Below are 72,089 nucleotides of genomic sequence, written 5' to 3' on the forward strand. Positions count from 1 at the left end.
ACTCCTTCTCAAAATCACCTCCAAGCATATACCAAGGCCTCTAATATGATAAAATATTTTTTGGATGTTAGAAAAAGCATTCATGCATATCAAATATCTTAAAATACTCTATACAACTCCTAGATCATATAAATTAGACATCGAAGGGTTTAATTATACTATGATCCTTTAGGATCCAGTATCTAAAATTGAGATTTTTCATCCAAAAACCAATTTATTGAAATTAAACGTTCTATTGGATCCCACTAATCCTAATTACACTAATCCAACTTTAATTTTGTCTAATTTGTTCAATTATATCTAAATACAATTCAAATTTATCTGATTTTTAACTAATTACTCCAAAAATGAAAAAATTATCAAACGATATTTAAAATTTACAAACTTTATATCAATGGAAAGCTTGTGAAATGGGTAACAAGAATTAAGCTTTTCTTAGTTAAAAAACATCGCCAGTGGCCGAAAAACACATCGAAATATTATATTAAATTTGATGTTGATAGATCTCTCAAATCGTAAGGTAGTTTGACAAACAAAGGCCAGATTCGAGTTTAAAGGATCCAAAATAGGAAGGTAGGATGTCTAAGATGGCCTAAAATGGCCAAAAATCTTACCAACTTGTTGACGACCCAAGGCGGCGCCATTGTGGCTTCCAGGTGGCAATCTGAGCACATCGACCATCTGATTACTGTGAAATTTTACTAGTTGGTTGGTTTTGAGATGGGCAAAGTGTGTTCTAGCATGTGTGATGTTTGGGCAGTCAAAATTCAATCAATTTTGGTTAACCCGAATTTTTAAAATGTGGGTATGCAGGTCAACCAAGTATCAAGAAAGTTTGCAGCTGTTCACATAGGTTTTGGGTTTTTAGGGGCAATTCGGGTATTTCAAAATATTTGGTTCCCAAGGCACACCCTCCTAGGTATATATGAGCTCTTGGACGACTAACAAACAAAAATCTTGGACTGGTTTGGATACCTATATAATATTGATGTTTAAAAACTTCCCAGAATCATAACTTATATTTAGGTGTGCTGCTAGTATACGAACTCGTATCGATAAGCTTTAGACTATAGTATATTGGTCAAACCAAAATTCTTTACCATTCAAAAAGTAAAATTTCGAACCCATGAATTAACAGTTTAGTTGGTTAAACTTGTTCAAAATTTAAAAATTTTGGGCATTTACTGGGACAGGATGTTACATGTGCCTATCCACATACCCTTTCTTATGGAACTTTCTTTGGCAGACTCTCTTACAATAGATGAAGGTAAGTTAAAAATGGATGACATCTAGTATCTATCTACAAACAGAAACTTGGTTTATATTGTAAGTCTTGTTAGAGATATGTAAGCAATCAAGAAATGGTGTGTTGCCATAGATTGATGTGGATTCTAAGATACATGAAAAGATCAACTATTGTTGACTTGGTGTTTGAATAGAACTCACTATCTGAGATTGCCTTTGGCACGTGTAATCTGACGATCAATTTGAAAGCAAAATTGCAACATATTGTCGAGTTTTCCAGTATATAAATAGAGTATGTTGTGGCAATTGAAATGGTGAAGGAATGATTGCGGCTCAGAATCATCAAGGATGATGTTATAGGCAGAAGGGACAACAACATGGTAGAAATTTCTATGAAAAAGAACCCTAGAGATATGATAACTGAAGTATTGGGTACTTGAAAGCTCATGTTGTCTAAAAGCTTGAACAGTCTTTGTCAAACTTGAAAAAGTAGGACAGTGAGGTGGATAATCACATTTGGAGTCAAGATGGAGATTTGTGAGATATGAGTCAAAATGTGAAAATTGATTAGCCAAAAATTAGCTATCCATGAGCTAGCAATAAGTTGGCAATTTACAACTAGTACTGAGTTGGTGATATAGCTTATCTAATATTTCATTCTTATCACATCTTTTGTAACTGTAGTACAAAAGGGGGTGATAGGGACTAAAACAAAAGTGACAAAGTTAGATAGATTAGAGTTTAAAAGCCTGGTGTGTGTAGAGCACTCTGTGAGGATTTGAGACTCATTGTATTGGAGGTCTGTCTAGTAGGATAGTTATTTCTATTTATCTAAGAAATTCCTTAGTATGTAACTTGTTTTATATGGTACACTGAATTCTCCCCTCCCCGTGGACATAGATCTGGTTTTAGATCTAACCACGTAAATTTATGGTGTTTCTTATTTCTTCTACATTTATTTGTTTTCTTCATTTATGTTTAATCCAACAAATGTACTTAATCTGGTGGCTACCATGTAACACCCCGTCCCGAACCATGTCGGAAGTTTTGCACGTTGACCGAGGTGACTGTTGACTTTGACCGTTGACCAAAGGGGTCAAAAGTTGACTTTTTGACCCGGTCGGAATTCTAGGTTGACTGAGATACCGTTACAAAGTACACGTTGGCACGAGTTCGTAGACTGGTAGCACGTAAAAAACGGAGCTACGGTTTGAAAGTTATGGGCAAAATAAGTTGAGGTTCAAACTGTCCAAAAGGTGCCGGGAGTTGACTTTTTCTCGAGATGTAATTTTGGGTTGACTCTTGTATGGTTGTAAAGGACTCGTCGATACGAGTTCATAGACTAGCGGCACGCTTGAATCGGACGCTTGGTTAAAAAGTTATGGACGTTTGAAATTCGCCGGATACCGTATTATTTTAATATATCTGGCTTAAGTGCACAGTAACGCCACGTGTCAGCTTCTGATGGGTCCACGTGGCATGAACAGTGTCACACAGGGGTTTTTATTTGTTAAAACTCTCGGGGAAGAGAGAGAAAGAGAGAGAGGAGAGAGAAAGAGAGAGAGAGAGAGAGTCGCCGGCCACCAGAGATTTTCAAATTTTCCGGCCGAGTTACTGTACACGCACCGGCCAGCAAGGTTGCCCTCCCCATTTCCGAAGATCGGCGGCGAGTTTTTCCCCTCCACCGCCGGCCACCGCAAATCGACCCACTTCCGGCCACACGCGCCATACACCGTTGATCCTCTCCTCAAGTCCGGCTGACCCACCAAAAATCACGGCCATCGGACCACCGACGCGCCGGGATCGGAGCATTTTCCGGCGAGGGGCCGGAAATCTTCAAACGGTGATTTCTCCGCCGTCCGACCTCCGTTTTGCTCACCGCCGGTCCCGTTGGATTGCTCTCCTCACGATCTACAAGTCTGCAAAATTTCACGACCAACGGCCACCGCACGCGCCGCCGCCGGCGACGGTTGCCGGTGACCGCGGCGGCTCGCCGAAAAGTACTGTTCCGGCAAGTACCCAGTTTTCCGGCTGGCTCCAGTCCGCTGTGTTCGACCTCCTGAACCCGAATCCTGCATCCGTTTCCACCAATTCGCGACGGTTTGGGAGAATTGTGGAGCCAAAATCTGAAAAGCTTCCCGGCGAAATTCAAACCCCGTCGGGTACGATCCTTGGAAATTGAGACCGAATCTGTGATCAGCATCACTCGAGCTTTGATTCGGTATATAACTCGTAAATTCTAGATATCGTTTGTGTTATGACCCCCCCGGGTACCGGGTATCATTTATCCGAATAAAATATTAATTTATTTGACTGTCTGTGAATTTTGTTCTAGGAGCACCGGTGAGTCGTAGAATTGATCCCGTAGTGGATCGTGGTTTAATTGCGTGCTCCAGGTGAGTGACCCACCTTCAAATTTATTTGGGGAATTTAATTGGTGAATATATTATGTGTGATTGAAATATTTGGAAATTAATTTCTTGTGCCAAATATTTATTGGATTTATTGTGGAATTATTTATGAATTTATTGGATTTAAGAAAATGTGCATTTTACAAATTTATGCCATGTGAAATTATTTTATGGTTTTGAGGACTTTGAAATTGGTGTGGTTTTAATGGTAAATTGGGTACGATTTGATTTTCAAATATTTCAAGGAAAATATTTGGTTATGTTGGTGATTTCAATTTTTATAAAATATGCCCATGGAATATTTTGAGATTTGATTATGATATTTCAAGAAATTATTTATGCTTGGAAAAATGTGGATATTTGAATTGATGGATTTGGGAGTTGGTGGATTTGAAAATCATGGAATTTATGGTATTGATTATAAAGAAATAACGGAGAATTTCCAGGTTCAAGCGGATGGATTATGCCCGCTATGTTTATGAAAAATGTGAAATTTGTTTTATAATTTAAATTGTGGATTTTATGATTTTTAGATGCACCGTGCACGTACTGGTGTTCTGATTATGTGATATGGTATATGTGATATGGATATTGTGCACACGGATATGATTAGCGCGCAGGTGGGTGTGAGTAGCGCGCAGGTGATATTATGAGGGTGTCCTGTGGATGCCATCGGAGAGGGTGGCCACCCCCCCTTGGCCGGGACACCAGGTTAGCAGCGGCGCAGTGGGACGCCACGCGACCGTATGCCGGTTTCTTTCTATAACCTCCTGTCTGGCGGTACCTTGGGACGCTGGGTACTGTTGGCGCCACTGGTATATAGTGGGTGCATCAAATGATTTTCAGAACTGTGTTTTAAAAATAAAATGTTTTAAAACTGTATTGGAGTTAAAATTAATTATTATTGTTTGGATATTTATTTGATGTCTTGGTTTTCGGGGAATATGAATAAAGGGTTTTGTGAAAATGTTTTAAAAGGGGAACCTTTCCAACTGAGAGAATTGTAAGGGTTTTGAGAGAAATTATTATTTTCCAATTAATTATTATCTATCTACTGTATTACTGTGGTATTATATTGTATAGTAGATAGGGTCACTCACTGAGATGATTAGCATCTCACACTCTTAAATTTCGTTCCTCTAGGTACCAGGTTATCGGCTTTTATCCGGAGCGGACTTGATCTTCATCGCTGTTTTACTTCGTGAAGTACCCGTTTATTCTTTTATTGCAGTTGTACTATTTCTTTCACTCTTGTTGTATTTACTTTGCACTGGATTACTGTATTTTTATTTTGAAGTGCTGCAATTTATGGAATCAATTTGTAGTATTGTGGGAGGAATAAGGGGATGTTTATAGAAGTGTGTTTTCAGTGCAGGTAATTTGTGGTAAGTAAATCCCTTAGGGGAGGCTCTGCCGGATTTTCCGTTGGAGGGTTCGGTAGGGTTTCCCTGGGATCAGGGCTAGTCTAGGGTTCCGGGGAAGGAATTCTGGACGGGTCCTGACATACCAACTTATCATCATATGTGTTGATAGGTTGCATTTGGGCTTGGGTAACACCAAACACACTTCGGTACCTAAGAGTAATGAAACCCAGATTTTGGGTTCAAGACTTGGTGGTAAAATTTCAGCTATCCAACTTATTCAAAAAAAAAAAAGAAAACGAAAAGAAAACGAAAAGAAAAAAAGGTTTACTTTTCCGTTTAATATATAATTAAATGCCACTAAAGGCTGTATTTAATATTTTTTAAAACCTATTAGCATAAGTCTATATTTGGAGAAATTATTTCGTACACACGATGTACGATGATGTAGTACGTTAACCTATTAAAATTTGCCATGTCAAAATAATTGGTGAAATCATGTTTAGTAACTAAATCAGGCCTAATACTAAGCAAACTTCTTTTCTGTATATTTTTGCAAACAATAAAATTTATTTCCTCCTTTAAAATAAAATTCTAAACATAAAAAACTGCCTCTTAATATAGCTATTGACGTTTTTTATCATCCTAGGTTTCGACAAATCTTCTTCTTCCTCTTCTTCTTCTTCTTTTTTAAGTATATATTGCAAATCTTATCATGGTTAACCAAATGCCTAGAGCCTCTTAATGGGGAATGGTAGGAAGCTTTCCTATTGTATTCAATTTTTGGGCAATTCTATATGGAAAGGGAGGAGTAATTTCGATAGTCTTATTAACTTAAGGCACTACTCATGTCATTGTCCGCTTAAATCTTGAGAACCAAGACAAGAACATGAACTTACAAATCGGTTTGTGTACGGAGTACTAGCAGTCTTGAAATTACTTTTAGGTTGTTCTATTCTTTACTTCCTCTCTCTTCCATACCGATAAATGCTAAAACAAAAACAATCTATAGATCTGTTGGATTAATACTCTTGGAGCAAACTAATCCATGATTAGGAGCCTTGATTAATAATGAGCCGTAGAATCCCCAAACTAGCTCATTAATTGACAGAGCCTATTTAATTGATTATTAAGATACAAGAAAGAGCCCATTAATTGGGCCCAAGGTGTTATTAAACCCTAGGAGGATTAGGGTTAGCAGTCTATAAATATACTGTTTACTAGCCTCCAGTTAATAAGTTTAACGTATTATTTTCTAGATATTTAGAATCTCAGTAGAAAAAAAAACACCTTGAGAGAAAAACAGAAACTGTGAGTTTCAGAGGTTTTTTCAGATTAATCTTCTTGTTTCGTTTTGTGATCAGGTGCGTCCACACGCAGATCTGTCGCTTAGAGAATAGTTTGGAAGGTTCTACACTAAATGTTAGTAAACTTATGGATAATGACATAATTTATTGCACGCTTTATTCAATCTTGATCAGGCTTCCGCTGTGTGTATGATACTAGCAATTGGTATCAGAGCTGTGATTGAATCGGTGTGTGATAAAATGAATCCATTTTTTATTTTTCATGTATATATGATGTATATTAGATATATGGCACCTAGGATTCTATTATTCATGTTATTTATATTTTTTTTTTATTATGAATGAATGATTTGGTTTTGGCCTTAATCCATGGTAAATTTTTACTTGTATATTTTTTTTTTTGGGATGTAACAAGGAGGCTAATCATAAAATTAGGGTTGCCTCCTTGATTGATTTACTTATTTATTTTTCCTGCAATTTTATTTGAATTTTTTTTTATGTAAATTCGGATTTATTGGAAAAATATGTAAAAGTACCCAAAAAAAATTGTATACTCGTTGTTGTTCATCATTTTTTGTGTGTATTGGAGCTGCGGCTTGATAGATCAACATCGTAAGAAGTTGAAGGACACGAAGTAGGATCGGTGGGAGGAGAACAGTCGCCGGAAACACCTGCACGCACCCACACGCGCCACTCAAAGCGGCTGAGAGTGGGATTCACGCGCCTGAATTCATCAGGCGTGTGGAGGGGCGTGCATGATCGGATTTTGATGATTGTTTGTGGGTAGATTCCTTATTTGGGTATCTACCTTCCTGTAAAATTTCATGGTGATCTGAGTTTTGTGTGGTGACTGGCGGCGGTTTTGGTGATCGGGATCAATAGGGGACTTGTTAGGGTTTTGTGTTTTTTGGGCTAAAAATCTTAGAAACCAATTCTAACTTGGCCCACACCCCATTGACTTGCAAGATTTGAAGAAAAGAAGAAGTACGGGCCAGATATTAAGTTGGGTTTTTTGGGCCTATTGGGCTTGTAATTTTTCTTTTCTAGGAAACCATGGATTAGGGCCTATTAATTATTCTATGTTTATAATTGTTTAAATTATATGGATATAACATGTGATATGTGCTTAACATGTCATTTAGAATAGGTGGTGCCATATAATTGCATCATTTGATATATACATGTGCATAATAATATTTGTTTTATCTAGATAATATTATTATGGAAAACCCTAATTAATTAATGTAAAATATTGAATGGGTGAAGGTTTTAAAGAATTAATTTAATTAATTTAAAACTTGCGAGCTCCATTAAGGGTCCAATAATAAAATGGTTATGTGATACCCCAATGGATAAACATGACCAGATTTTATTGGATTGGATCTAAAATAATTTCAAAATTTTAATAAGGTTGTACGGCCCAACGTCAACAATACTTAGATATTAAAGATAATTTTGAAATTAAAATTAATGGTTATTACATTCAATTTTAATGACATTAATAATCCTCCCAACGAGACTCTGTTAGTGTTATTAAAAGCCCAAAGATTATTGAAATAATGGTTGATTTTAAAATTAATTTTTGAATGATGTGTGTTTGTGTTATCTGAGAAGGCTCTGTTTAAGGAGGTAGGTTTTTAAGGAGTCTGAGACCCACCTCACCTTTTCTAGGAGCTGACTTGGTAGGACACTATACATATCGGGTTCAAAAAGTTTTAATTTTTTAATCAATTTTGAGTGGTATATTTTGGGGTTATCTAAGAAGGCTCTGTCTAAGGAGGTAGGTTTTTAAGGAGTCTGAGACCCACCTCACCTTCCCTGAGAGCTAACTTAGTAGGACATTAAAATATACCATCTTCAAAATTTAATTTATTACAAATGTTTTACCCAACGTAAGTATTTGTAATGGAAATTAAATTATTGTTGCAATAAACATTAATAATAAGTAGTTTAAGGGATCTACATATTTGTATGTTTGTTGTGTTGATTATGTGTTAATATGTGTGCATTTTAATTTTTAGAAAATGGCATCCTTTAATCCTCTAGCTACAATTTTGAATCAAAAACCATTGGATGGAAATAACTACGACCTATGGAAAACCAATCTCTATATTGTCCTTGATTTTGAGAGAATTAAATTCATTACAACAACTCCGAAACCCTAGAAGCCCGCTGCTAATGCTTCAGAGGAAACTAAGAAGCAATTTGCAGATTGGCAACAGGCAAATATAACGACTTGCTGTTATATTCTTGCCAGCGTTGTAGAACATTTGTAGAAGCAACTTGATAGTCTGGAGTGTATGTCAGAAATGATTCAGACTCTAGATGGGATGTTTGCTAAAAGTAATAGTACTGCTAGACAATCAACTATAGGGGCATTAATGAACACTCGCATGACTGGAGGAAGTGTTCGGGACCATTGTTTAAAGATGATGGCGCACATCAGTACTGCGGAAGTGATGGGGGCTAAGCTGGAACAAGAGATGAAGAGAGACATGATCTTGGAATCTCTACCGAATAGCTTTAGTCAGTTCAAAATGAACTATAATATGAACAAACTAAAGCTTACTCCTGTTGAACTGATGCACAAGCTTGAGAGTGCTGAAAGGTCTCTCGGGAAGCAAGAAAGTGCTTATCATGCTGAAAGTTCTTCAAAGCCTAAAGGGAAGCCTAAGGGTGGAAAGAAGAATAAGAAGTAGAAGGGAACAGGTCCAGCTGTCAAACCGGCTGCAATGAAGAAGCCGAAAGGCAAGTGCTTCAAGTGCGGACAGAAAGATCACTGGAAGAAAAACTGTCCTAAATCAGGTATGGGTAGTCTAAATGTTGTTGAGGCTTGTTTAGTGGAGAATTACAATGACAAATGGATCATTTATTCAGGAGCCACTAACCATGTTTGTTACTCTTTGCAGTGGTTCAAACAAAGCAGCCCACTCAATAAAGGACAAAGAAGCTTGAAATTGTGAAACGGAGAATATGTCTCCTTAATGGCAGTAGGACTAGTGGAGTTATATTTTGATAATAAAATTTTAAATTTATTAGACTGTTTATTTGTTCCGGATTTTAAGAGGAATTTGGTTTTTGTTAGTTGTTTAGTTGAACATGGTTTAACAGTACAGTTAATTCCTCAGTTTCAATAAAGAGTAATAATACTTTTATTTGTTTTGGATTATTGATGAATGGTCTATATTTTTTAACTCCTTTGTCTTATAGTATTAATGCCATTGAAATTAATGATGATGAGCAACTTCTCTTATCTAAGAAAAGGAAGGTTTCAAATGAAATCTATCTATGGCATTTGCGATTAGGTCATATTAATTCTAGCAGGATTTATGGTTTGGTTAAAAGTGGAATTTTAAATTCCTTGATCTTTGAACCTATACCAGTATGTCAATCATGTTTAGAAGGTAAAATGACAAAGAGGCCTTTCAAGGCCAAAGAAAATCGTGCCACCATACAATTGGAATTGGTACATACTGATGTATGTGGACCAATGAGCGTTCAAGCAAGAGGCAGGTATGAGTATTTCATCACATTTACTGATGACTACTCAAGATATGGTTATGTTTACCTAATGCGCCATAAGTCTGAAGCTTTTGATAAATTTCGAGAGTATAAGGCTAAGGCAGAAAAGCAATTAGGTGTCCATATCAAACAGCTTCTGTCTGACCGAGGCGGTGAATACTTGTCTGGAGAGTTTAAGTCTTACTTGGCTAAAGAGGGGATCATTTCTCAATTATCATCTCCTGGAACTCCCCAACAAAATGAGTCTCTGAAAGGAGAAATGGAACCCTTTTAGATATGGTGAGGTCGATGCCTAGTTATTCATCATTACCTGAATCGTTTTGGGGATATGCCTTAGAAACAACTGTATACATACTAAACTTGGTTCTATCTAAATCTGTTTCAAAGACACCCACAGAATTATGGAAAGGGTGCAAGCCCAGCTTAAACCATATTCGGATTTGGGGTGCCCCAGCACATGTCTTAGCATAGAAATCTCATAAATTGGAATCTCGTACAGAAATGTGTATATTTATTGGCTATCTTAAGGGAACGAGAGGTGGAATATTTTATAATCAAAAGAAAAGAAGGTGATAGTAAGTACTAATGCCACTTTCTTAGAGGAGTATTATATGAACAATTTTAAACCTAAGAGTAAAGTAGTTCTTGAAGAGCTTGACTCAGTTCGAGATCCACCAAAAACTCCTATTTTTCCACCTCTGTTTCCTGTTGATGTTCAAAGAGGGGAAAATGTACAAAATGTACCCGAAGGTGAACAAACACAGGAAATAGCTCAGGACCAAATTCAAGAAACTCAAGAACAATGATATAATGTAGAGATTGATAATCTACTTGAACCACAAAACTTGGATCCTCCTATACATGTACAACAACTAGTGCAGCAAACTTATAGTTGGAGAATGATACGTAAACCTGCAAGGTATGCCTTTGTTAGGAGAGACTTATCAAGTCGTTTTGGATAATCCTGATGACGACTTTACCACATACAGAGAGGCATTGGAGGATGTTGATGTGCAAGAATGGAGAAAGATCATGGACCGTGAGATGGAATCTATGGATTCTAACTCAGTCTGGTCTCTTGTAGAAGCATCTAAAGGGGTAAAACCAATTGGGTGTAAGTGGATCTACAAGAGAAAGAGAGGACCAGATGGGAAGGTTGAAACCTTCAAAGCTAGATTGGTGGCAAAAGGTTACACCCATAAAGAGGGCATCGATTATGATAAAACCTTTTCGCCAGTAGCCATGCTTAAATCTGTCCGGATTCTCTTAGCTGTAGCAGTAGCTCTCGATATGAGATCTGGCAAATGGATGTCAAAACAGCTTTTCTAAATGGGAAGCTGGAAGAGGACATTTTTATGCAGAAACTGGAAGGGTTTATAATAAAAGGTCAAGAGCACATGGTTTGCAAGTTGCATAGGTCTATTTATGAACTTAAGCAAGCATCCAGATCATGGAATATCAGGTTTGATCAAGTTATCAAATTATATGGTTTTGAGAAAAGCCCTGGTGAACCATGTGTGTATAAAAAGATTCAAGGAATAGTGGTTGTTTTTCTGGTTCTTTATGTAGATGACATTCTGTTAATTGGAAACAGTGTGAAAGTGTTGTCAGACGTAAAGGGTTATCTGAAAAAGCAGTTTGATATGAAGGACTTGGGTGAAGCTAACTATATTCTAGGAATCAAACTTTTACGAAACCGAAAAACGAAGATGTTAGCTCTATCCCAAGCTTCCTACATTGATAAAATAGTGACCAGGTTTAGTATGGAAAATTTCAAAAAGGGACTTCTACCATTCAGACATGGAATTCATCTTTCTAAGGAGCAATCATCAAAACTCCTGAAGAGAAAAAACTCATGAGTAAGAAACCTTATGCTTCGGCTGTTGGTAGTCTCATGTATGCCATGCTATGTACCAGGCCAAATATCTGTCATGCGGTGGGAGTAGTAAGCCAGTACCAATCAGACCCTGGAGTAGAACACTGGACTGCCGTGAAACATATACTCAAGTATTTAAAGAGAACGAGGGATTATATGTTGGTGTATTCCAGTGGGAGTCTTGAAACCCTTGGTTATACGGACTCTGATTTTCAAGGGGATATTGATTCTAGCAAATCAACATCAGGATATGTGTTTACCCTAAATGGAGGGGTCATTTGTTGGAGGAGTGTTAAACAGACTTATGTTGCTGACTCTACAACTGAAGCTGAATATGTAGCTGCATCTGAAGCTGCAAAGGAAGCTGTATGGCTTAAGAAATTTCTTTTGGATCTCCATGTGATACCACGTACAGATTGGCCCATTACCCTTTACTGTGATAACAGTGGGGCCGTAGCATAGTTCAAAGAAACCAGGTCTCACAAAAAGCAGAAACACATATTAAGAAAGTACTACTTGATTCGTGATTTCATTGATATAGGATATACAGTGGTTACTAAGATAGTATCTGAGGAGAACCTAGCAGACGCTTTTACTAAGACTCTTCCTGAACGTGTGTTTGAAAAGCATGTAAATTGTATGGGTTTTAAGAGGATTCCAGACTTACTTTAGAGTAAGTGGGAGTTGGTTACATTTATGCTCTAGGAACAAGACTAATTGTAATTTCATTTTCTGATTTAATGTATGGATTTTCAATTCTTATGCACGTTTTATTTTACGTATAAGGTCCAGATTGATTATGTAGTATATGATCATATGGATATATCCATAGAAGACATGGTCATAGGTTCTCATAATTAATGAATTATCTCACAGTTGTTAAATAAAGTTGGGCACTTTATTTAGACTGCAATATTTTATGAAATAATCTGTCTTGGTTATTATAAAATATTGGAATGAATTATGGTCATTCTGAGAGGATCGGAAGAGATTTAATTAAGGATAAATTTCTGTGAAATGTATTAATTCTCTGGCGATATTAGATATGTTATTTTTCTTAATCCTGAGTATATTATAAATAGGTAATTAAGTGACTATGGTTATTTGAATTATCAATAGGTGAGGTCTATTTTTGAACGGCCAATATCTTGATGATTTGGGAATTATGGTCATTTGATTGCTAAGTATTTATGAAATATACAAAAAGAAATTTGTATGAAATATCCTCTTGACATGTTTCGGTACTCGGATGTTGAAAGTCACTGGACAGTGCATTGGATCCGTTAGAGAAACTGATAACTTAAGAGAATAAATAATTAATTGATTGACAGAAATTATTATCAATTAATTATTAATATTTTACAAAAGAAAAATACATTTAATATAAATATTATTAATCTTGGAGTTCACATCTGGGCTTTTAGTGGAATAGCACCAGATAAGATTACGGTCCCAGGCTTGCTCAGAACAAGTGGGAGATTGTTGGATTAATGCTCTTGGAGCAAGCTAATCCATTATTAGGAGCCTTGATTAATAATGAGCCGTAGGATCCCCAAACTAGCTTATTAATTAACAGAGCCCATTTAATTGATTATTAAGATACAAGAAGGAGCCCATTAATTGAGCCCAAGGTGTTATTAAACCCTAGGAGGATTAGGGGTAGCAGTCTATAAATATACTGTTTACTAGCCTCCAGTTAATAAGTTTAACGAGTGTTATTAAACCCTAGGAGGATTAGGGGTAGCAGTCTATAAATATACTGTTTACTAGCCTCCAGTTAATAAGTTTAACGTATTATTTTCTAGAGATTTAAAATCTCAATAGAAAAAAAAAACACCTTGAGAGAAAAACAGAAACTGTGAGTTTCAGAGATTTTTTCAGATTAATCTTCTTGTTTCTTTTGTGATCAGGTGCGCCCACACGCAGATCTGTCGCTTAGAGAATAGTTTGGAAGGTTCTACGCTAAAAGTTAGTAAACTTATGGATAATGACATAATTTATTGCACGCTTTATTCAATCACGATCAGGCTTCCGTTGTGTATATGATACTAACAAGATCAGCCTTACATTGACAGAGAAATGAAGAGGAAGTAAAAAAGGGGATAAACTGTTTTTGCATGGTATTAGAGCTGATTTAGTTACTAAAGATGATGTAGCCAAATTATTTTGACATGGCAAATTCTAAGAGGTTAATGTGCACCATGTCATTGTAAATCTTGTGTATTGAATAATTTCTCCAATATTTAATAGTTTTAAAAAACTAACCTATCAAACCGTTGGGTTAAAGTTGGCCCCACAAAAAAGGAAAAAAAAAAAAAAAAAAGGACAAAGACAACAGTTTGGCATCTAGTAACTTGTGAATAGACAGATACAGAGTGTCATATATTTTGTGGCAGGTAATATAGTTTTTTTTTGGTAAAGATTTTGTGGCAATATAGTTTATATAACGTATAGACTCACGTTATTACCAAAGAAACATATTATACATTCACGTTTGGAGAGAGAGAGAGAGAGAGAGAGAGAGAGAACTATAAAAAAAAAGTAATTAAATAAATAAACATTCACGTTTTCACATTCACCCAAAAAAAAAAAAAAAAAATTCACGTTTTCACCAGAAAAACAAAAAAACATGTACATTCACGTGTCATCTTTTAGGAGCTTACTTTCACAGCGAGTTGGCCAATTTATAAGTTTTACCTTTTTTCTCTTTTTGGTCATACTTTGTCTATTTTTGTTCCTTCCGATTGTCTTTTTCATACTTTCTTTCAAAAGTTTCAGACCTTAATTTTCACCTAATATGGATCTTCTTACCTAGATCAAACGACTTTAAAACCTCTCTCTGTATATATATAAAATGTATATGCAATATTATATGCTAGTACCAGCCCATATTACAGCCACAAAATGTACACTCGAAAGTGAATAATAATAAACCATTAACATTATTGCTACATTAATACATTCACCCTTCATCTTCTTTCTTCTTCTTCTACCCTTTTGCATTCCCCTTGAAACTACCATAATTACACCAAACCAACCTCTCAAAGATGGTGACATTCTATTGTCAACCCGAAAAATCTTCGCTCTCGGGTTTTTCAGCCCTGCCAGTTCTCACCGTCGTTACGTTGGAATTTGGTACCATCGAATTTCTGAGCAAACCGTAGTTTGGGTTGCAAACAGAGACAATCCCATCAATGATACCTCTGGAATATTAACCATTAATAGCCACGGAAGACTCATCATCTATGGCTATGAAAATCCAAACTTTCCACTTTGGTCCTCAAATTCTTCTTCTTCAAAGAACCCCATAGCAAAGCTTTTAGATGTGGGAAATCTTGTTTTGCTTGATCAGATTCAGAACAGTTCGCTTGTTTGGCAGAGCTTTGATTACCCAACCAACACTATGCTTCCGCACATGAAACTGGGTTTGAACCGGAATTCCAGTTTAGACCGGTTCCAAACGTCAACGGATGATCCAGGAACTGGGTCATCCATCACCGGATTGACCCGACTGGATATCCGCAATTGTTCTTGTACAAAGGTGGGGTTCCATGGTGGCGGGGTGGACCTTGGACCGGGCACAGATGGAGCGGTATACCCGAGATGACAAACCCTTTCATATGCAATGTCAGTTTTGTAAATAACCGAGATGAGATCTCAATCATGTACGGTATTCTAAACGATTCGATTTTGACCAAGATGACGATAGAGGAATCAGGGCTCGTTGCGTACTCCACGTGGCAAGATCAGGCCCGCCACGGAATAAATTCTGGTCCATACCGACGGAGGCTTGCGACAAGTTCAACAGGTGTGGGCCCAATGGTAATTGCGATCCGAGCAACATGGAAAATTTCGAGTGCACGTGCTTACCCGGATTCGAACCCAAGTCGTCCCATGATTGGGCTTTGAGATACGGATCGGGTGGATGCGTGAGGAAACAAGGGGTGCGCACGTGCGGGAATGGGGAAGGGTTCGTGAAGGTGACACGTGTGAGGTGCCTGACACTTCTAGGGCACGTGTGAATAGAGTTTGGGTATGAAAGCGTGCGAGCGTGAGTGCCTGAGGGATTGTTCTTGCACGGCTTACACGAGTGCAGATGATACCCGGGGAGATCGGGTGCTTGACATGGTACGGTGATCTGGTGGACACCAGGACCTTTTCCAATGTGGGTCAAGATCTGTATGTACGGGTTGATGCAGCTACTTTAGGTACTATTTAACTTCCAACTTTTTATTTTTTTATTTTTTATTCTATTTTTTGAATGTAAATTAAAATTCGAGTTTGTTTCCTTGTTTGAGACAAATGCATTTGTCACGTTAATAAATTCCCCAACAAACTACAAATAATTGAAGCAAAGTACTAGAACCACATAACATGACACAAATGCGCCAGGATTGTAAATTTTAATAGATATTGGACAATGAAATTAATGTAAATTCATGGTATTATGTAAAATAATTCTTTCTAGGTGACGTGCTTCTTTTTGTGGGAAAAATAGATGCTTAATGCTATATCGTTCAGATGGTATTTAGCACCAGTCACATATTGTCATGGGCAGCAGCAAGGGCATGTGAGTGGTGCCACAGCCACAGGCCAAAAAAAAATTTTCCATGTACACACAAGTGATGCTAGTTTAGTTCAATTTGTTGTAGTTTTAGGAATTTACTGAAAAAAACAAAGTTTTTTACACTTTTTGGACAAATCAAGGTGTGGATTATGAAATCTTTTACAAACCAAAATATATGCGTATGTGTGTACACAAGCACAACAGACTGTGATTAGAGATGATGTTTTCTATCCCAGTACTGAGTTTTATTTTTGATTTGATTGTTACATGACATGCAGCTGAATATCCAAATGGGTCAATTAGTACTATAAACAAGACTTGGAAAGTGGCAATTCTGGTAGGGTCTGTCAAAGTGTGCTTTATCCTGGCTCTTCTTGCATTTTGGATGGTAAAGAGGAAGAAAAAAGGTAAAAATTGTAATGTTGCACTCTCTAATATTTGATTTAAAAGTAATCAAAAAGTGGAAACTGTAAGTTTTTTTTCGGTGAATAGTGGAAACTGTAAGATTATGCAATTGCTGATGAACAATTCAAAACCAAGCATTAATTCTTTTGTGTTCGATGACAGTGAAAAAAAGGCAGAGCTGACATTCATTTAGTACTTCCATAACTACTTCACCCTATTTTGAAGACTCTGTAGGAGGAAAGGAGCTTAATGAAAGTGTAAGAAATTCAGATTTACCATTGTTTGGTATAAATATTATAGCTGCAGCAACAGGCAATTTCTCTGATGCTAACAAGCTTGGAGAAGGTGGTTTTGGCCCTGTGTATAAGGTACTCTTGCTTAAATTAATAAATCAGCGACTCAAATTCTGTAAAGGGTATTTTTTCTTCATTTTGTATGTTTATTTATAGTAGATTTTGGAATGTGATTTCAGGGTATGCTCTACAATGGAATGGAAATAGCAGTGAAAAGACTATCGAAGTAATCCGGGCAAGGAAACGAAGAGTTCAAGAATGAAGTTATGCTGATTGCAAAACTCCAGCACAGGAATCTTGTGAGGATTTTAGGTTGCTGTGTTCAAGAAGAGGAGAGGATGTTAATCTATGAGTACTTGCCAAACAAGAGCTTAGATTTTTTTAATTTTTGGTACATGTCCCTTATTGTGCCTATTTTGAAGTGCAAAATGAAATGACTTTATATATGTAGGAAAAATATCGATTAGACAAGGGTTTAATCTTTGGTTTCCTATTATGATGTCTCTTAGGTGAAACAAATAGGAAATTGTTAGATTGGAGAAAACGCTTTGACATAATCTGTGGAGTTGCGCGAGGGATCTTATATCGTCATCAAGATTCAAGACTAAAAATTATCCATAGAGATCTAAAGGCCAGCAATGTTCTACTAGATGCTGAAATGATCCCCAAAATTGCAGATATTGGTATGGCTAGAATATTTGGAAGGGATCAAATCGAAGCAAATACCAATCGTGTGGTAGGAACATAGTAAGTTAAATATTTTCCCCTTGATTTTGTTGCTACTTAATTCTTTCCAATCCAAGGGCTATTGATCTAAAGAACTTTTATATGTTACTGCAATGGTTAGATGTCTCCAGAGTATGCAATGGAAGGCATGTTTTCAATAAAATCAGATGTATACAGCTTCGGAGTTTTGATGTTAGAAATTGTTACCGGCAAAAGGAACTCTAGTTACTATAATGAAAAAACAAACTTCAATATGGTTGGACATGTAAGAATATGATTGAGTTCATGTTATATGTACTAATTAACAAGTTTGTCAAATTTTAATTACTTTTGAAACTATTAAGTGTGAACAAAATTGTTGTAGGTTTGGGAACTGTGGAGAGATGGAAAATGCATGGACATACTCAACTCAACGTTGGACGAAGAATTCGCTGAAGAAGCTTCGAGATGTGTTCAAATAGGGCTGTTGTGTGTGCAAGAGTACGCATCAGATCGGCCTAACGTTGTCAGCAGTAGTGTTCATGTTGGGGAATAATATTATAGCGCTGCCTCATCCAAAGGCACCAGCATTCATGATGAAGAGAAGTTACACAAGCAGAGACCCATCAACTAGTGAAGAAGCCACTTATATAAATGAAGTGAATTCTACTATCGTTGAAGGTCGCTGAAGACTCCCTATAGACTCTTAATTAAGTTTTGTATTTAGATTTTAATTATATGATATTTACACGTGTGTGTATATATATATATATATATATATATGTCCTACAAATTCGACTATTGCTTCTAATTAATCATGCCCTATACTCTAATATCTTTCTTACCAAATAACGGTTTGCTGCATTACAAGTATCAGTAGCCCCTGCAATGTGATTATCAACAAGCTAGTAGCAAGAGTTGGTATTACCAAAAAGAAATTAATTAATTATTAGGTATCATAAATCTAGCTAAGCTTAGCATTTTTGTTGTTTCCATGGTCCACCAATTTTCTATCATTCTCTATTGTCCCTCTGTATAAGTAGTCAATAAAGAGCACTTTATTGACTAGAAATTCAGGTTACAGTTATGACAACAAATTAAATTACTAGCCAACCATCGTGGGTGGTAACGGAAGGAAGCCAGCCGAGCCATATTGCACTGCGAGTCAAAAGTTATGATTGAGTCTTGGCATGCTTGGCGCAGGTCAAAAGACCTCTTATTCCATCATTTGTGGTTTTGATTCCTTAAAATATTATCATCACTTCAAAATTCTCTATTGTTTTAACACCATCATCTTCCAATAATCCATGCTTGGAACACGTTGGATCAATAAAAATTAATAAATAAAATAAAAAATACTATTTGTCATTATCATAGGATATACATGCTCGTTTAATTGACTACTATTATTGATTTTTCTATATAGTTAGTTTGAAAAGTATAAGGAATTTAAAAAGAGATAATAAATTATTATTATATCAGTAATAAATTAATCTACTTTCTACTTGTTATCATCAACCATAACAAATACCAAAACAAAAAGATTTTGACTCCCACCATGTATGAAAAACTTAAGAAAAGAAAAAAGAAAAAAAAGAAAAGAAAAGAAAAAAAGAAAGAAGGAAAGCGCATATAGAACAAGGATTTATTATTGACGGCAAACGGAAATGCATTACCATATTAACCTCTCAGAAAGGCCTTTTCTTTAAAATGGCCCTTAATTATAGATATTTTATAAAGTACAGTAACTAGAATTAATCTCATATCGTTATCTAGGTGGGGAAAAGAAAACGTTAGAAGTAAATGGTTGGACCACTTTAAGAAAAAGATATTTCTTTTCGCATTATTTTTACTTTTATTTTTTATTTTGCGGGTCCATTTTTGTAAATTTTTTAATGGATAATTTAGCATTTTTAATGGTTTTATGAATTATAATCTATGTGATATAAAAGTTGAAAGAGCTTTCAGTTTAATGTAATATGAATGTTTATTTGATGGATATTTTAAAATCGATTTCTGTTTAAATATAATGATATGTACATTAATTTTTTTAAATAAAATAATAATAATTAATAATATCTAACTAATTTTTTTTTCTTAAAAACCTATTATATTCTTGATAGATATTAATTTACTGATTATATTGTCAATATAACGTCTAAAATATACAATCTCTTTGATATTATTTATTTTATTTTTTAACACGTTAACTTGACGGAGTCCATAAATAAAGCCAATGGAAAGGTTTTTATTTTTTTATTTTTTTATTTTTATAAATTTCCATTTATTTTTTATATGATAATTAAAATATAAAAATTGACAGAGCTATTAAAGATGTTTTAAGACTTTCTAATTGTTTTATAGGGATAGTCCAATGATAAAAGTCATTTTTCCTTATGATCAGAATTAATTCAAATCCCATATCAAAAATAAAACAATGAATATAATTAGTGCGCTTAATTTAAAAAGATCCTGATATAATAATTGTTGTTGGAGTCTAGCTCCTACCAGCAGAGTCGGGTTTTGGGTGTTGAACTTGCTTATCAGATACATGACCACGAACTTTTCTTCCTGCAATAAATAATACTGGGATATATATGTATATATATATATATATATATATATATATATATATATATATATATATATATATATTACCTATCAAATTTAAAGGTTTTAAATGATCAGATCCATTTATTTGTAACTTAAAAATTTTTGGACATCCTTATTGGAGCCTCTTCGTATTTACAATTATAGGATTCGAATATTAAAATTTTTTTTAATGAATTACAAATTAATTTTTAGAATATTGGGAGGATATAAATAATAAATACATTATTTAAAGAAAACTTAAAAATATATTAATTTAACAAATTAGTATAATGTATACTAACCAAGGTTAAGATTGATACTGTTCCATCGTTAACCATGCGGTAGCCAGAGAAGAGAAAATAAGCAGGATGATTGCCATCACCATGATATCGTAGGCTTTGAAGAAAGCCATTTTTGAGTAGCTCAAGATAGTTCTCGGTTTTCCCTCTATATAGCTAGCCCAAAGTTGGAAGCAGTTAGAGCTGGGATACAGAGAATGAAGTGCGTTTGGTGGTATTTATAGGCTAAACTTTAGTTCAAATCCCTTTTGAAATTTTTATTCAAATAAATAAAGGATGCACGATATTAATTTTGAACCTTCGTTGCAAATGGTAGATTTTGGGGTCGGATTGTGACAGCACTTTAAGCAGTATGTTAATCTTTCTCTGCTTTTTCTCCGCTTGTGGTTTACTTCCTTATAATTTAATAATAAAATCACTAATTCACTAATGTAAGCTTTTAGTCTTGTTTTACCGGTTAGTTAGGTAATCAATTTTTACAAATGAGTCTAACAAATTATTTAACCCACTTCTTTTGAAATTAACCTTCTTTTTCTTATGTTCATCTACAATAGATCATATATACTTGTAAATATATATACCACAATTTACATTGGGAAGGTAAAAAAAAATGATATTGTTCTCAATTTGATAATTTCTATAGCAACTAGTGGTGTTGGAAAGGCTAGAATGGACCCCAATCCAATATCATTTTGTGGGAGTTGGGTTAGCAGTTTGTTTGTTTTCATCTTATGTATGTAGATGCAAAATGCTTATAAAGTATGGGATCATTGTTATTTTCATGTTGGTCCATCCATGTGGAGAGGTCCGAGAGGAGTCCTTTCTGGTCTTCGAGAAGTCGAATTTCAATGTGTCTTGACACTATTGCAAGCCAAGAAAAGTCATAGTGTTCTTTAATTTTTATCAAACTACAATCATTGTCAGTTCCCCATCTATATATATAGACAAATATATAATTATAGCATACATTATAACTTCTCAAATGGTTCAAAGGCTGTACATCAACTTCTATTTACCATAGGTTTTTAAGGTTTTTACTCACGGAAAATCTGGTAGTTTCTAGAGTTTATATATATATATATAGGATTTTCCTATAGTGGGTGACTGTTAGGTCCTTGAACCATTTATTGATTATATTATGGATAACAGTTGTTAAGTCCCACATCGGTTGGAAAAGGGGAACGAAGCATAGCTATAAGCATGTGGATACCTTTCCCTTGCAGATGCGTTTTAAACCCTTGAGGGCTGGGTTGTAAGAGGATTCCCCAGACCCAAAGAGGATAATATCTGCATGCGGGTAGTCTAGGTTGGGCTGTTACAGATGGTATCAGAGCCAGTGTAACAGCCCAGACCACCCGCATGAGATATTGTCCGCTTTGGGCCCAGCCCGCACAGTTTTGTCAAAACGCGTCTCAAAGGAAAGGTATCCACACCACCTTATAACGCATACTTCGTTCCCCTTTCCAATCGAGGTGGGACTTCACAATCCACCCCCTTTGGGGTCCAGCGTTCTCGCTGGCACAATGATCCGGGTACTGGCTCTGATACCATCTGTAACGGCCCAGCCCAGACCACCCACATGAGACATTATCCACTTTGGGCCTAGCTTGTACGGTTTTAAAAAGCCTCTCAATAGTTAGGAGGAATACTCTTTCAACCCCTACCTACCAGTCCCACTGGTACGGGCTTCCAGGCCCAATCGAGATAGTGTCCGCTTTAGGCCCAGCCCGCACGGTTTTACATTCCCTCATGGGAAGGCCTCTCAAGGGAAAGATATCCACACCCTCTTATAAGGCATGCTTCAGAAAGAAAGGCCTCTCAAGGGAAAGATATCCACATCCTCTTATAAGGCATGCTTCAGAAAGGGGAACGAAGCATGCCTTATAAGAGGGTGTGGATACCTTTCTCTTGAGAGGCCTTTTAAAACCGTGCAAGCTGGGCTCAAAACGGACAATATCTCATGCGGGTGGTCTGGGCTGGTTAGGGAGAATCCTCTTCCAACCCCTACTTGCCAGTCCCACTGGTACGAGCTTCTAGGTCGAATTAAGATATTGTCCGCTTTAGGCCCATCCTGCACTGTTTTACGTTTCCTCATGGGAAGGCCTCTCAAGAGAAATGTATCCACACCCTCTTATGAGGCATACTTCGTTCCCTTTTCCAACCGATGTGGGATCTGACAATACACCCCCCTTGGGGCCTAGCGTCCTCGCTGGCACACCGATCTGGGTCCGGCTCTGATACCATCTGTAACAGCCCAAACCACCCGCATGAGATATTGTCCGCTTTGAGTCCAGCCCGCACGGTTTTGTCAAAATGCTTCTCAAGGGAAAGACATCCACACCTTTTTTTAAGGCATGCTTCGTTCCCCTTTCCAACCGATATGGGATTTCACAGCCAGTACCCGGATTGGTGTGCCAGCGAGGACGCTGGGCCCTAAGGAGGGAGGATTGTCAAGTTCTACATGGGTTGGAAAGGGGAACGAAGCATGGCTTATAAGTATGTGGATAACTTTTCTTTGCAGACGCATTTTAAACCCTTGAGGGCTGAGTTGTAAAAAGATTATCCAGGTACAAAGAGGACAATATCTGCATGCGGATGGTCTGGGCTAGGCTATTTTGGGTTGATAAATTTCATATATTTTATGTTGAATATGTGTTTGGAAATTATATTCATGTATTAATTATTTATAAATTATATTTGGGGATTTTGATGCCACAATTGAATAAAATTATAGTATATTGTGCATTAAAATATAAATCGATTTTGGTAAATTATGGGAATTTTGTTTTATGAAATTGTGGATTTAAGTTTATTTAAATTGTGGTTGCAATAAATATTTGAATTATTTATGTTTAATAAAATTGTATTTATCCATCGATGAATTGTGAGATCCAATTATATTTGAATTTTGAGGAATTGAAGTAATATTTATTTTTTATTATTGTTACATTCATGGATGGATTGAAATTGATGGAAAGTATGCGATGGATTTGTGATAGTGAATTAGAAAGGAATTGTGGAAAAATATACGGGTTTAATTGAATGGAATAAACCCGGTGGAATTTTTTCTTGGATTTGAAACTATATGGATTCTAGAATTTTTATGATGCACCACACACGTACCGGTGTTCTGTATATGTGCATATGATTAGTGCGCACATGGATATGATTAGTGCACAGGTGCATGTGAGAAGTGCGTAGGTGATTTATGGATTGTCCTGTGGTTGCCATAGGACCGAAGGTCGGCAAGTTGATATCGGCCGTAGCCACCCCCCGCCATGGCCAGGACGCCTGTTTGCAGCGACGCTTTTCCATGAGGAAAAGTAAAACCTTGAGGGGTAGGATTGGACTCACCACCTAGCTTCCAAAGCAGACAATATCGTGATTGAACCTGGGAGGCCCGTGCCAGTAGGATTGGTAGGTAGGGGTTGTAAGAGGATTCCCCCTAACCATTACGATGCGTTTTGACAAAACCGTGGGGGCTGGGTCCAAAGCGGATAATATCGCATGCGGATGGACTGGGCTGTTACAATAGTGGACGGCTAATATCTGTCCTTTTGAAGATAGGCATATACAAAATTTTATACCTTTTTTAAATTATAAATTTTTTAGGAGCCCACACCCAATTCCTCTGTTTAGCAAAATCATACATATATATATATATATATAAACATTAATTTTTGTACAAGTAAAGAAGTTTCAAACACTAAGTCTATATATATATATATACACGCACACATATACATATATAGCGTTTCTATAATGTGGTCCGTCCTCATGCAGATCCGCACCAAAACCAATATTTTTTAAAAAAAATCTCAGCTTTGCTATGTATGTATACACAGAAAAACCGATATTAAAAGACATCGACTTTGATGCGGGTCCGCATGGATGGACCACACCATACCGCACCATAGCATGTGCACCATAGCATTTCTCAATAAATATATATATATATATATATATATATATGTTACTTTTCATTCACTACAAGGTGGACTAATCAAAAATCTCCAACGAATAAGATATGAAAGCATATACGAAAACAAAAATAATAATAGGACTACTCGTGAGTATAGAATGATTTTTATAGTTAGAAAGCAAATTTAGTACATAGGAAAACAAACTCTTTAAGTCCCAATCCCCTCTATCTAGTTCTGTTCTGTTTTCCAAACAAAATTTTCTTATCCCGTTTTCTTACATTAATGTTAATGTACTTTGATTATCGAAGAGTCTTCTAAATCTTCATTCCTTGAAAATTCAAGGATATTAACACCTTAGGTTGGTTCTCTACTAAGATTTAGATTTTAGAATATATTTTGAGATAACATAAGAAAACAGAGTTTACAACGGAGGATAATATCATGCATAGTTGGTTTTCTTTTATAATATTATTTGTTTTCACTCTCTTTATGAAAGTTTATTTGGGACTATGGTAAGTAAGTGAATATATTTTGAGATGACATAAAAAAACAGAGTTTATAACAGAGAAGAATATCATGCATAGTTGGTTTATTTGTTTTCACTCTGTTTATGGAAGTTTATTTGGGACTATGGTCATTAAGTGGATATATTTTGAGGTTACATAAGAAAAGAGAGTTTATAAAAGAGAAGAATATCATGCATAGTTGGTTTCTTTTATAATATTATTTGTTTTCACTCTCTTTATGAAAGTTTATTTGGGACTTTGGTAATTACGTGCTTCCAATTAATTCTGTTGTTTTCTTTCAGAGTGATAAGAAAATTTGGGAAATTTCTGGAAGATTGGTATGCAATTTATAAGAACCATTGGTAGTAGATCGCTGGTTTAGTATTAAGTAAATCACTATATATAGTTGTTACTTTTCATATACTTATATATATATATATATATATATAAGGTTGTAAATGCATTAGCAAGGTACAGAAAATGCATAAATTAAATTTGAAGTAGAGATTTCATTCCAATAGATATAGATCCCCAAGAAAGATATATATCACTTTACATCTCATCAGCAGATACTAATACTAGCTAGTTGTGTATATAAATATAAATATATAAAATGTCTTCATCATCAACATTTATTTATTACATAATTAATTATAATTATCTGCTTGAAGGAACTTAGTTTAATATATATGCTGGTGGTTGAGCAGAAGGTGCTGGTGGTTGAGCAGAAGTTGCTAGTGATGATGGTTGATCAAGATGAAGATCATGAATATGGAAAGGAGGAAATGGAATTGAAATTGGAATTGAAAATGAAATATTGGGAATGTGTGGGAAGTGTAGATGTGGAAAATGAAAACCTTCAACTGCCAGTTTCCACTTATTCCAGTACCCTTTCATGCCTCTCTCAACTTCTGGTGCTGGGATTAGGCTCATGTCTTCTATTTTCTTAGTTTCACCTCCTCCTAATTAAGCATAAGGTTAATTTAACCAAATAAGTTTCTTCAAAAAATAAAAAAAAAAAGTAAACAATTTAAACAAATTAAAAAGATTAGGATTTGAACATATATATATATACTCACCATCACCATCATTAAGCGTGCGCGCAGAAGCAGTGGAAGTGGATAAGATGAGCATGATGGTTGCTGTAGTAGTTGCCATCAAAATGATCTTGGAGAAACTCATTTTGCTCTCTCTTCTGCTTAATTATGATCTTAGTTCTATGTAGCACAATTTAAGTTGAATGATAAACTAATGCTAATTATGATCTTAGTTCTATGTAGCACAATTTAAGTTGAATGATAAACTAATGCCATTTGCTAAGGTATTTATAGGCTAAATTATGCATGGTTGGAGAGTAGTGTATGCACTAGTTATTTGTTGAGTTGTGGGATAATTTTGAGCATCTGATTTTTCTCTGCACTTTTTCCCATTCCCAACCAATCGGCCAACCATCTTTTGTCAAATATTTCACGTGATCACCTTCCTACATTGAAGGTTTCCTTGAAAATAAGCCCGACCACAATGGTGTTATGTTTTGGGTTTGGGGTGGTCTTTTGAATTATTTCTTTACAAACCAATCCTCTAATTTTACTTAATGCATTTTGCAAATGTAAATTATAACACGTACATATGACTTACTATCTTTAATTGACTATCACTCACCACCAATTTTTTATTTTATTTTTTATTTTATTTTTACTAATATTGAATTAGGGTAATTCTAATGACTATAAGATACTACTAGCATTATATATATATATATATATATATATATATGACCGAAGAAGCTAATACTAAACTACATAAATTAATTATTTATATAACATTAAAACAAAAATTATTTTTTGAAAGATAAAATTCAATTAAAATAGTAAAATACCTCAACGGAATGAACAGGACTCATGCAATCCCTCTGGAAGCGGAATGAGGCTTTGATGAGGACATATTAATTGAAAGATGCTGAAGCAGGAACTTGAATGAGTGATTAATTTGGTACTCTTATTTGTACTACCAAATAAGGAAGGAGAATAAATGGACATGATTGGAGTTTTGAGGAAAACGCATATATAAGTTGACTATTGTAGGAGAAATTTGGTGGAAAAAATTATTTCTAAATTTTTGTTTGAAAAGTGTTAAAATTAATAAAAATTTAAATTTTTTTATGGAAATATATATATATATATATATATATTTCTATTTGGATGGTTTTTAGAAAAAGAAAATTGTGAACCATAAGAGAAATTAAATATCACAATATAAAAAAATAGGATGAAAAATAAATATTTTAAAAAAATATATCATTTTAAAATTTATTGAGAAACTAGTTTATGTATTTAATTAAAAGATAATTTTATTCTCGATTTTTGAAACGCAAATTAATCATTTATTTGAATTATTAAATACCCTTATACAAACTAAATACTCAGAAAAATAATTTATAGAAAATTGATCCCGGAATATTGATACCCGGTAAACTAATTCTTAGAAATTTAATTTTTTTTTAAAATTTCAAAACGTCTTAAACAGGATCTAAGGATAAATTTGATTTACACCCTCTCAACTTTATTACAATTATATTTATGATTTTTAATGGTAAAAAATAACAGATGAGGTTTGAATATGATTTTTAATAAATATAAATTTAGATATAATTAAGACAAAACTAAAGGGATATAAATAAAATTTTCCCTTACTCCTAATTTAACTTACTCAAAATTATTTAATAGGAGTCACATATTTTATCTTAATATTTGAATATAATTGTATATATTGGATTTACTTTTTACATGATTAATGGACATTGTACATGTGATATGGTATAATAGTTGTATGAAAGTTTGCTCTTTTTTTGAAGGAAGGAATGTCCTGGGAGATAAACAACAGTTATATACGTCACCCATACAATCCTCAATAATCACATATTTAAACTTAATAGCTGTACTATAGAGATATATTCACTTCATATTGATTGGATGATTTTAATATTAGATTTTTTTATTAAATTTTATATACCTTAAAGGATAAAATTTAAAAATTAATTAATAATTAAATATAAATTTAGTAAAATATTAAAACCATATTTAGAAAGAATAAACTTAGAAGTATTCAATAAACCATATATATATATATATATTTTTTTTTTTTTTAACTCTCAAAATATTAATCTACTAAATGACAAAGAAAGCTCTTGAATTAGTATGATGTAAATCTAATTATATATATATATATATATATATATATATATATATTATTTATATGCAATATTAAAACGACATTAAAATAAAGTATGAAGATTTTATAAAACGAATATGAGATTGTTTAGCTATAAAATGACTTGCTGTTCGAAATCATCTATACAAAAGTTTTTTTCCTTCATTTGGGGGAGCAGGTTGATGGGAGAGTTTGCTATGGATTTTTTTATCATCTACACAAAAGTGTTTTTTTTTTTTTTTTTTTTTTTTTTTGGGTGAAATCATCTAAAAGTTGTATACAAGCTTTTCTTACTATTTTTGTGTTTTGTATGGGTTATTTATTTGTTTATTTCTATTTTTAGTTTTCCATTCATATATAAATATCTATATATATATATATAGATATATATATATGCATGATTCCGATCGAATAAAATATTTTTCATATCATCGCTGACCTTCAAAAATGTCCCTTGGTTGTTAGTAGATACAAACTAAATAAACCAGCTCTGAGGAGCGATATATATATATGCATGATTCCGATCGAATAAAATATTTTTCATATCATCGCTGACCTTCAAAAATGTCCCTTGGTTGTTAGTAGATACAAACTAAATAAACCAGCTCTGAGGAGCGATATTCGATGGCTAATTATATCAGTTGCCCTGTAGGCTGTATCTAGTTCTATTTCCCAATTCTTTTTTTGGCCTTTTTTTCCGTTCCCATTCCTATGGCTTTGGATTGTAGAAAATAACAGTATGTTCTAATTTTATTATCAAAAAATCCTTCAAAATTTTTAATTCTATGAAATCCAGGAATTTACATAGGGAAACCCCAATCCCCATTTTCCAAGACAACCACATTTCCCAGGAAAAGAAAATCTGTCTTCAGTGGCAAAATATTACTTAAACCTAACCATTACAAAGAGTCGGTCTATTTGCAACGCCAAAATTTCTCTCCACACCCAAATTGGTTTGGTTATCTCTATGAAAAATTTGGTAGTGTGAGGAGAAATTCTGGTTGTGTAATTAGAAGTTCTCCAATATAAATGATCCATATTAGCCCCTCTTTTAATATGAAACAATCATCCATTCTTACTTGGCAAATTAAGCTTTGTTTTAAAAAATAAAGAATATTTCCATCGAAAAGCCTTCTAAATCCGTTATGGTAGTTGGCCCTTGAACATTTGAGCAATATTAGCCCCTTTTTCACATTAACACCTACGCTATATGGTTCTCTACAAAGATTTAGATTTTAGAACGTAATTGGACATGAAATAAAAACAGAGTTTATAATAGAGGAGAAGATCATGCATGGTTGGTTTTCTTCTATTACATATTATTATTATTATTATTATTATTATTATTTTGACAATCTCCTTTTGAAAGTTTATTATGAATCTACCCCGGTAAGTAAAATTTGGAATTTTCTGGAAGATTGGTATGCAATTTCGCAAGTTACGATCATTGGCCGTTTATGACAAGTGATATACAAGGATATTCTTCATGGACTAAGGTGGCGCAAAAAAGAAATTGCTTTGTTCTCATGTGAAACTTGGATTCTTTTTAATAATACCATAAATTGATGATCCTCTTTTATAGAGAAATCTCGTAAGTTCAATAAAAAAGGTCTGTTGCTTCATTCCTTTGCATTACTTTGATCATAAGTGATTTCAGTTTTTAACTTTTAATATTTGAATTTTCCAAATGATGCTACAGGTACGAACTTGTTAATTTCTGCAAGTTAATTAGTTCTCAAATCAAAAGAGAAATGAGTTTGGACAATATATGCTTAATTTTGTCTAAATTCTCAGAGAATCTGTATAGATATAGAGCTGCTTTAGTTGTTAAGATATGTAGTGGTTAACTTTCAATTTCTATTCTTATATAAATTATTTGTAAACAAACTAACAAGAAACACAAAATGCATAAAAATTTAAGTAGATTTCATTCCAACTAGATATAGATCATCGAGAAAGATATATCACTTTACATCTCATAAGCAGAAACTGGTATCATATAAATATATAAATTAATGCTTTTCAGCAACAGTTATTTATTATAAATATATAAATAATAAGTTGCTTGAAGCTGAATTAGGGTAATATATATGCTGGTGGTTGGGCTGAAGATACTGATGGTGGTGGTGATGGATGATGAACATGATGATCATGAGTATGTAAATGCGGAATTGGAATTGGAAGGGGAAATACTAAACGTGGGAAGTGAGGACGTTGAATGTGAAGATGAAAACCTTCATCTCCTACCTTCCACTTATTATTCCAGTACCCTTTCAAGCCTCTCTCACCTTCTGATGCAGTTAATGTTGGGTTCATGTTCTCTGCTTTTAATCACAACATCAATTAATTCAACCAATTAATTTTCACAATCCAAATAAGTTTTGTCAAACAAAAAAAAAAAAAAAATGTAATAAAAAAGAGATTAGGATTTAGTCATACTTACCATTTTTAAGCTCCGCGGTAGCCGCGGTGGAGACCATAAGCAGGATGGCTGCTACTATAGTAGTTGCCATCGCAATGACCTTGGAGAAACTCTTTTGCTTTCTGCTTAATTATGATTTTAGGTCTAAGTAGCACAATTAAGTTGAGTGATAACTAATGCTGTATGCTATGGTATTTATAGGCTAAATTGTGCATGGTTGGAGTATAGTCTATAGTGTTTACTATAGTCTATTTATGAAATATTTCTTTTTTAGGATTGTAATTTACTTTATGTGTGTGGGTTAATTTGGGCATCTGATCTTTTTCTACCACTTTTCCAAACCCAACCATCATTCGTCAAATATTTCACGTGATGATCACCTTCTCACATTTAACTTTTTCCCTGCTAGCCCGACCGCAATGGTGTGTTATGTTTGGGGCTGTCTTAAAAATTTTATTTTCCAACCAAATCAGCTAATTTTACGTGTTTCATTACATAGCATATTTAATTAACTATTTCGCACCACCCTTTTTTTTCAGTTTTATTTATTTATTTATTTATTTTGTACATGCATTACAAAAATAAATAAATTATGTAAATAAGATTAACTTATAACTTTTTTTTTTAAAAAAATTAATTAATTAAAATATCTTAACGGGATGAACAGGACTCATGCAATTCCTCTCTAAAGCCTCAAGCCAAGCCTCCAAAGTCCAAAGAAGTGGATTGAGGCTTTGATGAGGACAAAATGAAAGATACAAACATGGGGGAGTAAAATTAACTTCGAGGACATTGAGTGAGTGATTAATTTGGTTCTTAGTTGTACCGCCAAATAAGGGAGAGGAATAAATGGATACGATGGGATTGTTTTGTAGGAAACACTTTATAAAACTATTGAAGGAGAAATTTGATGTAAGAAACCATTTATAATCGAGCATATTTAACAATTATTTAATATATCCCACTTACTTTATTATTACATATTTACGTTTTACACAATTATTTGTTAAGGTTTATTATATTTTAGTACCACTTTTAGTTTTATGATTTAATTAGGATATCAACTTTTTTAAAAGTTGTGTTTTAGGGTTTTTATATATAATATGTTGCAATTTGAACCATGTTTAATTTTTTACTAATGACGTTTAATAACAGTCTCACGTGCAGATCACATAAATGCTCTTAAAATATATTAAATTTCAAATTAAAAAGTATTAAAATATAATTTAATAAATCAATATCCTTAAGTTTTAACAATTTTGCATTTTCCTATCCTTAAAAAATTTGCACTTTGATACTCTATTTGCACCTCACATGGGACAATTGTTAAACATTTTATTAGTCAAAAAGTTAAATATGCTCCAAATTACAACAAATTATAAATTGATTTTTCGTTTCGAAAAAAAAAAAAAAAACTCAAACCACCGCAAGTACATCGGGCGTAAAGCAAGAAGCAGCCACTTTGGCCCTTCCTTCATGCAAGACTCATAATCTTTTAATGATAGAGGATGACGAGCAATTATATGTGCACTCTATTAGCATCTCCACCGCAAGAAGAACACTTTAAAAAAACCTATGAATCTAAAAGATCCTTAATCTCTTGTCCTCAGAACATATCCAAATCAAAATAAACATTACAATTATTAATTAAATTCACATCATTCTGCAAGTCATTAACAAACTCGCATTCTTCGAAAACCAGCTTGTATGCTAAATAACTAACCTTCTTTTCTCCTCAGTAATTCAATTGTCAGAGCAGAATATAATCAGTGAAAGGGTTTAGATAATATAATGGGTAAATTGAAGATTTAAATTTAAAATTTTAAAAATTGAAAATTTAAATTACAAAATTGCAAAAATTAAAAGTACTAAAATGCCATAATCCCTATTTGTTATTGTGCACATGATATAACACAGCAGTTGCGTATAAGTTTTTATCAAGTTTTGAAGGAACAATTGGGCCTAATTTAGGAGACAAACTTAAACAATTATTATGTAGGTCTTTCAAATAACCGTCAATAATCACTTAGGACGTAAATCCAATATAATTAGCATATCATATACATTCAACATCATAATAATACAAGTAAATGTTATAAAAAATAGAAATTAGTATCAATGCACCTTAAGCCATACAAGGTTTGACATTTTCCACTTTAATTTATTTATTTATTTTTTTTTTTTTGAGCATTTTGCTCTCTAAACTTGATTTTTTTTTTTTTTTTTTCCTCACGTTGCACCCCCTTTTTTCTGTTTGGGCCGTTTGATAGGCAACATTGAGATTATTTAATCGCAGTCTCATGTTTGATCTGAGTGTGATAGGACTAAAAAATCCTGGCCCACCAATTGGGATTAAAAAATCTTATAGGTCGCCTCGAGCACAGCACAATCACCAGCCAATTTATGTTCTGGTTTCTCATACTTTACTTCATTCATGGTTGGATTGGCCTCAATATTATCATCCCTTTAATTTCCAAATGTTTGTCCCTTTGGCCTTTGAGAACATGCCTAGCTACTGTCAAATATCTTAACAGTTGTACGTGTAGAAATTTTGGTTCTGGGAAAACAACACATTCGACAACGATTTGGTGTAAAATTTCGTTTTACATTGTATGATACTTTATTTAAAAAATAGTACTTATTAGAAAATTTTAACTTGAATTAATTTATTTATTGGATTGTTAATGTAAGATTTCTTCTTCCATCATATTAACTAAGGCAGTGACTAGAAATAAGTGGAAAATGAATAAAATAAATAAATAAATTATTTATTAAAAAAAAAAAAAGAAGAAGAAGGATTGTATGCGTTATTGCCTAGCCAGTCAAGCACCTGAGGGTCGGACTGTTTATCCCTTCATCGGACCCAATTCCTTTAAATCTCATTGGACTCTAATTGTTAGATGTATCCAGGACCAACCATACAAGCTTAACAAGGCCCTCCAACACAACCAAACATCATATTGCCCCGCTTGGTAGCAAGCCCACTTTACAACGCTCGGTAATTAGAGCTTCTAAAGTAATTTAAAACAAATAATGGGCTTATTTGATTTTCATTCAATATGGTAATATTAACTTCAAAATTATAAAGAGATTTGAACCCTATATATACTCTGGTACTGTGAAACTAAGATTATTAATTAGAATGTTAGCAGCTTAATTATTAGTGCCATGAGAGAGTTTTAGGTTCAAATTTATGTAATAGAAATAGGTAACATTAATTTTTGTTACTTCTCTATAACAATCATGGCTTTTTCTGAAGGTGCAAATGATCTGCCCCCCTAGAGTCTACTACCACCCCAATAGAGCACTCAACGTCCAGCGGCCGGTGGTGGTCTGTAACCATAGGATGATGTGCAATAAACATGGGGGGTGGGTCGGCGAAGGTTTGTGCTGGTTTATGGGAGTCTCCCAAGCTAGAGTCAGGTTGGTTATGGGAAATCTGGTTGGCAACATTAAGAACTCTTCGTCCCGTGCCAAATTATATATATACATATATATATGTGTGTGTGTGTGTGTATGCATAATTAGATCAATAGAAATATAAACAATCACTTGCATAACCTGCCATTTCTTGGTACTATTACTCGATATATATATATACACACACACACACACATATATGATCATATATCACACCAAAAGTATAGAAGCTTTGAATTTATATTTTAGGCGATGTAATGAACCAAGGGTGATTGACCAAAAATTAGGAAACAATAATGGAAAAGAAATGAAAAGAAAATATTGTTATAAAAAGTATCCAAAACAAAGAGTTTGTATGTGTGTGTGTGTGTGTGTGTGTGTGTGTGTGTGTGTGTATAGGACTTAGTACTTACCAAGATTAAGATTTGGTATTCCATCAATTAAGCATGACAGTATCTGATAAATTTTAAATAAACATTGTAGGAAGATGATCCACATATATACAACAAACTAATTAATTATTGTTCAAATCTTATGTTATTTAATAGTATCTATAAAAATTTTAGAATATACCATTTATCGTATTCGATAAATTAAGTATGACAGTATCCGATAAATTTTAAATAAACATTGTAGGAGGATAATCCACATCATATACAACAAACTAATTAATTATCATTCAAATATTATGTTATTTAATAATATCTATAAAAATTTTAATATATACCATTTATTGTAGACTGATTCCATAAAATTTTAATTATTATAAAATTTGCAAAATAATAAACCACGTAACATAGACCACTATGAAATCAACTCTCTCAATCTTCGCTTTATCTTATAGGATAAAATAGTACGACTGTATGTCAAAACAATGACCCCTATCTTTTATTTATAATGCACACAAAATAATAATAATAATAATAATAATTAATAATGTTTTTAAAAATAGAAATGGGCCATAAATCCATTAGGGTTTTGTATAGAAAGATAGATAAGGTTTTTTTTGTCTAATGGGCCTATTGGACAATAAAGAAAAAGTGACTTAAATGGGCCTCTTTGCAACTAATTATGCCAGTCCATATAATTATTCTAACAGTGGTAGCTATTGCAGAATGAATAGGAGGATTGCCTCACCATGAAATTGTAGGCATGGAGATACTCATTTTTGATGTTGTACAAGGCAGCTCAATTATTATTATTATTTTTTCTCTAGCCCAAAGTTTGAAAAGAAGAGCTCAATTGGATGCGGAGAAAGAAGTGCATTTGTTGGTACTTCTAAGGTAAATTAACTTGGATCAATTTAGGTGTGGTTTTTGGTAACATGTTAACTTTGGGTTTTTGATTTTCTTTTTTTTTTTTCACCTAATTACATATAATTTGTTTACTTTTAAATTTTTGTTAATATTAATTAAAAGTATTTGAGTCCTTTTAACATCTGTAATAATTATATATTTGAAAGAATTAAAAATAAAAACAAAAGAAAATATAAGAGATCAAATTGATGTAATATACAGAAACATTAATGAACATGAAAATTACACACAATTAAATATAATAAAAAAAATAAAAATTAGCATGCAACCAAATGGCAACTTAGTCATAGATATTTTTAAAAAATTACCGAACCTTCAATAATTGCATGCAGATGGTGCATGCAGTTTGACATGCAGTTTGAGACGACAATTAAATAATTGGAATAATTGACAAAGAGACAGTGTCTGAATATTGATTTTTCTTTGTATTTCTTGATTAAAGGATCCATTAGGATCCAAACACTGCCCCATTTCTGCTCCACCTGTCAAACGATTTCAAGTCAGTATTGAAATAGAAGAGGGATCTGCACCACGTATGCACGCTTTTGTGAAAAAATTTCCTTCTATTTTCTGAAGTTACCAAAATAACCTCTTACATTTTCGTTCACAATGTCACCTATTTTGTACAAAATTGCTTTGCTTTATTAATAGACTGATTAATAAATAGTTAAAAAATAGAGAAAAAGGAAAACAGTGCTTAATTAGCATTATTATTGTTTCCATGGCGTAACTAATTTTCTTCTGCATGTTTATTGTCACTATTGCATACTAGTCAATAGAGGTTTCCTCTATTAACTATATTGACTATAAGCATATGTCACTGTCAGCAAGGCACAACCACTAGCCAATTTACGTTATGCTTTTCTTATTCATGGTTCGATTGGTATAACGATTATCATCACTTTAAAATTTCCAAATGTTTTCCCTTTGACCTTTGAGGACATGCCTAGGGGCGGTGTCAAATATTTTAATGGTCGTAGGTATAGAAATTTTGGTTCTGGGACACATTAAACAAAGATTTGGTGTAAAATTTCGTGTTTTGACACAGGTCCTATTGGGAGCAGCACTATTCTATAATCGTGCGTCAATGCTGTCAAGGCTGTTAAGCACAATGCACACCATGCTTAGTGATGCATGGATATGTAATTTAGCCAAAGCAAAGGATATAAAATACAATTAACCCCATAATCAAATTTGATCTCATTCAAAATCATCCAAAACTTCAAAAGAATTGATCAGGAGTCCTTTCTCAGTAAAAGAGTCTGCATCATCTTCTCTCAAGTTAGGAAAATTTTAAGATTTAAATTTAAGTTCGTTGACGTTCTAAAACTTCAAATTAAAGATATTAATTTTTTATGATAAATAATTAAAAATGTTATTTTTAGTAATTAAGGAGACGGCATTTTGATTGGCTATGATTGATGTATGTATAAAAATTTGTACTCACAACTTTATGAATGTTCATACAAGCATATATCATATTAAATTATCATTAATTTTAAAACTTTGAATTTGTATTAAGTTTGATTGTCCAACATGTATGTGTACATAACAAAGAAATTTGGTCAATTCCTAAATTTAAGATTTGATTTGGACAAAATTCTTTATTGCAACATGTGGAATATTGATCCAAATCAAATCCTGAACTTAAAAAGCTGATCTGAACCGAGTAACAAAATATCCAGGACAAATTAATAAACTTATGAGTTAAATATATATTTGGCTGAAGGTACCCCAAATAGCTAGCTGATCTCTATAGGAAAAGTACTGATCAGTCCAAGATTCCAAATTAACTTAGAACAATATCCATTAGCATATATATATATATATATGAATATATATATGGTAGATGATACATGGATATATGAAGAAGATAGAAAGTTCCTTTATATGCAGTATGCATCATTGATTAGTAACATATATAGAATATTACAAGTACATGATAAAGATGAGAAAGTTATTATTATTGTTATTTTTTTCTAACAATAGTTTCTCATCTCATGGCTTGGTTGGTGGATAGCATCCCAATATGGGCAGCCTATAGATTCCCCGGCCTGCTGGTGAACCGTATATCGGTCAACCTCCGATATGTGGCGGACAGTAGACCGGTGGACGGTAATAGACTGGTGGATGGTAATAGATTGGTGGCCTGTTTCTTGGTGGTGATGGTGCACCTCCTCCACCTCCACCTCCACCTCCACCTCCTCCTGGATGATGCGAACGCGCGGTATGTGAATACGTGGTCTGCGAACAGGTGGAAGACGAGGCAGTAGATTTTGTCCATAACATGGTGGCTTGACGACGGTGGAGGCTTTCAAGCCAGAGTAAGCAGGTTGGTAATAATTTAGTCCTCCTCCTCCTTTGGATATATGCACCACATATAAATAAAAAATAATCCAACCAATTACAACAAAGTTTTTAGCCTAATTATTAAATTAATTGCAAAGAAGCAGGAAAACTTGAAAAATTAACGAATTAAACAAAATTAATAAAGATTAGAATATATATACCATTGTAAGGCGTGGCATTAGACACTACGCAGAGCATGAGGAGGATGGCTGCGAATGAAGTTTTCATTGCAGTGACTTTGGAAGACTTTGAGACACTCATTTTGTTTGATGGATATATACGCAACATCCATGAAGTGTCTGATCGATGCTATTTATAGGCTAAATTGGAAGTAATTAATACGTACCATTGATAAATAATATGGTTGGGGAAAAGTTATGGTCCATATGGAAAACTTATTATTATCTTTGAATTACTTTTATTCATTTATTTTTTTTTTTTTCTTTTGTGGAAAGATAAGTCTTGGTCTTACTTTCCAAGCGACTATTTGAAACCTACTGTTTATTTATTTGTTTTTAAATTTTATATGCTTGCTAGCTACTGGCTCAGTTGAAAGTCTTGGTCTTCCAAGAGCAATTATACAATTATTCAATATATATTAATTATAGTCCCTACACTACGCTAGGGTATTCTCTCTCGTGGTCTTTACGGGTTGTAGTCTTATCAGAGGTTTAATGGAGAAGGTATTGTTTCTATTATTATTATTATTATTATTATTATTATTATTATTATTATTAAATTGAAGAAATTGAAATTGAAACAATGTTTAGCAAGCGTTTACAACTTACAAAGGATGAATGCGAAACAATAATAATAAACAAACTACTCAGATATACAGTTTTACCTGAAGAGTTCAATGATACAATTTTACCGCATCAGTTAAATCTGAACCAAGCTAAGTCCAATTTCTCATTAATTCATAGCTCTTGGAGCTTCAGTCCGTACAACAATGATGATTGGTGAACCAAGTAGCAAAGCAAGCAAGGTCAAGAAAGGAGACGATTGAGCTGCCTTTGTACTAATCAAATTAAACCAAAACGACACAGTTTAGACGACAGGTCTTGACCACCTGTCATTCGAGACACTTCTGACCAATCACATGAGGTTTAAATGACATGGCTGCCATTAACTCACGTGATGCTGCACAAAAAACGTCGATGGACTCGCGGAAGACCAAAGCTTAGACATGTGCAGAAGCTAACTAGCAAAACGACGCCGCAAAACTAAAACAACTTTGACACACATAGACCAATGAAATTAAAAACTTAACAAAGAAATTAATTCAACAACGCCCTTTGCCCCCAAATTGAAGCTCGACCAGAGCTTATTTGCGAAGTTGCTTCTGGCCACAATTTGTGCATAAAAATCAACCATTTAGGATCAAATCCAAGAGCGCACTCTTTAAATTCTGCCCATTTAGTAAGTTCAAAAATTATTATGGTTCCATAAATACGACACTAATGAAACATTTTATTAATTTCACGTAGTACTGTACCGAGATGGTGAAGCATAATTTTACTCAGTACTACTAGTACCAAAGACGTAAAACAAAGTCTATTTATAAATTAGCATATTATATAATTAAAACACACATAACCAACATTGACCATATATGCAGTCTGGTAAATAAACACAGCGATCTAGCTAGTATCCATATATTAGTATTATTAGCACACTGGCTGCAGGGAAATATATAGCGGATTCTTTTGTAACTAGTTGTAATTTTATCTGAACAATCTCATGGCTTCCTTGGTGGATAGCCTCTGCAAGATTATGGTGGTGATGGTTCATTGCCTCCTCCTGACCTTCCATGGAAGTGTCTATACAAGCCTTTACCAACCTGTACAACCGGTCTAATACCTGCTTTACCTCCAACTTCGCCTAATGATGGCAGCAACTTTCGACGGTAAATTGGTGGTTTGGTGGTGTCAGAGTCAGCTGGTTGGTTTTGGATGTAGTGAACAACTTTCTTAAGCTCACTACTAACAATCCCTCCTCCTCCTCCCACATTTGAAATTTCAAAATTAATAACTTTTTTAATTATAATAATTAAATGAGTAAGTTTATTGATCTCCTTGGAGTTATTTTCCAAATTATAATATAGGACGCATCAGCCTTGCGAAACATGAATAAGCTATACCTTTAGCATTTTTTTTTTTTTTTTTTTTTTGAAGAAGCCAAATTTAGAAACTAGTGGAAATTAGTGGAAACAGAATATAACAGCCATTTATAATTGTGACATCATGTCGATAGTACAAATTTGATAAATGTTATTACATGTCCGAGGCAATTTTTTTCGCATAAATATATATATATATATATATATATATGTTTGGTGTCAGGAAGGTGCTGTTGTATCTGATCTTTTCCACTTCAGACACGTTAGTATGCTATTATGTGGCATATTATCATGCACTGGTACTATTTTTGTACATGTACCTCTAATTGTCTCGCAATAGTTCAATTGATCAGACTATTCAACAAAACCCCAGTACATTTTATTGTATGCTTTTGTAGAAAAGTCATAGAAGTTATAAATAATGAGCATTTTTGACAGTCTGAGTTTGTCCGCAATGGAGGACTTGAATTGTTTCTCCTTATGTATTGGAACTAAAATTTTAGTATATTTACTAACAAAATAATCCACAATTTTTACAAACAACTAAAAAATTTAAAGGAAATATTTCAAAATTTTGAAGCTTCAAATGATCATTGCAGTGAAGACACTAGAATAATAATAAACTGTCAAAGGTATTTCTGTAATTTCTTAATTAGAAAAAGAAAATGCCATAGGAGGATATAATAGTCTACAGTCTATGTATATAGGAGTTATTGATGGATAATTTTATGCCCAATATCCTTTTTTTTCAAGTGTTAATTAATTTGAGCATGCATACTGACTGAGTCAATGGGAGAAATTTTTCTGTGCACATTGTGTACCAGCTGACTAGGTATTGAAAAATTTCTCGAGTGGATTGTTGATTTTCCTTTCCAAATCAGACACCATCGACCAAAAATTATCGTCAAAATATTCCACGTAGTCAACCAGTTGCTTACTTAATTGAATATTTCCCTGCTTAGCTCAACGACAATGGTGGTAACACTTCTTTTTCCGTATCATGTTTGTGTGATTTTCGATGTTGAATCTTTAATATTCAATCAAGAAATAAAACAACATCCATTATGATGCATTGTGTTAGAGTTAGTGACCCGAATTCTTGTTGACCCGACCCGAAAAGCTCGCGGTGCGACCCATTTGGTGAAACTAATTTTGGAGAAAAATTTGGGGCTCTGTGGTGGAAGCGGAGGTCTCGGGCCGATAGGGTTCTGTTCAATTTTAGGGTTTCTTCCGTACTATATATATATATATATATTTTTGTTCGGCTGTAATTGGGGGTTTAGGGTATCTCGATTTTGGCTCACCTTTTGTACCAATCTTTCGATATTGGATTTGCTTCTCCCTGCCCGTGGTTTTTCCCGTGAAGGGTTTCTACGTAAATTGTGTGTTTGTTCTTCGTTTTCTTTGTTTCCGTTGCTATTTGTTTTTCTCCCAATTCTGTAACAAATGGTATCAGAGCCGCGTCGATCTATTTGAGAATTTTTTTTTCTTTCTTTAGATCATGGCAACAAAGTTCGACATTGAGAAATTTGAGCGCAACATGAGTTTCTCCATGTGGCAAGTCAAGATGAAGGCGATTTTGACACAGAACGGTTTACACAAGGCGTTGGTTGGCAAGGAGCAGATGCCGTCTTCGTGGGATGCCGAAAAGAAAGCCGAGGTTGATGAGCGTGCCCTATCCACCATTCAGCTATGCTTGTCCAATGAAGTTTTGAAGGAGGTCCTTGATCAGAAGACAACAAAGGACTTATGGGACAAGTTGGAATCTTTGTACATCACAAAGAATCTCACAACGAAACTGATTGCGAAGCACCGTCTATACACCCTTTCTATGGCTGAAGGTACATCTATTAAAACACACATAGATGACTTTTCTACTATTTTGTTGGATCTGGCGAACATGGACATTAAATATGATGATGAAGACCAGGCCCTAATGCTACTGCGTTCCTTACCTCCATCGTATAAAAATTTTAGGGAGACTTTGATTTACAGTAATAAAACCCTAAAATTGGAGGACGTGAAAGCTTCTTTATATTCTAAGGAGTTGTTTGATAAGGAGTTGACCAGCAGTTCGGATAACAATAATTTTGGGAGTTCCGGAGGAGAGGGTTTGATTGTTAGAGGTAGAACATCATCTAGAGATCAAAATAACAATGGTGGTAGTCGGCCAAGATCGAAGTCAAGGTTCAGAAACCTTATTTGTCACTACTGTAAGAAAAAGGGGCACATCAAAACTGAATGTCGTAAGCTTCAGAATAAAAATAATGAAAAGAGTAAGGAACATGCCGAAGCCAGTGTCGCACATGAGGAAATTGAAGATGGAGATGTTTATTCAGTGACTGAGGATAGTTCGGGCAAGCAGGGATGAATTTTGGATTCAGCCTGTTCGTTTCACATCTGTCTCCATAGGGATTGGTTCTCTTCTTATGTTCCGGTGGATAAAGGTGTTGTGTTGATGGGAGATGATCATCCTTGCTGTGTCATCGGCATTGGAACTGTAAGGGTGAAGATGCATGATGGAATTATCAGAACACTATCTGAGGTACGTCACGTTCCAGATATGTCTAAAAATTTAATTTCTTTATCTGCTTTGGACAAGTCTGGTTGTTCTTTTTCTGGTGGAGGTGGAGTTTTGAGGGTTCTGAAGGGTGCCTTGGTGGTGATGAAAGCTAGCCTGGTTGGTACATTATACAGGCTACAGGGTTCTGTGGTAATGGGGTCGGCTGCTGTTTCAGTGTCCATGTCAGATTCGGATATTACTCGTTTGTGGCATATGAGATTGGGCCATATGAGTGAGAAAGGTTTGGCGATGTTGAGCAAACGGAGTTTGCTTGGTGATCGGAGTATCTCGAAGTTGGAGTTTTGTGAACATTGTGTGTTTGGGAAGCAGAAGAGAGTTAGCTTCAGTACTGGAATTCACAAAACCAAAGGTACTCTAGACTACATTCATTCAGATCTTTGGGGACCCGCACATACTGCTTCTAAGGGTGGTGGCAGATATATGTTGACCTTCATTGATGATTTCTCCAGGAAGGTCTGGGTATATTTTTTGAAGCACAAGAATGACGTATTTACTATCTTCAAGCAATGGAAAGCTTTGGTAGAGAAGCAGACGGAAAGAAGGGTGAAGCGCCTTCGTACAGATAATGGATTGGAGTTCTGTGATGGTGTTTTCAATGAGTTTTGTAGAAACGAAGGGATTGTTAGACATCTCACAGTTAGAGGAACTCCGCAGCAAAATGGTGTGGCTGAGCGGATGAACAGAACTCTTATGGAGAAAGTCCGATGCATGCTGTCGAATTCTGGGTTAGCACAGGAATTTTGGGCAGAAGCAGCTGCTACAGCTTGCTACTTGGTGAATCGTTCTCCATCGGCAGCAATCGATTGCAAGACTCCTGAAGAGGTATGGTCTGGAAAACTTGATAATTATTTAGATTTGAAGGTGTTTGGATGCCCTGCCTATGTTCATGTTAATGATGGTAAGCTTGAGCCTAGATCGAAGAAGGGCATATTTCTTGGTTACCCGCAGGGTGTAAAAGGATACAGAGTTTGGCTTCCTGATCCAAAGTCATCCAAGGTTGTGATTAGCAGGGATGTTGTGTTTGATGAGATGGCAATGCTGCATCCGAAAAAGGAGCTCGTTGTTTCAGACAGTATGCCAAAGCAGGTGGAGTTTAGGGTGGAGGAAGTAAGTACTTCACAAAATGGTTCAGTTTCAGGCCCATTTGAGACACCCACTCATGTGGAAGAAAAGAGAATTGAGGAGGTGCAGGAGCATTCGATTGCCAAGGATAGACCTCGCAGGGAGATCAAGAAGCCCTCTAGTTTAGCTGACTATGTCACTTTTGCTTGTGTTGCAGCACAGGAGATCGAGAGTTCCAGTGATCCTTGCAACTATTATGAAGCCATTTCATGTGAGGATTCTGCAAAGTGGTTAATTGCTATGCAGGAAGAGGTGGAGTCGCTTCATAAGAACCACACTTGGGAGTTGGCATTACCTCCAGAGGGTAAGAAGATTGTGGGATGCAAGTGGGTCTACAAAAAGAAAGAAGGCATTCCCGGTGTTGAAGATGCGAGGTACAAAGCACGTCTAGTAGCGAAGGGGTATTCACAGGTACAGGGAGTTGATTTTAATGATATATTTTCCCCTGTCATTAAACATACTTCTATTCGTGCTTTGTTAGCGCTAGTTGCTATGCATGATTTAGAGTTGGAGCAACTAGATGTGAAGACCGCTTTCTTGCATGGTGAGCTTGAGGAGACAATTTATATGCAGCAACCCGAAGGTTTCGAAGTTGAAGGAAAAGAGGATCATGTGTGTTTGTTGAAAAGGTCCTTGTATGGTTTGAAGCAATCCCCTCGTCAGTGGTACAAGCGGTTTGATGGGTTTATGGTTAGCCATGGCTATTCTAGAAGCCAATATGATAGCTGTGTGTATTTTAGGAAGTTGGAAGATGGCTCATTTATCTATTTGTTGCTTTATGTTGATGATATGCTGATAGTGGCCAAGAAGAAATCCGATATCAACAGATTGAAAGCAGAATTGAGTGGTGAATTTGAGATGAAAGATTTGGGAGCGGCAAAGAAGATTCTTGGTATGGAGATTGAGAGAGATAGATCTGCAGGTAAACTTTTCTTGACTCAAAGATCTTTTGTTGAGAAAGTTCTGGAGCGTTTTGGAATGAAGAACGCTAAACCTGTAAGTACTCCATTAGCTACTCATTTTAGATTGTCTGCTGATATGTCACCACAGTCGGATAGAGATATTGAGTATATGTCACATGTTCCTTATTCTAGTGCTGTTGGTAGTTTGATGTATGCTATGGTGTGTACCCGTCCTAACATTGCACATGCTGTTAGTGTTGTGAGCCGGTATATGGCTAATCCTGGCAAACAACACTGGCAAGCTGTCAAGTGGATTCTAAGGTACTTGAGAGGCACTACTAACACTTGTTTAGAGTTTGGTGGAAGTAAGGAGGGTGTAAATGGATATGTTGATGCAGATTTTGCTGGGGACCTTGATAGAAGGAGGTCCACTACTGGTTATGTATTTACTCTTGGAGATACTTCTATCAGTTGGAAGTCTGTTTTGCAAGCAACAGTTGCACTATCAACTACAGAAGCTGAATATATGGCTATAGCTGAAGCGGTGAAAGAAGCTATTTGGTTAAGGGCGTTGATAGGTGAGTTGAGCTCTGAGCAGGAGAGTACGGTCATCAATTGTGATAGTCAGAGTGCTATCTATCTCACTAAGGATCAGATGTTTCACGAGAGGACAAAACATATAAATGTTCGGTATCATTTTGTACGTGATGTTATTGCTCGTGGAGATATTGTTGTCAGCAAGGTGAGTACTCATGATAATCCTGCTGACATGATGACCAAGGCACATCCAGTAGCCAAGTTTGAGCATTGCTTGGACTTGGTTGGTGTTTGTTGTTGAGCTTTGCCTTTAGGGGCTTTTGTGGAAGAGGATGGCAACTTTTATCGAAGATTGGAGTTTTGTATGTTTTTTCATTCCTTATATGGAATTCGTGTCAAGGTGGAGATTGTTAGAGTTAGTGACCCGAATTCTTGTTGACCCGACCCGAAAAGCTCACGGTGCGACCCATTTGGTGAAACTAATTTTGGAGAAAAATTTGGGGCTTTGTGGTGGAAGCGGAGGTCTCGGGCCGATAGAGTTCTGTTCAATTTTAGGGTTTCTTCCGTACTATATATATATATATATATATTTTTGTTCGGCTGTAATTGGGGGTTTAGGGTATCTCGATTTTGGCTCACCTTTTGTACCAATCTTTCGATATTGGATTTGCTTCTCCCTGCCCGTGGTTTTTCCTGTCAAGGGTTTCTACGTAAATTGTGTGTTTGTTCTTCGTTTTCTTTGTTTCCGTTGCTATTTGTTTTTCTCCCAATTCCGTAACACATTGATGTACGGATACATGGATACATGGAGAAGATAGTAGATTAACATTAATAAGAAAAGGAAGTAGTACATATAGATGAGAAAATTTAATTATAGTTTTTGACATTAATTTCTCACCATGGCTTCGTTGGTGGATAGCTTTGCATTGGTCTGTGTGTATACATTGGAGCTACCCTCCAATATATGGTGGATAGTTAGTTATTCACCGGTGTACCACGGGGACGGTAGTTACTAGGTGGTGGTTCATTGCCTCCGCCGAGGCCTGGTTTTGGTCTTGGCAAGAATGGTCGATTGCCGAAGACCGGATTTTCTGGTAGGCGTGGACGGGAAAAGCGTGGAATGCGTGGAAATGGGATCAAACTTTGCCCGTAAGTTGGTAGCTTGACAGAGGAGCCTTTCAAGCCAGAGTTAGCAGGTTGCTTTACTCCTCTTTCTGTGGATGCACCACATAAATAAATAATTCCATCAATATAAATTTACCACAAAGTTTGAACTAAATTAAAGGAAAATTTATGTATAATTCAACCGAACTTTTAAAGGAAAACTTTTAAATATTTAATCAGAATAAAAAAAAATTAATAATAAGCTACTAGCTAGTAGTAATGTTAAACTAAAAGGGAAAGGATGCATAACATTTGGAAGGTATAGGAATTAATTCAGCACTATATACCATTGTTAGGCAAGGCAGCAGACACAGCATAGAGCATGAGCAGGATAGCTGGGATATTGTTGCCATTGCAATGACTTTGGAGGAAGACTTTGTGAAACTCATTATTTGCTTTATGGATATGTGCAAGATCGATGAAGGGTGTGATGCTATTGATAGGAAAATTTTCGAACTAGTACGTACCGGAAATAAATATATTTGTTGAGCTAGGACCGGAAATAGATATATTTGGTGGGAGAAAAGTAATGAAAAGTTGATTATCTTCTTATCCAAAAGAAAAGTCTTGGTCTTCCTGCAAAGCTATTATATATATATATATATATATATATATATATATATATATATATATGTATATAATATATGAGTAAGTATAGTACTTGTTAGTACATTTATGATATTGAAAATTGAAATTTGAGAAATATAATAAATATTATCTAAAATAGATAAATTTTGAACTGTGTAATTAGTTTTTATTTTTGTTCAAAGTGAAGGTAGTTGGTGGCTGGAATTAGATGAAACAGTAATGATTTGGTTAGGCATTAAAAGGATTTGGGATGATCCCATTCAGATCCATGGAGCTGGGGAAAATTTTCTCAGATTTGGGAGAAAAAATTGATATTTTGGGAGTTGTTCCTTGATAGGCATACTTCTCAATATTTATATAGAATTTTGAATCACTAACAGATAAAAATCAATAATTTGGATACTAATATAAAATTGATGTTGTAGAAAGAGAAAAGCCAATGCAGAATGAAGAGGAGGATTGCCTCACCATGAAATTGTAGGCATTGAGATACTCATTTTTGATGTTATAGAAAGAAGACAGCACAAGGCAGCTCAATTATTATTATTTTTTTTCTCTAGCCAAAAGTTTGAAAAGAAGAGCTCAATTGGATGCGGAGAAAGAAGTGCATTTGTTGGTACTTATAAGGTAAATTAACTTGGATTAATTTAGGTGTGGTTTGGTAACATGTTAACTTTCGTTTTTGATTTTTTTTTCCACCTAATTATATATAATTTGTTTACTTTAAATATTTAATTAAAAATATTTGAGTCCTTTTAACATCTTTAATAATTATAAATTTGAAAGAATTAAAAAATGAAAAAAAAAAAAGAAAACATAAGAGATCAAATTGATGTAATATACAGAAACATTAATGAGCATGAAAATTAAACACAATTAAATTTAAAAAAAAAAATTAGCATGTAACGAAATGGCAACTTAGTCATAGATATTTTTAAAACTTACCGAACCTTCAATAATTGAATGGAAATAGAGCATGGAGTTTGAGACGACCATTAAATAATTGGAATAATTGACGAGGAGACAGTGTCTGAATATTGGTTTTTCCTTGTATTTCTTGATTAACGGATCCATTAGGATTAGAAAACTGGGGTGTCGATATATTGTCTGTCTCCAAATACTGCCCCATTTTCTGCCCCACCAGCCAAACGATGTCAAGTCAGTATTGAAATAGAAGAGGGATCTGCACCACGTATCCACCCTTTTGTGCAAAATTTTCGTTCTATTTTCTGAAGTTACCAAAATAACCTCTTACACTTTCGTTCACAATGTCACCTATTTTATTTTGTACAAAATAGCTTTGCTTTATTCCAAGACTAATTAATAAATAGTTAAACAAAAATAGAGAAAAAGGAAAACAGTGCTTAATTAGCATTATTATTGTTTCCATGGCGTAACTAATTTTCTTCTGCATGTGTTTATTGTCACTATTGCATACTAGTCAATAGAGGTTTCCTCTATTGACCATAAGCATAGGTCACTGTCAGCACGGCACAATCACTGGCCAATTTATGTTATGCTTTTCTTCATCCATGGTTCGATTGGTATAACGATTATCATCACTTTAGAATTTCCAAATGTTTTTCCCTTTTACCTTTGAGGACATGCCAAGGGCTCGTCTCAAATATTTTAATGGTCATAGGTATAGAAATTTTGGTTCTGGGACACATTAAACAAAGATTTGGTGTAAAATTTCGTGTTCCTTTACATTGGATTGTCAGAAATGGAGTGTTTTCCCACAGGTCCTATGGGGAGCAGCACTATTCTATAATCGTACGTCAAGGCTGTCAAGCACAATGCACACCATGCTCTAGTGATGCGTGGATACGTCCCTCCATTTATATTAAATGACAATTTCTTAATCCCCATCCAATACCAAAAAATAAAAATTGATGATAATTTTTTATTGTTCGAATAATTAAAAACTTAATTTGCGTTCAACTTATGTGGTTGTATCAATCTTCGAAGCCCATGACCTGAAACTATCCAGGCCTACAATTATATCACATTTTATTTTATTTTATTTTAGTTTCTTTCAGTATAGTACAGGTCCTTTAAAGAAAGCTCGGGCCGAAAATTTTCGTAGTTGTTCACTTTCTGCTCGAACTCCTTAGAAACATATATAAAAAATAAAAAAAGAAAAATTTCTAAATAAATTTTAGAATTCTATATTTTGGATAGATTGTAAATTGAACTTTTAAAATTTAAAATATTTCACTTTAAATTTTTAATTTACAATTTGTATTATATCAATTTTCAAATTGACAAATGAAAAATTTTAAAATTGAAAAAATTGACTAACTTTTTTAAATTTACAAAAAAGAAAAAGAAAAAACTGATTGATGAGAAAACTAATTAATTTTTTTTAATTTTTTAAAATTTGTATCAGTCAATTTAAAAATTAATTTTGAAATTGAACTAATATAAAATAAATTGTAAATTGAGGTTCTAATGGAAAACACTTTAAATTTAAAGGCTTAGATATGCAATTTAGCCAAAGCAAAGGATAATAAAATAAAATTAACCCAATAACCAAATTGGATCCCATTTCAAAATCATCCAAAACTGCAAAAGAATTGATCAGAAGGAGTCCTTTCTCGGTAAAAGAGTCTGCATCATCTTCTCTCAAGTTAGGAAAATATTAAGATTTAAATTTCAGTTCGTTGACGTTCTTAAATTTCAAATTAAAGATATTACTTTTTTATGATAAATAATTAAAATGTTATTTTTAGTAATTAAGGAGATGACATTTTGATTGGCTATGATTGATGTATGTATAAAAATTTGTACTCACAACTACAACAAAGTTTTTAGCTTAATTATTAAATTAATTGCAAAGAAGCTGGAAAACTTGAAAAATTCACGAATTAAACAAAATTAATAAAGATTAAAATATATATACCATTGTAAGGCATGGCACTAGACACTACACAAAGTATGGGGAGGATGGCTGCTAATGAAGTTTTCATTGCAGTGACTTTGGAAGACTTTGAGACACTCATTTTGTTTGATGGATACATACGCAACATCCATGAAGTGTCTGATCGATGCTATTTATAGGCTAACTTGGAAGTAATTAATACGTACCATTAACAAATAATATGGTTGGATAAAAGTCATGGTCCTTATGGAAAACTTATCATTATCTTTAAATTATTTGTATTTATTTTCATTTGGGAAAGGTAAGTCTTGGTCCTCCTTTCTAAGCGACTATTTGAAACCTACTGTTTTATTTATTTATTTTTTTAAATTGTATGTGCTTGCTAGCTACTGGCTAGGTTGAAAGTCTTGGTACAATTATACAATTATTCAAGATAGATTAATTATAGTCCCTACGCTACGTTCTCGTGGTCTCTACGGGTTGTTGTCTTATCCGAGGTTTGATGGAAAAGGTATTGTTTCTATTATAAATTTTTTTATTATTTTTTTGTGCAGAATTTGAAAGAAGAAGAAGAGGAGGTTTTTATTTTTCAACCGTGGAAGAAATTGAAACAATGTTTAGCAAAGCGTTTATAACTTACAACCGATGAATGCTAAGCAGCAACAATAAACAAAACTACTCAGAAATACAGTTTTACTTGAAGAGATCAATGATACAATTTTACCGCATCAGGTAAATCTAAACCAAGCTAGTCCAATTCTCATTAATTCAAAGCTCTTGGAGCTTTAGTCCGTACAACAATGATGATTGATGGACCAAATAGCAAAGCAAGCAACATCGAGGAAGGAGACGATCGAGCTGCTTTTGTACTAATCAAACTAATCCAAAACGATATAGTTTGGACTAATGGTCTTGACCATGTGTCATTCGATACACATCTGGCCAATCACACGAGATTTAGGGGTGTTTGTTCCATCAGACTAGCCAGGTCAGGACTGACCACAATCCAGTCGCAGTCCGATGTTTGGGAAGCAAAATTGGAGAAGGGGTAATTTATTCCGTTTGCATAGCTTATCCCACTCAAAGGGGATTGACTTGACCAAACTTAACCCTTCGGTCACGCTTATCCCAGCTCTCTTCGAAGCAGCTCTCTTCCTCCAGTGAAGGTGTCTCTAGCCGGACCATTTTCCGCATCTCTCCGATTTCTCGCGGGACCGTTCTTCGTATCTATCCAATTTGAGAACACCGGTGAGTACTGTTCTACTTCTTCAATCCGTTCATTTTCCTTCTTGTTCTTCTTCTGCGTTCTTCTTCTTCTTTTTCTTGTTCTTTGGTTTTCATTTGATTTCTTTATCAACAAAATTAGAGCTTTGATTTGTTTTCATGTGATTTCTTTATGTAAACTATATCTTTTATCTTCAATCCTACTTGAGACATGATCCTGTATTTATTTATTTGTTGTTTTTTTTTTTTTTCTGCTTTTGTTGCTTAAGTTGGTATCTGACCAAGCAGTTCATCTGCATGTATGTAATCTCTAAATGTTATTATTGCAGGCTTAAGGATTCTACCATTGCAGAACCATGTCTTAGGTATTACAATCAGAACGACATTCCAAAAGTTCTGCAAGTGCTTTGTTCCTCTTCACAACATGTAAATTTATACTTGGAGGTGCGCCAGGCAATTTTGCGACATTGGGATATTCCTGTAAGTGTCCTGTCTCTTCCAGATATGACTGAAAGTGATAAAAAGTTGGTAGTGATAAAGGAAAATGCAAACTTTCCTACCCTTTCACTTCTTTCTCTCAAGAGAAACACTAATAGTATTAATACAGTTGACCCTAAAAAACATGGATATTCTGTAAATGAAAGTAATGAAGGTAATGTCACAACATCACTTCATACCTATTGTCATATAACTCAAGATGATCTTCCTGGTTCTCAAAGCAATGGCAACACGAAACAACAGCAGTGCATGCTAAATATGAAGCTACCTAAGGGGAATGTGTCAACAAGTTCAGCTAGTCAGCAAGCTAATCCAGCTGCCTCTTCCCACCAAAGTTACGTGAACATGTCAAATAAAGTAGAGAGGGATGAAATAGAGAGGGATAAAATATATAAATTTACTAGTTTTTTTTTATGTTTCCATTGTATATTTACAAGTTACAAACCAAATTGAACTCACTAGAAAGCAGGGTATGACTATAATAGGGACAGAATTCCACATAAAAAAGGCAGGTATAGATTTTTTGCTTGCAATTAATTGTGGTACAAATAGATCTATAGCTGAGCAAGGGACAAGTTGAAATAGAAAAGTTGCACATGGAATTATATATACATTATGGAATACTCAAGGTTCAAAAAATCGGTATCGATGGAAATATCAAGAATTTAAAATATAGAAATTTTCATAAAAATATTGAAAAATATAAAATATCGATAAAAAATTATGAAAATTTGTTTTTAAAAATAGAATTTTTTATTGAAACTTTAGAATTAGCTTATTTAATCCATCAATTATCAAATTGATGTAAAACTTGTCAAAATATTGAATGAATGTTATATTTTTCTTAGCGAATTGATTTATAATAAATATTAATGACCATAAATAAACTATTATTAATAAAAATATATCAAAAATACATATATGATAAAATTATTTATTAACTAAAATATTTAAAATTATTATTACAATTATATTGTAGTTCATAAATGTCATCTTAGTACTATATAAAACTTCTGGATGGGAAAATCATATGTTTCTTCCTCATTTTGATTTTGAGATGTAAAATGTGAGAAGTAATTATGAAAAGATGTATCTCATTGATAATTTTGCATATAATTATTAATATGCCAATCATATGGATGTTGCATTATTGGTTGACAATGTGCATAACTATTACTCTCTTATGTTTGACTTTGAGATGGTACCCATGCGTTGCTACTTGATGACATTTCATAAATATCTATTGAATAAGGGTTATGAAAATGAGTTCCAACTCTCATTGATTCAAAATTCATAGAAATCGAATCATCTTCCTGTTGTGACATTTCCATGTATATGTTTCATCATCTATTTACTCACATTTGTAAAACAGATATTTCTAGTAATAAGATTTTTCATGTTCAAAAATATAATCCACAATCTTTATATTTTTACTTTATCGATATTCAATATGTATAACTTATTAATGTTATTCAATTCAATTCATTCTATTTTGCTTATATCACTAAATGTTTAAAAGGCAATTAAAGGGTAAAAAAACAATCAATAAAATTAATTTGATAAAAAAATTTATTAAATATCAAAAATATTTATGATTTTTTTAAAAAAAAATTAAAATATTTCATGGATATTTTTGAAATTTCAATGAAAATTTCAGAAATTTTCATGGAAATTATAAATTTTTTAATCACATTGTTAAGGATTTAATGTGAATATTTTTATAGAAATTTCCATGAAAATTTTGGTGAAATTTCAGAAATTTTAATGGATATTATAAAAATTCTATCCATTTTCATTTGGAATCTAAATTTTATTTCGACTCCTTAAAAAATAAAAATTTTGAGAAAATTTCAGATATTTTAAACCATAATCTAAATTTTATTTCAATCTCTTAAAAAATGAAAATTTTGAGAAAATTTCGAATATTTTAAACCATGTATACTATTGTTTTGAAGTTTCAAATGGCTGACGTGTTATATTTTATTAAATTTGTAATTATGTCAAATTATATAATTTGTTCAATAGTCACTCTTGTAACTATATAACAATTACATCTACCAAAAACTATACAACAATTACATATATTATTATTTTTACATCTATCAAGTCAGTTTACTTTGAACAATAATTCGTGCTGTCTTATTTTCATCTTTAAAAAATAAAAATAAAAAAATAAAAAAAAACTTAATGAAACTTCTTGAATAATATCATCATTAGGTTCCAAGTTATATATATATATATATATGATTTTGCATCATTGAGTTCCACAAATGTGTATAAATATATTCAAAATAAAATAAAAATGTGTTTTTGCCATTTTACGAAAAAGAAAACAAAAAGTATTGCTATGTATGATGTGGAGATAGATATTCTCTATGTGATCAACAAGCTCTTTATTAAATATGAATGTTAACTTCTTCTTTTTTTATAATTTTTAGTTAATTATTATTTGTGACTTACGATGTCATAATTTTATTTTAATTGCTTTTTAAAATAATATATTAATGTAATTTGTGAGTGTAAAAAAAAATTACAATTGTTTGTAAATATATATATATAATATTTATAATTCTAGTTATAAATATCTTTTAAGTTATTTTTATTTTTAATTAATCATTATTTATGAAATACTATGTTATAAATTTTAATTAATTGTTATTTATAAAATATTATGTTATAATTTAATTTTAATTTATTTTTAAAATTATATATTAATATAATTTATAGATGTAAAAAAAATATTAAAATTTTGTATGTAAATATAAATATACAATTTTACAATTTTAATTAAACATAAGATTTTTTTATAAATATAAATATATAATTTAATTTTTTTATTTTTAAAAATAATTATTTTAAATAAGTACAAAATAGTTAAGTCCAAAATAATTCTACACCAAATATGAAATAATAACCGTCCCAAATACAGCTCTACCCTATTCTATTCTGTCTAATTCTATGCGATCCAATCCTAATCTATTTTATCCTATCCAAACCTATTTTATCCCATCTAGCCGGTCTGCATCTGTCCTGTATACCAAACAGACCCTTAATGACGTGGCTGCCATTAACTCACGTGATGCTGCACAAAAGCATCAATGACTCGTGGAAGACCAAAGCTCTCACGCGTACAGTAGCTAACGAACAAAACGACGCCGTAAAACCAGAACAACGTTGACACATGGACCAATGAAGTTAAAAACTTAACAACGGTAATAAAGAAATTAATTCAACAAAGCCCTTTGCTCCCAAATTGAAGCTCGACCAGAGCTTATTTGCAAAGTTGATTCTGGCCACCATTTATGCATTAGAATCGGTTACTTAGGATCAAACTCACGAACACAGTCTTCAGATTCTGTCCGTTTAGTCAGTCCACTTCTTCATACGTTTAACAATGTCAAAAATTATTATAGTTTCATGAATACGACATCGATTAAACATTTAATGATTTCACATAGTACAACCGATATGGTGATACATAATTTTACACGGATAAGAGTACAAGTATGATATGTAGCTCTCCAACATTACAATACTCAGTACCACTATTACCAAAGACGTAAGACAAAGTCTATTTATAAATTACCATATTATATGATTAAAACACACATAGCCAACTTTAACCGTATCTGCAGTCTAGTACAGACACAGCGATCTAGCTAGCATGCATGTATTATTATCACCACACTGGCCACCGGGAAATAAGTAGTAGATTCGTTCGTAACTAGTTGTAATTTTCTCTGAACAATCTCATGGCTTCAATGGTAGATAGCCTCTGTAAGGTGATGGTGGTAGTGGTGGTGATGGTTCATTGCCTCATCCTAACCCTCCTTGCAATTGGTCATACGAGTCTCTCTACCAACTTCTCCAGCTTCTTTAAAAGCTCTTTTATGTTGTTTCAAAAAATCTCTTAATTCTCGTAATGGTTGCAGCAACTGTCTAACTTCTCCTAATGGTGCCACCAAATTTCGTTCGAAAATTGGTGGTGTCAGAGTCAGCTGGTTGGTTTTGGTTGTAGTGATACAAAGGATTTACTTGTTACTAATCTAGGTTAGCCCCTATTCTTCTTATTCTTCTTTAGATTTCTTGTTTCATTCAAATAATATAATAAATCGAGTCAATACGGAGGAAATAAATACATTTCCATACTATTAAGTAAGTGAAATATATAGAACATACTCGCGGGAGCATGTTACGTTACTTCACTTATTATTCACAATTAATAACTATTTTAATTATAATAATTAAATATGTAAGTTTATTGATCTCTTTGAAGTTATTTTCCAAATTATAATACAGGAGGCATGAGTGTTGCGAAACATGAATAAACTAGATAGTAGACACAGCACAGAGCATGAGCAGGATAGGATCGCTGCTAATACCGTTGCCATTGCAATGACTTTGGAGGAAGACTTTGTGAAACTCATTTTTTGCTTTATGGATATATGCAAGATCGATGAAGGGTGTGATGCTATTTATTGGAAAATTTTCGAACTAGTTCGTACCGGAAATAAATATTTTTGGTTGGAGAAAAGTAATGAAAAGTTGATCATCTTTTTAATTACTTTTTTTTTTTTTTTAAAATCCGAAAAGATGAATCTTGGTCTTCCTGCAAAGCAATTAATGTGAATCTCCGGTTTTTTTTTTTTTTTTCCCCTAATAGTTAGTAGCCAGATTCAAAGTCTTAATATATATATATATATATATATATATATAGAGAGAGAGAGAGAGAGAGAGAGTTTTGTTATAACATCTGGAAGCCTTCGGTATCAAGGATATTGCCCGACGAAAAACATGTAATTCACCCGTTATATAGGGTAATTTCTAAGACTTCACAGGATCAATAATATAGGACAATTGCCGCTTTTTGTTTTTTTTTTTTTTTTTTTTTTTTTTTGGCTGTCGATAAGAGTATAATAAAGAGATTTTTTTATTCATTAGCATTGACTTTTTTCCTCTTTTCTTTTGTTTTTTTTTGGCGGTTGGTAGCCGAGAACAAACCAAGGATAAAAATATAGATATTGATTAAAATATAAAAGTTCCAATTTTATGAAAATTTCCATGGATAGGTGAATGTGAAAGGAAATTTTGGAAAACTATTATATATTATATATATATATATATATATGTATAAGTAAATATAGTGCTTGTTAGTTTATTTATGATATTGAAAATTGAAAATTGAGAAATATGATAACTATTATCTAAAATACATATATAAATTTTAAATTATGCAAATTACTTTTTATTTTTATTAAAAATAGATTAAAAAAAAGAACTACAAATAATTGGTAATCAAACAACCAATATGGACATTAATAACATATTTACCGATAACTATTGATAAATATAATATTTTTTTTGATATTTTCATAAGAATCTACTTTTTTTTTTAATTTTCGTCGATAATTGTCGATATCATCGAGAATTATCAATAATTTTGATATTTCTATTGATATTGATGATAAACAAAAGTTACCATTTATCAATATTGAATCTATGATGGATATATTCTATCCCTTATTATTGATATCGAATATTAAAAAATATATATAAAAATATCAACGAAAATATCAATAATATTATAGATATTTAGATCCATTTCAGAAAGAACATTTTTTTTTTATTATTCATTACCATCAATGATAAATATTAACAAAATGCTGCATTTTACATTATGGTTGTTAAATTAATATTTATTTAAAATGTAAATCTTTTTTTACCCTTTAAAAATAAATTCTATTGAAAAAATGACACGTTAGCACTAGTGTGAAACGGTGTCAGCCATAGTACCAACAATTATCACTAGGAAATAGGAATGACGAATGGATATTTTTACTTTTTACCGGACGGAGCCTAATGCTCAGCTTCATTCATTCGGCTATGCCTAATGCTCAACTTCATTCATTCGGCTGTCATGATTTTGTTTTGGAAAAAGCTTTAATTAATACACCGCGAGCCGCGAGGGAAGAAGGGGGATACACACCTTGGTGATTGTTAGATTTTTTTTATTATATTAGAAAAATAAATAGTCATTTAAAAAAAAATCTTCAATATGTTTATTTGAACATCCTATCAAGCTGATATAATAATAATAATTAAAAAAAAAATTTACATTGTCAAAGTGATCTTTTATTTAAGGAGGCTCATCAAACATTGTAAAATTTCTTTAAAAGCAAAATTTTTTTCAAAATGTCAATTTTTTTAAAAAAAATAATAATAAAATATATGTTATTAATTAATAGTTATAAATAGCTTTTTACATATAGAAAATAATTTAAAATAGAATGTATGTTTATGTCATTTAAATTTTGACAATAATCTATATTCTTTATTAGAGATATTCTAAGATCACTGTTTTATTTTATTTTATTTTTTGAATAAAGGCCAATGCTTTAGCTCCATGTTTATTATTAATTATTATAATAAAACACACCAAATTGGAATACGAGACTAAACTGAAGTAGAATGGAAAATTTGAAGTCTACGTCCCGTCAAATTTGACTAAATTTAAAATAAGTCTAATTTAATTTATTTAGAATTAAAATATATATTTCAATCCAATTCAAACCACTTCTTTGTTCAAACAAAACCCAAAAAATACAAAATAATTAAGAAAGCTTTTGAATTTGGTCCTGTAAATATCCCACATGATCATAACCAAGATTCTAAAAGTCAGGATCCACGAAAATAAGCAAAGGTTTAAAATACAGATTTGATATTTTTCTTGGTAATGATGTATAGTAAGAGCTAAAGGTTATAAGTATATTATTATAAAAAATATATCCAAAAAAATTTATTTGATAAAAATATTTATTAATAAAGCTATATAAAATAGTTATTACAATTATATTATATGTTATAAAATACCATCTTAATATTACAAAAATTTTGAATGGTAGAAAATTATTAATCCTTTACTCATCCTCATTTTAAGAGTGATTATTAAAAATTATATCTCCTTGATAATTTTGTAAATAATTTTTTATATACCAACTACATAAGTCTTGAATTAAATGAAGCTATCTTGGTTGATAATTGTTTTATGATATTGCCTTTAATGATTGAGTTTAAAACGGTATCTATGAATTATAACTTAATAACATTCCATAATAAGTCATCTAGCTACATTTGCAGAGAATATACTCTTTACACATCATTATAATATTTATCTATTGTATAATATTTAAGGTTAATTACACTACACATTTTTTAATTTTTTTTTAAAATACAGTCAATGCCCTGATGTATGTAAAAATTCTAAATCAGTCCGTGCTGTTACTATATCGATATTAAAATTGACAGAATAAGGACATAATAGTCATTTGACAGCTATTCCATAAAAAAAGTTAAAAACCAAAAATAAAAAAATTAAAGAATGGAACCACGTGCCAAATTAAAGAACTAAAAAGAAAATAAAAAAGAAAAAAATAGGACCCACTCCTTTCATGTCCCTCCATGGCCGTCCTCTTGTTCCTTGCTCCGCTCCATCAACGAGCACACAACCAACACAACAATCTCTCTCTATCTCTTTGTTTCTCTCTCTCTCTCTCTTTGTGCATGGAAATCCCGTAGCCAGCCAACAATATGAGATTCCTCTTCTCGTACGATGCAACCGCCTCTTCCCCATTCCTCTTTTCCGTTCTCCTTTCTTAAATCAAACAACAAACCAACCCCCCTAGTACCCCTCTCTCTCTCTCTCTCTCTCTCTCTAGAGCTGAATTAGCTCCATGACACTAACCCAACAATTCTGAATATCAATTTTCTCACCCACCCATTTTTTCTCCACCAAACACCATTCTCTCTCTCTCTCTCTCTCTCTCTCTCTGTATAAACACTTTCCCACTGGTATATCCCCCCAACAATTCTGGATCTCAACCTCACCCTCGCTTCCTCTGATTCCATCTCTGGTGGACCAGAGGATCGTGTCCCATCAGCAGTAGATGGTGAAGAAGAGTCGGCGAGGACCCAGATCAAGAAGCTCACAGTATTCTAGCGTTACGTTTTTCTAATTTTTGTTTTTTTTAATTTTTTTTATGGAATGGCTGTCAAATAATTATTATGCCCCTCATCTGTCAATTTTAACACTGATTTAGAATTATTACATACATCTATCCGGTTGTATTTAAAAAAAAAATTTGAAAATGTGAGTGTAATTAATCCTAATATTTATCAATTTTTTTTTATAATTTATATCTTATTTATAATATTAATAGAAATATAAAATTTATTATGATAAAAAAATTATGGGTAGATAAACAATTATATATCAATAATATTTATTAATTTTTTATAAAAAATTAAAAAAATTTAATTTAATAGAAATTTTCATATAAATTTTGAAAATTTTTGTAGAAATTATGGATTTTTTGATAAAATTGTAAAAGAATTAATGTGGATATTTGACACATTTTGATAAAAATTTTGTGAAAATATTGAAATTTCCATTTAAGATTATTTTTTTTTTCTAATCTTTGAAAACATGGAAATTTCCTGAATTTCCTCAAGTATTTTGATTTACACATCCAAGGCCACCTTTTTAAAAAATTAGTTAAGGTGGGCTTAGTTAGTATAAATATAATCAAGGTTTTTCTTTTTTAATCATTAGAGTTTATTTGAACACAGGATCTCAAATATTAAAAAGCATTGACATTGCTACTGTCTAATATATATATATATATATATATATATATATATATTTATATATATAAAAAAGTACCAAACACATCGATGACCACTTTGAGCCTAATAATTTATTCCATATAAATACAATATGCACCAAGTATAAGAAATACAACCAACAAAAGCTTCTTGGCATTTGTAGCTCACAACTAAGGAATAAAACAGTTTTCTTATTCATATGTTTCTACTAGGAAGTTTATGTTATGTAATCCATGAAATATTTCATTTGGATTACATGTTATTAAATGACAGGTTGGCAACATGAGTTATTGTCAAGTAAAATAAACTATTTAACATATAATTTCATATATATATATATATATATATATACATATATATGTACAAAGCTGTTAATGTGGACAAAATCGGACATCATATAGTGCGTAACCGCCATCTATAACTGTCAGATTCATACAGTTTGTATAATCTAACGGCTGTAAATAGCTATTCTTTACTAAATAGAGAGCGACTTCCCCACAGTAGCATTTATGTATATATATATATATATATATATATTGAGATAATTTTGTTGTATCCACTCCTCCCACTAGTGGTGTTGTACCCCACTTGAAGTAGCCTTCGTCCTGCAAAATATCCGAGTATAATATATATATATATATATATATATATAAGGAGTAAAAAATGCATATTTAAAATAAAAGGGAAAATGGCATTGTTACATCCCAAGCTTTATAAAGGTTGACACTTTCTATCCTAAAGAATTTTTTCTTTTAATTTGCACCCCGAGCTTACAAAATCCTTGCACCATTGGTCTTTATCTCAACGACTAAATGGAAACAAAGATGCAAAATACAATTCTATATAGTTTAGGGTGCAAAGTGTAAAAAATTCCAAATAAAGAGTAATGACAAATAAAAAAATAATTAATGAGGATTACTATTTTATTTAATAAGTGGCTAATTTTTTTTAAAAAAATTGCAAATGTAATTTTTCAAAAAATAAAAATAATTTTTTTTATATATAATAGATAATCCAAGAAAATAATTAATAACAAACCTATAAAAGATTTGAATAAGTACAAAAGATTTTATAGACTATTAGAAAAAATGAAAATATAATTTTTCAAAAATAAATATAATAATTTGTGCATATGTTATAAATTAAAAAAATAAAAACCTCTAAAAGAAAAAGTGATCAAGTATGTATTTTTATGTATCATGTATATATATATATATATATATTATATTTATATTTGTTATTTACAGTAATATTTTTTTAAATTTTTATTTTTTTCATTTTTTTCGTTTTTTTTATGCTTGTTCAAATTTCTTTTATTAGTGTTTTTTTTTTTTGGGTATCAGTTCTATTTTATAAACTCTAAAGAATAATTCTACACATTATAGAGATTCTAGATTTAAAAAAAAAAAACACCTATAAAAAAATAATAATTTATTTATAAAATCTAAAAGAAAAATTGGAAAATTATTCTTATAAAATATGTTCTTTTATTTATTACATGTATTTTTTATATTGATATTCATTATTTTGAAAAAAAAGTATTACAACTAAGGTTTCCTAATATGAATTTTTTTTATTAAAATCTTACTTTTCCAAAAAATAATGATTTTTTATGCATGTTCAAATTTATTTATTGGTCTTTATTTAATTTTTATTTTAGAATATCTATTATTTGAAAAATTACATGTTCTAATTTTGTTTGGTCTTTATTTATTTTTATTTGTTTTTGAATATCCATCATATGCAGATATTTTTATTTTTAATTTTGAAGAATTAGATTTGCAAATCTTAAATTTTTTACTAACTTATTAGAAAAATAATAATCATCTTTTATTTTTTTTATTAATTTGTTTATATAGAAACTTTTTCAATTTGCATCCTAAATTAAATAGAATTGCATTTTGTATCTTTATTTTTGTTTAATATTTAACAAAATTATCAACGAGATAAGGATTTTGTGAGTTTAGGATGTACAAAATACCAATTTTGATAAAGTTTAGAATGCAACGATATCAATTTCCCTAAAATAAATTTATAACTTTGATACTCTGAATCACTAACATATATATGTATAATAATTTTATACTAACCAAGCTTTTCTGGAACAACATCGTCATGGAATATAGCAGTAGCTACCTCAGTGGAGATAAGCAGCAGCACAACAATGTACACGGTCATCAACAGGAATTTGGTGGCCTTAGAGATAATCATTTTGTATGTGCGAGGAAACTAAATATACTAGTTAACCTCAGGGAATACTGTTTAACAAAGAAAATTAAGCTAGATATATAGAACAATATAAAGATATGGCAGTGCCTAATTCATTAATTTGTGGGCAGTATTTATAAGCAAAGTAAGATGAGAATTTGCTAAACCCATCAGTTTGAACTTTTCAATATTGGACGGGTTTGGCCGCTCAACATCAATATTTTTGAGATTTATCCCAGAATAAGGCCTGTAATTTTGATTTATGTGTAGCAGGTTGCATATAGTATGGAAAAATGTGGAATTTTATAGAATTTTATACAATATTTAAACAAATACTTCACGTCTCTCGACATGCAATGAGACTTTGTCAACTTTAATAACTTAATTTCGTATACCATTTGATATAATATATATGAAAATTGTGTGATAAAATGATTTCTTGGGACTAAATTGTGCGACAAAATGATTTCTTGCGACTATCTTCGTTGTAATTTTGCCGCGGAACTTTTTTTTCTTTAAGTAAAGGAAATAGATTACGTTTGGATAAAATTAGGAGATAGAATAGCAGTTGCATTTCTCTTCCATGTACATTAAATACAACCAAATTTTAGGCCCAAATCGATTTTGATCTAAAATAGAATCCAAAAGCTGAATAAGGTTTCAATCTTTTCTTTGCGAAGTCATACGGGGAAATACATAGGCAATCATAAGCTTCTATACGGATGATTTATATATAGGCAAAAACTTAATTTTAAAGAGGTCTTATAATTAATTTTTTTTTTTTTTGTCATCCTACTATTACCTAGTACTTCTATCGGTTTATTGTTAATCCTAAAAAAAAAAAAAAATATATATATATATATATATATATACATATACACATATATAGTCAGGATAAAAAATATAAAAAAACAAAATCTTTAATACAAGGATTAATATGAAGTTTTTTATTTTCAGTCATTAGTTTGCATCAAAGATTGACATTTAAAATTATATTTGTTAATTATCGAATCTCAATATAGTTCATTTTTCTAAATAGTATTTTAGTATGTTATTAAATATATATTTGATTACTTTTTGAATTTGAAATCTTAAATCTTGCTTTAATCCAATAATTATCAAAAATATTAACTGTATACATGTGTGTATATATATATATATATATATCACATTATTGGTAATGGTCGTGAGCATTAATTAATATTGCTAATGATCTTATGAAAACTTCTCAATATATATTGCTAAGATCATCAACATTGATGATGGTCTTATCAAAAGTCCATATATATATATATATATATATATACACACATATATTAATTTTTTTTCTTTTTTTCTCTCAATCTTCTTGATATATATTTTTTTAAAATCTTCCAAAACTTACAGAGAGTGATTATCCCTGACAAAATCTCAGACATGCTAACACGATATGAACCTGCATAATAATTTATGGATTTAGATTGATGATATCGTATTACATCTATATTAATATCATCCAATAAGACCTAATAAATTAATGAATTTTAATAGGATAAAACACTATATTACACATAAACCTATTAGACCTACTAAGGAGGGATATTTTTGTAATTATTTAAGTTTTATAATGTTAAAAATATTTAATTTATTGTTAAACATATATTGTTTTGCTTTTTTTAGTTTAATTTTTTAAAAATCTAAAAACAAACAACTTTATTTGCAATTTTTTTTTTTTAATATCATTCTAGTATTTGAAAACTGAATCAAATTATTTTCAAATTTTTATATATTTTTAATGTGTTAACAGGTTAGTGATAGATTACACGATAACTTAACAAAAAAATTCTAATTTATCTATTTTCACAAAAAACTTAACGGATCTTATTTTGGTTGATTAAATTTCACATGAACACGATACGAACATGATTCAATATGATAAATTGTTGGGTCTTAGAATGATAGAGAGGAGAGAGAAAGGGTGAATGATTAAAAAATGAAGAAAATGAGGAAGAAAGAATGGGGAAGAAAAGTGGGGAAAGATATTCAGATCTTCAGCATGATTTCAATTTGGCCTCAACTTCTTAATAAGAGTTGGATTTATTCATTTATTTATTTTAATTTTAAAGTTTGGATTTAGCTAGGACCGAGAGATAGCTCTCCCGCTGGGCTTTTTTTTTTTTTTTTTTTTTTTTTTAATGGTTTTAGGATTGGCTATATATGGTGAAGGAAGAAAGAACCAGGAAGATGAAGCTGGGAATTTATTTTTTTTCCATAATATTTTTTTATTATTTTACTTTTATTATATTGTTTCTTAAAATTATTTTATTATATTGCACATTTTTAAATATATGTCTAATCATATTCTAAGCTTAAATCCGCGTATAATTGCAAATATATCATTTCCTATGTAAAAAAAAAAACAAAAAAAATGGTATTACTTCAATTGACTTTGGTTCCAACAATATGTATTTCGGCATTGGGAAGTGGTGAGTAGCATGCATCCATTCAGACTGTATATTTTGTAAAATGGGCTTGATAAAAGCAAATTAGTATAATATTTAATCAAGCAGGTACATTAATTCATAGGTCAGTAACTACTTGAGTTAGCAAATATGCAGTCTTTATTACCCTTCTCCCTTTCTAGGGATTTATGCATGAAAGAAGTGCACTTTGAGGCACAAACTAACTAAAATCAAATCCATAACCTCAGACTCAGAAAATGATGGGACGATAGCAAAGATATTATTAATTATTAGTACTCTTCATAAGGTAAAGAAATTAATGACCATTCAAGGATAATGCAATCATTTTTTTTGCGTGATATGTATCAAACTAGAATATTTAGAATTTCTTATCCGGTTCTAAACACAAGATGTCATTGTGCTATTTGTGCAAATTTTTGACTTGAAAGTGCATTTTATTGATATGAATATAGGTATCAAAATGTTTAAAAAATTTATGTACTAAATAACATATGTTAAAATATTATTAGTTGATATATTCATATAATTTAAATATGAAAAATAAACTGAAATGGATAAGTGAATTTAAAAAATAAATCAATTAAATATCACTGCATCATTTTGTGAGCATTTTGGTAACTCTGACATTATTGATATAGTGATAAGTTTTACACTTAGAAAATGAATATTGACATCAATTCACTTTAAATTATACACGATTTGGTACTGTACACCCTAAATTTTTTTTTTTTTAAAGGCATTATACACCCTAAAATTCACTTTTTTTTTGCATCTTCTACCCTCCTCATTTTTTGTAAACTTTTTTAATAGAATTATCACATGATTGGTGCATGGGACAAAAAATAATGGTACAAAGTATAATTATATATAGTTCAGGATGCAAAATAAAATTTTTTTTGATAAAAAATTTAAAGAAAAATTAATAAACTTTTTTTTATTAAAAGAATTATTATTCTATTAATAAATTAGTAAAGCTTTAAAGAAATGCAAATGTCATTTTTGAATAAAAAATAATAATATGTACATATTATAGAGATTGAAGAGAAGAAAAAAGTAATCAGGTGTAACATTCCACCATTGGAACATACTTAACTCTAAAGTTTTTTCAAACCCTAAAATCAATTTCTTTAAAAGGACCTCGATTATTAAGAGAATGTGATTATCTTTACATTTGAACCATTATTGTTACACACCCAGATGATGCAAGATAAAGCGCTCAAAAAGCCTTTACCAATAAGATAGCCTGTTAATATCTTGCATCCTCCCATACTTATCCTAACAACTTCACACAGTTTTATCTCTAGTCATTACAATTCACTCCAATGCATTATTCATTGATCTTGCCCTTCTTGCTTTGCATTGTTCAAAACTCACAAGTCTTCAAATACACCATCCTTGAGGCTCAATGTATTCGCCGGCATGCTTCTAGTCTAGTACAAGATCTAATACTATCTATAACACCTCATCACTCTCTTACTCCACCAATATTGTCCTCAATTCATCTACTGCACCGTAATTGGTATGACATTTTTATTCAGACTTTTCAAAAAATCACCCATCATAGGGTTGCCCCCATTAGAGTTACGTAACCCCAAAATTCTCTTAAACATCAAAGATAACTGTTTTAAAAAGATCTCAATTGTTAAAAGAGTAATTATTTTTATATTTGAACCATTATCATAACACACTTGAGCAATATGAGGTTAAATATTAAGTAGCCTTTGCCAATTAAGGTAAACTGTCAATGCCACACGTCCATCAATATTTATCCTAGTAGCTTCATAAAGTTTCATCCTTGGTCGTTACAATCTATCCTAATAAACTTTTATTGATTTTGCCTTTTTTTCCCTCGCATCTTTCAAAGTTTGGAGCTTTTACATCGAATGTATAGAAAATCTAAAAGAAAACTTTGAAACATTATTTTTATAAAATATATATTTTATTTGTTACATATATTTTTTATATTTATAATTATTATTTGAAAAAAATTTAATATTTTATAACATGTATTTTTTTTATTTTATAAAATTTTACTTTCTAAAAGAATAAATAATTTTTTTAATGCTTGTTCAAATTTTTTATTAGTCTTTATGTTTGTGTTCTGGATATCTATTTGATTTTTATAAAGTCTAAATAATAATTTGTACATATTATATATGTTAAATATAACAACATATCGATAAAAATAAAAAAAATAAAAAAGCGATGAGATATTTATAAAATCTAAAAAACTATTGTTTATAAAATATATTTTATTATTGCATATATTTTTATATTTATATTTATTATTTTAGAAAAAGATACTTATAAGATTTTCTAATATGTTCTTTTTTATAAACTTCTTACTTTTTTAAAAAATAATTTTTTTTAATGGATGTTCAAATTTTTTGTTGAACATTAATTTTTTTGTAAATATTTTTTTTGACAAATTACGTTTGTAATTTTTTTAGGTTGTTTTGCTATCTTATTTTTTAAAAAAATAATATTATTTAATATTTTTTGTATTTTAATTAATTTTTTATTTAAAATTATTTGTATTTTTCATTCTGAACTTTACAAAATTACATTTTGCATCCTCATTTTTTATTTTATGTGTTAGTCATGTGACAACTTTGTTAAAAAGTTAACAGAAACAATGAGAAGGGTGCAAGGTGCAAAAAAGAAATTGAAATTCAATGTGCAAAATGCAAAAAGAAAAAAAAAATTAAGATGCAAAGTGCCATGCATTAATGCCAATATCTCTTTAAAAGAAAAAAAAAAAAAAAAAACCTACTATTTTTGTATGACTGTAATTGTCAATTCTAGGTAGGAATATACAGCAAGTTCATTTCCTAAAAATTTAGACTTCTAGAAGCCATGAAACTTGATGCATTAATTAAAATAAAAGCACATGGAGTGCTTCCTTAAATTATATCTATATATATATATATATATATATATATATATTAATTTTTTATTGAATACATATTCAAGTACTGATTTATTATTATTATTTTTTTTCTCGGCATCACCTATTAAAGCTTTAAAATCAGTACCAAACACACTCTAGATATCCTACATGTATAACTCATTTGTAATCTACACAAAATTTTCTTACCAATTAAATATCCTTCATACAAATTCCGACACTTGTCGTTAGAACAATATAAATATTTGTATGAAAAACAAAAAGGATTTGCTCTGCAGTTTTCCTGGTTGAACTACTTGTGGTTTTTTTTGGGAATTCTCTATTCAGATATTTGCTTAATTTAGCATTTGAAAATGGGAAATCGTTTATAAATAATTTATAGTAGAGGTTAATAATAAAAGCTCTACTTGTCCTTTGATAGGAAATGGTGAAACCCTTATACATGGATTCCTTAATCAATATCCCCACAAAGTATCATCACAGGAGCAAATGAACTCGGTTGCATATCGCTACTCATCATGCTCATTTTAAGACTGAAATCTATTTGGGCCAACAATGTCAGGTGCTTTATGATCAAGCAGCCTAGGGACTGGTAGACATGGTGTTGGGCTAGCATCTGTGTCCAACATTTTGTTGATAAAATGGGAAATTGACACATCCTAAACCACTTTGAGCCTATTAATTTTATCTCATATAAATACAACGCACACCAAATATATATAAACATATATATATATATATATATATATATATAAATAGAAAAAGAAGCTTCTGAGTATATATAACCCAGCTCTCAGCTTAGGATATAGAAAAAGAAGCTTCTGAGTATATATATCCCAGCTCTCAGCTCAGGAACGAGACAGCATGTCCCACACATATGGACCACTTTCTTTCAAAATATACTTAGGAATAATTATATTCGTATAATTATATTTAATTGGATCCTGATCTCCCAGTAGTTTTGTAGCCCCTTTGAAAAAGCCTTCGTCCTACAAAATAGATCATGTAACAGTAATATATATCAATACGACAGTCAAATATCCGTAATCAAATTAAATTTACAGATTAATTTTAATTCTTAATTCTGAAACTGAAATATATGAACCTGATACTAATTACCAAGTTTTTCTGGAACAACTTTGTGGACGGTATTTATAAGCAAATTAAGATGAGAACTTGCTAATTAATTAACCTCATTAGTTTGAACTTTTCAATGAGGTTGCGCCAGAAATAATATTTTTGAAATTTAGCACACAATGATGCAGGTCAGTTTAATTTTCGTGTAGCACATGTTGCATGTAATGAGGAATAATGTGAAACTCTATTGCATTTTATACAACATTCAATCAATACTTGACGTCTCTAGACATGCACCAAACTTTGTCAACTTCTTCAGCAAATAATAACAAAAGAAAAAATTAAAAGAAAAAAAAACTTTGCCAACTTCAATAATTTTTTTTTATTTTTCGAGTTACTCTACTTTAATAATTTAATTTCGTCTAGTGGGAAATTGATGCCATTGTCTAATTGATTTTGTTTATTTATTTTTTTCTTAGTAGCGGAGCTAAAAATTATTTTAGATTTCGTTTGGATAAGATTAGGTGACAGGATAGTAGTTGCAAAATGATTGCACTGGTATATGTTGGGCCTACAATTGGATTTCAAGTCACGGCCCAATTCTAAGTAAGGCCCAAATTGATTTTGTTTTTTAAATAGAATCCGATTAGGTTCCATATCTTCTTCTTTGGAAAGTCATACGGGAGCAGGGGGCCATCAAAGTTCCATCACATGTACATTCATTGTTAACTATTAAATATAAATTTTTTTTTAAATCATAGTAATAATCTTATGTTAATTAAAAAAAAAATTCACTCTACAATGGTTGCAACATGCCAGCAATATGATAAATCCTTAAACATTTTAATGATGTCATCTTATGAAAAAAAAAAAAAAATGCGTGCGGTGTAGAATAATCTTCTATATGGATGATTTATAAGCAAAAAGCTTAATTTTCAACAAGTTTTAGATTAATTTCATTTCTTTCGACTAGTCTTATATTCACCCAAAAAAAAAGAAGGAAGTCTTATATTAATTTCATTTTTTTCTTTTTTGTAATCATTTTGCTTGCTAATTTTATTCACATATCCTATGTGGGGTTGAAATCATAACAATGGGTCCCATCTAGCAATAGCCCTATCATCAGCTTATTGTTATTCCTGAAAAAAAGTCCAAAACATGTATGTATAGCATACTGTATATGTATATGGCAATATTATGTGAAGCACCACCAAAATTTGACATGTGATTTAATAAATACTACTCCTTTGGTGCAATTAAACATAAACCTTAATTTGAGAAAAGGAGGCTCTTATAGCCTTAGCTAAAAGCCATGAATATAATTTTGGGTTGGAAAACATGTACACCCAAGTAGTTGAGACGTACAATCCGTTGCTCCAGCTCTCTCTGCGACCCATCTTTCGTGAAAATGACACGAAGCTTACACGTGATTTTAATGTTTTATTCTTATGATTGAAACGCATAGATAGCTGCCTCATATATATATACATATAGTATCATACAAAAATCTTCTTCTTTGGTTTCTATCTCCAATATAATAACGACATAAACCTTTGGATTTCGGCGGAAATAATAAGATTACAAAATCATGATATATGCAATGAGAAGAACGTGAAAAATCCACCCTATAAAGACGTATTTTGTTGTCTCACATGTAATGTTGAAGTGAGCCTAGAGAGAGAATAAGAATTTGCATGCCAAAGAAGAGTGTAGGTGGAAATTAATTGTCGCTTTGAATTTTATTTTTTATTTATTTTGATATGGAACTCTCACATTGAAGCACTATATGTGTCCTTATCCCCATTTAGTAGTTCTTGCTCTTGGTAGTAACTATAGTAGTACTATTAGCATATGGTTTACAAGCAAATTGTGTACCATGCTATAAATTTCCTCGCAAGTGAAAAACAAGTAATCTAGCTAGCTAGTAACAACAAAATTTGTTCTAGGTGATTATTAAAAAATTAATTAATCAAATCGGAAGAAAAACGAACATGATATTATATTCAAGTCTGCATAATTGGAAAGTCAAAGTCAAACCCATTCATGTGTGGTGGTGATTAATCAATTTTTTTTTAAAAAAAATAATAATTTCTTGCCAATTTTTGTGTGGTACGCATGCATTGGAGTTCTATTGTTACTAAAATACCTTGAATCTCACATCTTTTATACGTCTAGCATACTCATAAGTGGAGCTTTCACTATAAGATCTTAATTAAAGGGAATATTTTTCTTTTTTCTGCTCAAAATATATTAATTTCAAATTCATACAATTTTAGTTTGTAATATATAGAGCTGCATGGGTGAAAATTACCATCCTAAAAATCATTTAGGAAAGATCAAATTTTTATTTTTATTTTTTATAATTAATTGTGTCTGAAATCAGAATAATATTGGTTCATTATTAGTTTTAAGTTATACGTAATTCTCTTCCCCGAATAAGAGGAAGCAACATTTATATGGAATATGCTTTGAACTGTCAGTAATTAATTGTAAGGTATTTTGTGCAAACATATGCTTTTTCTTTTTCTTTTTTTCTCGAAACACTCAACAAAATTTGAGTTTCAATTTAGGGAGTCTTGAAATTCAAGTAGTAATAGCTATGTGTAGATGATACGTTGACTATGTGGAAATGGCAGGCGATACATTTTATTGCTAATGAATGGAGTGTACCTAAAATCTTCCGCAAACCTACCTGGGATCAATCACTACTTAATTATTTTAATGAAAAAATATAATTAACAAAGAAATTGAAAGGATGAATTCAGGCCACGTAACACACTAATGCATGTGCATGGCATGCAACAAAGCGCAAGCTTAGCCTATGATTGATCATATACCTCTATCTACTATTTCTTAATTAAATTGTTAAATGGTGACGAGTACAGTGTATGAATCCATTGATTGCCGACATTATTTAATATTTTCACTCCTATAAAATTACCAAACACCCCCCACTCTACCAACCGAAAAAAAAAAAAAAAAAAAAAGTAAGTTTGAACTTCTGTTTGGTTTTAATTTCAAAATTAGCATACTTCTATTTCTTAACAAGCAGCTTCTTTCATTAAGGTTATTAATAATATATTCAACATAACCTCTTAGAATTATAATTAGAATATTATTTCAATATAAAATAAAAATATGCTGAGGTGTTAAAATTGAGATTGTGTTTTGTTATTTTCCAAGGTTTGTAAACAGGTGTCTCATATGCTTTGCAAGACGAGCTTTGAGTTTTCATGACAAACAAATTTGGTTGCCAGAAGCTCCTTGTGGCTTGGCAATTATATGTCTTTTGATGTTTTTGTGGTTACATGCCTCAATCAAATTTTCCATTTTGATTTTGTAAAAAGAAACGCATGATGGGATATGGATATTCCATCTTCGTTTTTCTGTTTTTAGTTATGTTTAATCAGTGATAAAATCTATTT

General features: G+C 32.2%; 5 protein-coding genes and 1 pseudogene across 6 annotated transcripts; 3 read left to right on the top strand and 3 right to left on the bottom strand.

The window, feature by feature from the left end:
• Window positions 1–8,633: 8,633 nt before the first annotated feature.
• Window positions 8,634–9,023, top strand: LOC132803789 (uncharacterized). Its single transcript, XM_060817330.1, has one exon. The coding sequence runs from the start codon at window positions 8,634–8,636 to the stop codon at window positions 9,021–9,023; it is 390 nt and encodes a 129-aa protein (XP_060673313.1).
• A 5,631-nt stretch (window positions 9,024–14,654) lies between these two features.
• Window positions 14,655–15,941, top strand: LOC132799230 (G-type lectin S-receptor-like serine/threonine-protein kinase RKS1; annotated as a pseudogene).
• A 769-nt stretch (window positions 15,942–16,710) lies between these two features.
• Window positions 16,711–18,512, top strand: LOC107421677 (G-type lectin S-receptor-like serine/threonine-protein kinase RKS1). 2 transcript variants are annotated; one of them, XR_009638926.1, is made up of 5 exons: window positions 16,711–17,062; window positions 17,167–17,378; window positions 17,497–17,734; window positions 17,835–17,978; window positions 18,078–18,512. XR_009638926.1 is itself a non-coding variant. In XM_060817084.1 (2 exons), the coding sequence occupies exons 1-2, from the start codon at window positions 17,835–17,837 to the stop codon at window positions 18,246–18,248; spliced, it is 315 nt and encodes a 104-aa protein (XP_060673067.1). In that variant the 5' UTR covers window positions 17,743–17,834; the 3' UTR covers window positions 18,249–18,512. The 2 variants fall into 2 exon arrangements, 1 of the variants encoding a protein (XP_060673067.1); XM_060817084.1 differs by lacking the exons at window positions 16,711–17,062; window positions 17,167–17,378; window positions 17,497–17,734 and having other exon boundaries at window positions 17,743–17,978.
• Window positions 18,513–25,493: 6,981 nt separating this feature from the next.
• Window positions 25,494–26,317, bottom strand: LOC107421691 (uncharacterized). Its single transcript, XM_016030974.4, has 2 exons — window positions 26,092–26,317; window positions 25,494–25,974 (listed from the first exon to the last, which is right to left on the bottom strand). The coding sequence occupies exons 1-2, from the start codon at window positions 26,192–26,194 to the stop codon at window positions 25,688–25,690; spliced, it is 390 nt and encodes a 129-aa protein (XP_015886460.1). The 5' UTR covers window positions 26,195–26,317; the 3' UTR covers window positions 25,494–25,687.
• Window positions 26,318–30,127: 3,810 nt separating this feature from the next.
• On the bottom strand, window positions 30,128–30,809 carry LOC112492136 (uncharacterized). The gene is made up of 2 exons (XM_048476381.2): window positions 30,666–30,809; window positions 30,128–30,543 (listed from the first exon to the last, which is right to left on the bottom strand). The coding sequence occupies exons 1-2, from the start codon at window positions 30,733–30,735 to the stop codon at window positions 30,299–30,301; spliced, it is 315 nt and encodes a 104-aa protein (XP_048332338.2). The 5' UTR covers window positions 30,736–30,809; the 3' UTR covers window positions 30,128–30,298.
• A 6,360-nt stretch (window positions 30,810–37,169) lies between these two features.
• Window positions 37,170–38,034, bottom strand: LOC107421687 (uncharacterized). The gene is made up of 2 exons (XM_016030972.4): window positions 37,891–38,034; window positions 37,170–37,739 (listed from the first exon to the last, which is right to left on the bottom strand). Exons 1-2 carry the CDS (start codon window positions 38,015–38,017, stop codon window positions 37,360–37,362), a joined length of 507 nt encoding a protein of 168 aa, XP_015886458.3. The 5' UTR covers window positions 38,018–38,034; the 3' UTR covers window positions 37,170–37,359.
• Between the last annotated feature and the right edge of the window lie 34,055 nt (window positions 38,035–72,089).

Source organism: Ziziphus jujuba, chromosome 5 (assembly GCF_031755915.1).
Source record: "Ziziphus jujuba cultivar Dongzao chromosome 5, ASM3175591v1".
Classification (NCBI taxonomy): domain Eukaryota; kingdom Viridiplantae; phylum Streptophyta; class Magnoliopsida; order Rosales; family Rhamnaceae; genus Ziziphus; species Ziziphus jujuba.

Excerpts from the sequence above, each read along its gene's own strand:
- LOC107421687 (XM_016030972.4), bottom strand. The coding sequence starts at position 38,017 with ATGTTGCGTATATATCCATCAAACAAAATGAGTGTCTCAAAGTCTTCC. Across the intron at positions 37,740-37,890 it reads TAATGCCACGCCTTACAATG|GAGGAGGAGGACTAAATTAT; the intron begins GTATATATATTC and ends ATATATCCAAAG.
- LOC112492136 (XM_048476381.2), bottom strand. The coding sequence starts at position 30,735 with ATGGCAACTACTATAGTAGCAGCCATCCTGCTTATGGTCTCCACCGCG. Across the intron at positions 30,544-30,665 it reads TACCGCGGAGCTTAAAAATG|AGAACATGAACCCAACATTA; the intron begins GTAAGTATGACT and ends GATTAAAAGCAG.
- LOC107421677 (XM_060817084.1), top strand. The coding sequence starts at position 17,835 with ATGTCTCCAGAGTATGCAATGGAAGGCATGTTTTCAATAAAATCAGAT. Across the intron at positions 17,979-18,077 it reads ACTTCAATATGGTTGGACAT|GTTTGGGAACTGTGGAGAGA; the intron begins GTAAGAATATGA and ends AAATTGTTGTAG.
- LOC132803789 (XM_060817330.1), top strand. The coding sequence starts at position 8,634 with ATGATTCAGACTCTAGATGGGATGTTTGCTAAAAGTAATAGTACTGCT.
- LOC107421691 (XM_016030974.4), bottom strand. The coding sequence starts at position 26,194 with ATGAGTTTCTCCAAGATCATTTTGATGGCAACTACTACAGCAACCATC. Across the intron at positions 25,975-26,091 it reads CACGCTTAATGATGGTGATG|GAGGAGGTGAAACTAAGAAA; the intron begins GTGAGTATATAT and ends ATGCTTAATTAG.